General features: G+C 46.0%; 1 protein-coding gene across 1 annotated transcript; it reads left to right on the forward strand.

The window, feature by feature from the left end:
- Positions 1-15,875: 15,875 nt before the first annotated feature.
- On the forward strand, positions 15,876-53,343 carry SDHAF3 (succinate dehydrogenase complex assembly factor 3). The gene is made up of 2 exons (XM_074195362.1): positions 15,876-16,049; positions 50,235-53,343. The coding sequence occupies exons 1-2, from the start codon at positions 15,876-15,878 to the stop codon at positions 50,421-50,423; spliced, it is 363 nt and encodes a 120-aa protein (XP_074051463.1). The 3' UTR covers positions 50,424-53,343.
- Positions 53,344-71,812: the final 18,469 nt, after the last annotated feature.

The following is a 71,812-nucleotide window of genomic DNA, read 5'->3' on the forward strand; positions in this document are numbered from 1 at the left end:
GGAAGCTGTCTGATATGTGGCCACAGCTTTTGATCCCTTCTTTTGTGAAAGTATTGACTGCCTGGGACATTTTCCATTCTCTTGAGCCTTCTCCACTAAAATCCACTGGGAAAAGGACTCCCTGGGGTTCATTCCAATGGTGCCACCTCCAGGATGAGGTCAATCTGCTTTTCTCAATTTTACTTTCTTGTGACTTGAACTAGCTAGTGTCTCCAAATCACCATAGAAATAGAAACTGATCTTATGATTAGGGAGCACTGTCCCCCCCTCCTCATCTGGGAAGCCACCAGCTTTCTGTCTGGGTGAAGAACATCATACCATATACTTGGACCATGAAGAAGCCCCACTAAGGAACCAAAGAAACATTAAAAGGGTGTGTTTTGAGATCTATATTTCACAAACTTTGGTCTTGCTTTGGCTTCTCCCATTTGGTGATTTTACTTTGGAACAACTTCTTTCAAAGGGAATCAAACAGGTGTGGCCCTGCACAGTGACCTTTGACAGAGGTGAATTTGAGACAGCTTGGCCCTAGTGCAGTCTCAGGGTATCCCCCTCAAGGGAGCAACATGGGGGCTAAGCCAGCAGCTCCTGGGCTTGCCTTGGTTTTTCCTGGGCTCTGTCTATGGACTCCACCAATGAGCAAAGCCCGTAACTGAAACAACCGTCACCAGTTCAAAGCTTCATTTGAGAGCCACAACAGGAAAAATCAGCCAACAACTGTGTCTGTGACTGTTCTCAAGGAGAAGAGCTTAAGGAAGAGCCTCTGTAACCATTACTGCAGTGGGTTCATGAGGAGCTTGGCTGGGCCTTTTTCCTTACTGGAAATAGAGTTTTTGAAGTTCAAAGGCTTTTTATAAAATGCAAATGTATATTCATTTTGTTTCAAACAGAGGAGGAGTCAGGAGGATCAAAGGACCTGGTTTTAGACCCTAGGTCTATGTGACCTTGAACAAGTCCCCAGACCTCAGGTTCTTCCCCATCTGAAAGTGAGGGAGTTTCACTGGCTGGCTTCCAAGGTCCCCTCTACTTCTGAATGTGTAGTCGGATGAACAAGATCATTTACTCCACAACAATGGTCTAAAGAGAAACATAGACATGTCTCTCACTGGCTCATTATCTGTGAAGCAGATCCATGTGCATAGAGAGCTCTTATTAGCATGTGCCTGTGTATGTGTGTGTGTGTGTGTGTGTGTGTGTGTGTGTGTGTGTGTGTGTGTGTCTGTGTAAGGGCACCTCCTTAGCATCTAATATCTTCCTCCAGAAACAGAAACAAACCCAAGACTAACATCCAGGACAATGACAAGAGGTCCTGAGTATGTGGGACTGCATGATTAGCCTACACTTGGCTCCTGAGGAGCCTGAGGATCAGGACAGTTTGGTCACTGTGCCATGGTAGCAGTTGGTGCCCCCTTTTTTGGCATTCTGAAAAGGCAGACAGGGCAGTGATAGTGGAACAGGGGAGCCCCTACTTGGATATCTCATGGGAGATACTTGAACTAAGGTGGAGAAAAGCTGAACTGACCTGAGATCTAGAGAGGATTGCATTTAGATGGAGACCAGAGAATTAAACTGGGTCCCTGGAGGAGATAAAGTCTTTGCCCCAGGCAACCAGAGATGGCAAGATCTGAAGGTCACACAAGTCTCCTGAAAAGAAAAGGGAGGTTTTCTGGAACTTGTCTCCTGAAGATGTGAGAGACTCCTCTGAGGCAAGTAAATCAAGTCTTCTGGACAGAAGAAGAACAATCCCATGGTCCAGACCTGGAGGAGCATGAAGCAATAAAGAAGTTGTGTATGGGGGGTATGCAATTTGACCCATGAAGGTTCTGTGTCTCTGCCTATGTCTTTCAAGATGTGAGGCTTCCAGGGAGGCAAGACAGACATCTCTAGAGTCCTCCTCTCACCCTTCTCCAAGGGAGACTTTAAATTGGATTTGAGTGAGGGGGGCCTGTGCTAAGTCATCAACCTCACTTTCTCCTCTAGCCTCCAAGCTTCAGTGACCAGATAGGGATCAGAATGACTACAGTTGGCCCTGGATGCAGTGGGAGACCTTGGCCCTTTTATGTTTTAGGCCTGGAGAAAATGTGCTAGACATTCCACAGAATAAATGAGTCTGTCATCAGGAGACAGAAAACTCAGCTGACCTGAGTCTCAGATCTCACTCAAAATGAAAGTACTCCATGTCCCAGGGTAACAGACTGGGAATAGGACCACAATCAAAGTGCCAGATTTCTTCTCAGACTCTTTCTCTCCCTTCAGAGACCTAGAGAGAATCTGGGACCAGGCATCTTCTCCCTTGAATGGAAAGTCAGAAGAAGCTCTTTCCTCCCTAACTCTCACCCAGTCTCACACTTACAGCCTATCCATCTCCACTATGAGGCAAGTCTCATGCAAGTGGACAGGGAGCAGCAAACCTACCTCCCTCTGTGGACCCTATGGACACCCTTGTGACACTGCTGGCTCATTGTGAAGAGAAATGGATGCTCTCATGAACCCAAGCTCATTCCTTCCCTCCTAGGAGAAGTCTCAACACCACAGGATGGTGCTTATTCTTAGCAGAAACAGTGAATTTGTGAGAGGTGAGACTTAGCAAACCTGCCTGCTAAGGAAGGGATCTGTTGGTAATCATTTAACATTTGGTTCCCTAGAAGACATGTATGCAGGAAACACCTTTAAGCTCCACTATATTATTCACATTTTCTTCATCACTTCCTTTACCCAGACTTGTAGGTTTGTCGGTATTGGAGCTTCCCTCACTTCTGCCCCCAAAGTACTTCCCTTCCATAGGGCAAGTCTCCAAGTCTGGGAGGAAGATAGGAGTCCCTGAGGAAGGAGTGACTCACCAGTGGCCCCAGTGGGCTGAGTGTTTTGTCCACTGAGGGATGAAATAAGACCTTTACTCAAGCCAAAATATATGGTTGCCTTAGATGCTTGCACCATAGTTGGGCATGTCACACAACTATAGCCTGATGTTCCCAGGAGTCAAATGGTGAGGTTCTCAAGGAAATGCTGGGTAGGGATTTGTGAGGGAACCCCACCTACCTCCCAGAACCTGTACAGTATAAACCTCAAACTTAGAGTTCTAGGCCATGGCTCCAAGGAGACTGTTCAGAGAAAAAGGATGACCAGATTACAGACTCTACTGCTTCCTGTCCTTTGATAAAAACCATGGGTTTGTGACCCTTGAAAGGGCAGTATAAAAAGAGCTTCTGGTCTGGAGATCCAGGGAGAAGAGAATTTCATGGCAGGACTTCTGACTTCCTGGGAGGACCAGAGAGCTGGAGGTGGAGTCCAAGTGACTATTACAGCACTTCAATCTGCTTGATAGATTCTAACCTTTCATTAGAGAAAAGTCATGGGATTCACTCCCTAATGAGGTCTTCCATGAACACATGAGGTGTGTGTGTGTGTGTGTGTGTGTGTGTGTGTGTGCTTGTACATTGGTTTGGGGATGTTCTCTTCCTCTTTTTCTTCCTCTTCCTCCCCCCCTTTCCTCTCCTTTCTTCTCTTCCTCCTCCTCCCCTTTCTTCTTCTCTTCCTCTACTTTCTCTTCCTCCTCTTCCTCCTTCCCCTCCTCTACTCCTTCTAGCCTGATGCTCTAGTGGCAAGTTCTGAGTTTGGGGACAGGCACCCAGAGCCAACCACAAACAATATCACCGGCTTTGCTTCTAGTGCCCCATAGAGGAGTAAGGAAACTTTAAAAACTTCATTAAGGATAAAAGCAAACATGAGACCACTCCAGGGGCTCAGCAGGGAAACCCCAGGGCCAGCCTTTCAATGCTCCTTCCATAAGATTCATCTCATTAAATCTGGAGACAGGACAACAAGCTTTCTTCTCAGTTCATTTCAATAGATGTTTATGGGGTGTTTAATTCCCTTTGGGTTCATGTAAAGGCTTCAAAGACATTTTGATGAGGCAAGTCCAGGCTAAGATGAATCCTTGTGACCTAAAGTACTTAGGGTGGAATTCTTAAAAGATTCCTAAAAAGCCTCTTTCCCTGATGTGGGCCATCCTGCAAATGAACAACAAAAGGATGTTGGACTTTAACCACTGTTTTACCTCCTGCCCCCATTAACAATAATGATTCGTGGGAGATTTTTTTACGTGTCCTTTTTTTTGGTGTTCACTGAATCAGACCCAAAAGTCATCATTAATGACCCAAGGCTGAGTCTCAGAGAGGTCTCAGGAGTGGCCCAGGGATCTAGGCTTGGCCTTCAATGCTTGTGTCAAGGACTTGGAAAAAAAGCACAAAAGAATCACTTAACAAGTTTGCAGATAGGGGCAGCTAGGTAGTGCAATGGATAGAGTACTGGTTCTGGCGTGAGGAGGACCTGAGTTCAAATCCAGCCTCAGACACTTAATAAATACCTAGCTTTGTGGCCCTGGCCAAGCCACTTAACCCCATTGCCTTGCAAAAAAAAATCTAAAAAAAAAAACAAGTTTGCAGATGATGCAAAGCTGGAAGGTCATATATCTGTGTTGGCTGGGTGCCCTCCCACCTTCTGGCACCCCAACTATGGTTAAAGAGTGTTCACTTCATCTTGGTGAGGCTTCCCAGGTGCTGTACCCCAGTCCCCTTTCAACTGCAGCTTCCCATCATGTACTCTCTGCCACTGTGAAGGTGAAGGTTGTCTCTCTGTTGTATCTGTGTCCCCCTTGTTGGCACCCTGATTATACACAGTGTTTAACAAACACTCTATTCATTTATTCTTAGATAGAACAAACTGATGGGCTCACCCAAATATCAAAATTAATAGCAATGAAATTTCAATATTCGAGATTCATCTTCATTGGTCCAGATCAGAGATGGGGAGTGGTGAAGGATGTGACCAGGAAGCTGTCATTTGAAAAAGCTTTGGGGGGTTATAGGGGATCTCAAGCTGCATATGAGATAGCAGAGTGATAGTGGAGTCAAGAAATGGAATGGAATCTAAGAGAGTCCAGGAACAAGGAGGGGATGGACTTCAGGACTCTACCCTGGCCCAAACACATCTGGAGTGGTGAATTGAATCCTAGGGCCTGCAAGTCAGAGTCAACCAGAAGAGAACAACCAACATGGTGGGGACCTCTTGCTCTAGGAGGATCATTATAGGGAAAGCAGCAAAAACAATAAGAATCATTTATGTAGCACTATAAGGTGTGAGAAGTTCTTAACAAATATCTCATCTGGTCCTCACAAAAACCATGAAAAGTAGATGCTCTTGTTATTTTTATAGATGAGAAAACTGAGTCACAGAATGGTTAAAAGATGAGTGAGTGAAGAGTGTCAAATGAGTGAAGACTGTTGCCCAGCTAATAAGTGTCTGAAGAGGGATTTGAACACAGGTCTACCTGACTCCAGGTCTTTTTCTCTACCCACTGTGCCACTTTCAAAGAGGCATGAAATTTGTTCTGCCTGGCCCTAGTGGTCAGAACAGTGGATAGATGCAGACTTAGCAGAAGGGTTATCCCAACAACTGGAACCATACCAAAGAAAAATGTTGGAATTCCCCCTTTGGTCTGAGTGTAATCTGCATGTTTGATAAGCATGAGATACTTGCACCTTCTCCACATCACTGACAAGACCAGAAAGTAACTCCTGATCAAACCTAGATTGATCTCCGAGTCTTGATTCCTTCTGAAGTCACTAATGAATTCTTTGCAAGTTTGCTCATTAACGCAGAATAGAATCCTTTTACCTGGACTATCCTCTCATCCACACTAGTTTATCTTTACCACAAGAACAGCAGCAGATCCTTTCTCCAATGCTTTGCTCAAATCCAGGTGACATAATGGAAACAATCAATGTTAGAAAGACTGTGGGAAGAGCAACAAACTACATTATTGATGGAAGTATAAAATATTACATTCATTCTGGATTTCAATGTGGAATTGTCAAAGAAAAATAATTAAGTCTCTAAAACCTTTGAAGCAATAGCTTCACCACCAGGCTTAAATGTAATAAAATATTCATATCATCATGTTTTGTGATAGGAAAAAAATGAAGCAAAATAGATGCTCATGGATTGGGTTCAAAGCAGTGGGGGAATGGAAAAACAGGAAAAAATCTCAACAATAGTATTTGAATGTGCTGTAACATTCTTATATTATGCAAGCTCTGATACCATAACTAGATAAGACCATGTCTCAATCAATCAATCAAAAGAGCCCCTGGATTACATGTGAAGTCTTTGAAAGCCTGTGTCAGAAGTAAAAGGATGGCAATCAAGAAGCTGTTCTAATAGACATCATCAGAAAATAGAATCCAAAGGAGAACCTTGCAATATTTCTTAGACAATTGGGAATCAGCTGAACAAACTGGGTTAAATGGATATAATTGAATTAAATGGACAAAATTGAATTTCAGGAACCTAAAGGGGGAACAGACATTTCTGTAGCACTGAGCAGATCATTTGGAGTCGTGGTAGAATGGAGAGAGCAGAACCAGGAAGCCAATGACTGTTTGACTATTTCTTCACAGACTGTGCATGTGCCATGCCCTTGGGTAGTCCACAGCACCAAGAGAACTGTGGCACAAAAAGGACAAGTTTTTACTCCAGACATCACCTCAGGATCCTTTAAGGCACTTTAGAAACTAAAGTTCTTGACTCATTGCAAGGGCAATGAAAAGTTGCCTTCTGGTGTAGCGCAGACTGAAATTTAGGACAAACCAGGGAATTAATATTTTCTTTATTGTTTTTCCAACTACAAGCATCAGTAATTTTTACCAATCTTTTTGTGTAAGGTTTTGGATTTTACATGTTCCTCTCTCCCTCCTTTCCCTTCTCCCTCCCCTGACAGAAAGCAACCTAAGTTCTGTATTTATAATCAAGCTAAATACAGATCCAAATTGATCATGGTGTGAGAGAAGAATCAAATTCAAACTGAAGAAAGAAAAAATTAGAGGGGGAAAAATGAGCCAATCAGAAAACTTTTAGAAATTGAAAATAATACACTTTGGTCTTCACTTAAATGCCACAGCTCCTTCTCTGGATATGTGTGGTATTTTCCATCACAATCTTTTAGAATGGTCTTTGATTATTGTCCTGTTAAAATGGACAAGCCCATCAAGGTTGGTCATCACCCCATGTTGTTGTGAGTGTGTAGAATGTTCTGTTTCTGCTCATCTCATTCAGCATCATCTCATGCAAGTCTTTCCAGGCTTTTCTGAAATCCTGTCCCTCATGATTTCTTATAGAACAATAGTGTTCCACCACATACAATAGTTTGTTCAGCTATTCCCCATTGATGGGCATCCCCTCAATTTCCAATTCTTTGCCATTATAAAAAGAACTGCTATGACCAACCAGGGATTTTGAGGGGGAAATGGAAGTGAACTAGTTATCATCAGACAAATGGGTGAGCAAAAAAGAGGAGCCAGTGGCAAGACCAAACATGGATAGCCAGAATGCTCCCTATTGCCTTCTTCATGTTGGGAAGAAGTCACTCAGTGGGATGGCTAGAATACCTAGAATGAAGTCATGAGAAGATATACACAAAGAATTGAGTCATTTTTCACACATATATAAGAGACATTTGTTGGAGGGTAGCCTTTAAGGTTCTAATTAGTTCTGTGGAATCAGATACTTTGGGAGCCAAGCAATAAGCACAATGGGCTCTGATATACCCTGAATCTTCCATTCCACTGTGGGATGTTGCTGGTGAGAACTTACCTGATGTGAATGGCAATGGAGAAGTAGGTACATGGACCAGTAGTTACTGGTGTTCTTGCAGCCATCTTTTTTTTAAACTTCCTTCCTCCTTCCCTACACCTTCGCTTCCCACCTCCACCCAACAACACACTCAGACCTTCAGATTCTTTGAGAATACATTCCTCATCACCCCTCAACATTTTATTGTTGCTGGAACCCAACTGTTTTTCTCATTTTATTTTTTTTAGGTTTTTTTTGCAAGGCAAATGGGGTTAAGTGGCTTGCCCAAGACCACACAGCTAGGTAATTATTAAGTGTCTGAGACCAGATTTGAACCCAGATACTCCTGACTCCAAGGCCAGTGCTTTATCCACTACGCCACCTAGCTGCCCAAAATATTGATGATGATTTTATTTTATTTTATTATTTTTATTTTTTAGGTTTTTGCAAGGCATATGGGGTTAAGTGGCTTGCCCAAGGCCACACAGCTAGGTAATTATTAAGTGTCTGAGACCAGATTTCAACTCAGGTACTCCTGACTCCAGGGCCAGTGCTTTATCCACTTCGCCACCTAGCCGCCCCTTTGTTTTTTCATTTAAAAAAAATGCCACTTAATTGCCTTGAGGCTCCAGTCTGGAACCATGATACTGAATCCAAATGGATAATTCCACCCTCCTTGACAATGAAAAGACTGCTGTAAACCTTTTCTACAGACCTTTTCTATCTTTTGTGTGCTTGTGATCTTCCTTTCCTTTTCATTCATATATACTATCTTTGATGACTACCTGTTTGTGTCTCTTTTCTCAACTTTTTTTTAAATTTGGTTTCCCCTCTACCACTTCTATTTTATAAAGCAACATTGCTCATAAACTTCTACCATACTTCTTTAAGATTTTAGAAACCAGTTAATATCTTAAACTACTCTTGCCCCAGCTGTGAAAGTTATGCTGACTAAGGTAGATTTTGCATTCTTTTGGTTTTATGACAATCTATATATTAAACTTCCATATGAAATTGCTAAAGTCATGACATTTATTTTTTCTATTAATTTCCCATTTTCACCAATTGTTTCATTAGGTTTCCTCTACTTTAAAATGAGTATCTTTTTTAAAAAAAATAAATTTTGATATCTTTTCCTTAATTGATACCATCTGAATTCCCACTGTGTTACTTTTCTACCCCTCATTCTCCCCAGAGAACTGTCCCTTATGATAAAGTATTAAGGAATGAAAAAATTACAAAATCAAATGTTATATAAATTGTTCATATTATCATTTATATATTGATTATGAGATTAAAGCAATATTTCACACCTGACTCCCCCAAATACTGTTAAACAGCAAAGGGAAAGATGTCAGCTGATATCTCTTTTTTAGGGTCCAGTTCAGTTGTGAACATTTTACAGCTTTCATTTTTCATGATAAAGCTACAGTGTGGCATAATAGTGAGAGTTAGCCTTAAGGGAAGGCCTCATTCAGATCCTGCCCCTGACAAAAGTTGTGTCCTAGGCAAATCCCCTTACTCAATGCTACAGACACCTCTCCCAAGACTGCAAGTTGTGGAGGAGGTGTGACCCTGTGTGGGAGAGGCAGCTCCCTCACCCAGAGCTCCCCATTATCATCTTCATGAGTCTCCCCATGTTTCTCACTCTCTTCTTCTTGACAGTGGCCTTGACCCCATCTTCCTTGAAGTCTCACTCTCCTTTTAAGAGATCCCTTTCTCCTTTCCAGTTCCTGAAGATGTTATCTTTCCCTACTCCAATGTAGGAATAGCTAGGTGGCTCAGTGCATAGAGTGATGGAACTGGAAACAGGGAGATCTGAGTTCAAATCCAGTCTCAGTCACAAGTTTTGTGACCCTAAGCAAGTCACTTCATCATTTGCCTCATTTCCTCATCTGTAAAATGAGCTTGAGAAGGAAACAGTAAACCATTCCAGTATTTCTGCCAGGAGAACCCCAAATAGGTCCCTATGTGTCAAGACTAAACAAAAGTAACTCGAATGTAGGCTCTTTGATGGCAGGCAGGGAACAACTTTCTTTTGGTATGTAACAGTATTCTCATCACCCAGCACACTGACTTGACTAGAAAACCTTTGACTACTTTTCTATTAGGAAAGAATTTTCATCTTATAGATTTGTGAATTTTATATGTATGTATATATGAATATATGCATATTATGTGTATACATGCATCTACCTACATATATCTAACCTTAGCTATCAGAACTTATCAGGAACATTTCAATAAAATATTTTTCTCATTTGACAGTTTGCCTGATCCTAAGCTACATTTTTTTCATACAGTTTTCCAATTTCATGTAATAAACATGATTTATCTTTCACAACTGGATTTTGTCTTTTTGGTTAAGAATTTGCCACCCTTTCCCTTCTTCCAGCTATGAAAGCTGTATGATCTCCTCTCCTACTGTTTCTTCTAGCATGAGTATTCATATCCAAATGGAATTTAGGGTAGGCCTTATCTTTTTCTCATGTTTATTCTTCTCATATTGAAGGGATTTTGATCTTTTTCTCTGACTCTATGGGTACAAATAACTCACACATCAGTTGTAAATCATTTCCTCTCTTCTAAAATTATTCAATTTCAGTTTTGTGATGTTGAGACTTTCTATGTCCAATGACTTCTAATTCTTTCCTTAATGAAAATGGTCATGATATATTTATATGAGACTTCTGTGCAATCTGCAAGTTTTTTCCCTTTTCTTCTCCCTTACTTCAAAATCATATCTCCCAACAATCCCCACCTATCCCATTCCCATCTTTGTCTTGAAGTCACCAAGTCCCCCAAAGGTACGATTCTTTTTTTCTCCTATCCTTTTATGCTCTATATTACAAATTAGTACAATATTTGCAATTATTTTTGTGATTGTCTTTTTGCAAATACTTCCTGTGAGCACCAAGATATGAGTCAATTAGGAATTTTCTGAAATGATTCTTGCTGCTTTGTGTAAGAGTGAGGGTTGATTGAGAAAATCAATTGTCACCCCACCCCATTTAAGGTAAATGTGAAAATGCTACACTCTGAAACTTTAACTGACATTATTCTGCTGCTTTCAAGGGTAATTATTCCTGGGAGTGGGGAGGGGTCTATGAACCCCAAGCAATAAACCTCTGTTTAGACCAAATATGAAAAAATCCTTGCTTACCTGGAAGGAGATTGCATAGGAACAGCATTCTGATTTCCTGAGATGTCACACTAGGGAGCTAGGTCAGAACCAAAGGGAGTGGGAAGGAGAGGGGGGGGGGTAGCTTAGCCTCTGGGGGGGGGGGTGGAGGAGGAGGAGGGAGTCAGATCTCAGGCCTTGGTCTCTGAAGGAGGACCGTATAAACTTTGGAGGTCCTATCAGCATCCCGACAGCATCCCCACATTAAGCTAATGACAGATTCTGATAACTAAAGACAGACCAGATTCAGTCATGCCTTTAGCAAAAGCCCAGAAGAAAAGTTCCATCATCCTTAGAGGAAGTATCCTGAAGAGTGATCTGAAGTCCACTCTCCCTTGGATTCTTTTTGTGGGAGACTCATGGTGGAAAGGAATATAGAAATAAACTATAGATGAGATTAATTGGAGATAATGGCCTGAGGGAAGACCATGGAATTAAAAGGAGAAGGATGAGGTTTCCTCTAGGAGGCTGGATTTTAATTGGGACTTTAGGGAAGCCAAGTCAGGAGTCAGAGCAGGGGGGACAGCAGAGGAAAGTTCCTGGAGTCTACAGATGGAACAGCATGGAGGTCAATGACAATGCCCAAGAATGTGTTTGGGGAGTTTGTTGTTAGGGAAGTGGAGAGGTAGGAAGGGACAGATTAGAAAGGACTCTGAAGGCCAAACAAACTATTTTGTATTTGCCCTTAGAGGCAATAGGAGGATGGTCTGAATTGGAGAGACACAGGAGACAGGCAGACCTCTCATCAACTATTGCAATAAAGGAGATGTGAGGTGATTATGATCTATACCAGGCTGGTGGCAGCATCAGAGAAGACAAGGGCATCAGGTATTCAAAAGATGCCCCAAAGGTTCCATGGACAAATCTTGGCACCACACAAGATATGAGGGGGTGAGAGGGAGTGAAGAGTCCAGGATGACTGGTTGAGAACCTGAGGAACTGAGAACAGGGGGTGCCCCCCTGAAGTGATAGGGAAGGTTGGAAGGGGATGGGTTTAGAGGGAAAGCTGTTGAGGTTAAGTCTGATGGACATCCAATCTGTGATGCCCAGTTGGACATATAGTCTGGGCCTTACTGCTCCCTTCAGAGAGGAGGGGGCAGGGCAGGTAGATTTGAGGATCGACAGCATAAAGATGGTAATTAGATCTTTCGAAGCTGCCAAAATCTGAAGTGAAGTAGTACAGGGAAATGAAGAGGAAGCAGGAGCTCACTGCAATCACACTGGTTGGGGTTCCCTCCTTCCCCCAGGGCTCTCCTTGAACCCCAAGGGAAAGTGCAGTAGCCAAGCTCTCGGGTACAGCTCTAATGCTCCTGGCAGCTGAGGGAGAAAGTCTTGAGTATGGCTGCTTCTGGACAACAAAGTCTGAACTGGCCACCTCCTGGAAAACCAGAACTCCACCCTGACAAATGGCCTTTGTTTATAAGACCATCAGTTCCTGGAGGAGCACATCCACTTGTCCACCACTGCACAAGGGCCTCCCATTTAGAGGAGTTCCTATGAATAGTCTTGACTGTGACTCTCAGCATCTTCTTTCTCTGATCCCACTGCCAAATGTAGTTGTGGTGGTCCTTGGAAGCCTTGCTAGGATGGCACACCAGTCTGGCCTTGTGCTCCAGTGCTATAGGCTTGGGAGGACCATCTTCATGGTATGATAAGACAACAGAGGGAACCCTCATGGAAGGCGAGGGAGCAGGGAGAAAAAGAAACTTCCAGATTCACAGTTTTCTGCATATAGGCTGAAGCACAAAATGAGCAAGATTGAGATGGGGCACTAGTGGAGTATCTTGATGTACTGGAAAGATATAAGGGGAACTGGAGGAGAGAGAGTGGGGATGTTCTAGCTGAAAGGGGGAGACAGGAGACAGTTATAAGGGAGCAGAAGTGTAGAGGAAAGATACAAAACTCCCCTCCCCAACAGGAATAAGAAAGGTAGACCCGATGAGGAAGCCAGGGAAATCAAAGATCAGGCACCAATAATGGCAGCAGCAGCAGATAGTTGAGGGAAACTCCATGGAAGCAGAGGCCTTTAAGAATAGGCATAAAAAGTGTTCAGTTGCCCCTCACCCTTTGCTCTGCACCAGAAAACTAACTGGGGGGCTGAGGTTCTCCTTGGGTCAGAATGCTCTCCAAACCTCTATGATCTATGGCTGAAAGGCAAGACCCTGTTACTACAAAGCCAAAGCATTGAATGAGACTGATGAGCACCAGACCCCTTCCCTTATCCACCCCCACCAAATATGGAGCTGCTTCTAATGAGAACAACTTAATGAAAAGACATTGCATCTGGCAGGTTTGTGACCCATGTACCAGAGTACCCTCGGGTCTCTGAGTTAGCCAACAGCTTAGAATCATGGAAAGTCTTGATCTTTTCATATGGCTGAAAAGATGTTTCTCAGGACCTTCAGTCCCCCTCCCACTGTTTCCAACATCCCACTATGGCAACTGACCAGGTAATAGGTTTCCTCCAATTGAACAGCCTCTTGCTACTCATTTCTGCCAAGCCGAGCCTACGCTCCACTGGCATTGTCATGTAGTCTGGGCCTTACTGCTCCCTTCAGGCTGAATACACAAGTTCATTTTTATTAATTCATTGGAAAAATATTTTTTCTATTTTCTTATAAGAACTTCAGCTCGCAAAATAATATTTATAATACATGTTCTCTGACTCAAAGGGGAAACCAGAAAAAAGCAAAATGGAACAAGAAATTAATTTCCAATTTACAAGAATATTAACAGATGATGTATGGTTAGAAAGAATTTCCTGAAATAAAATAGCCACAGTACCGTTTAAGCCTTGCCAGAATTTTCCTTAATGTGGTCTGTTTGAATAGCAAATAAAAGCTATTACAATAAGGCTGGGATTCCTTCTAAGCAAATGTTTTTCCTCAATTAAAGCAAACAAAACCACCCCAAGGTTCCCTTCCCCCTTCTCCCTGAGACTCTGACAGACATTGATTTCTGTTGGGTGGAGGGATTTCCTTTCTTTATCTCAATTGAGAAGGTGCCCAAAGGAAAGGTCCAACCTGAGGGAAGGAACCAATCTTTCTGCTATGACCATCCCAACCAGGGCAACTCAACTTCTCACCCTGGAAGGGCATTCCCATCTTGGATTGGTCTGAAAACTAGCCGGGGTGGCAGTCAGGGGCTCCTTGCCTCTCTCTCACCATGGCCCTGTGGGGGGGGGGGGACGACCCTGTTCTCACCAGTCTTCCCTCCCTCTCTCCTGCCTTACAGCTTCCTTTTAAGGCTAGTCTTACAGAATGTGAGCTCCTTGAATTTCGCAGGGTGGGTGGCCCAGTCACCTAGGGGTTGTTGTGTTCCACTGTTAGCAAGCACTTCATAAATGCTGGTGGCTGTGCCAACAGGCCAGGGCAGGCCAGGGCACGCCAGGGCAGGCCAGGGCGCCTCTCTTCGAAATCCTGCCTTCTGCCATAAAAGAAGAAACGCTTAAAGGAGTCAGCTGGAAGACAGCCGGGGCTGCCCCCTGCCCGGTCCTCCACTGCCCCAGCCCTCTTCCCTTCCCCACTTCCTCCAGCCCCTCCCTTCCGGGAAGTGAGCATCGATGAGGATGCCCATTTCCCACAGGAACCAGAGGCTGACATTTGAGGGACACTACAAGGAGACTCAGGGGCAGAGCCCCCAGTCTGGGGTCGGAAAGTTAGGGTACTCCCTAGCTGGGGGCGGGGCGGGCTAGCCGCTTCACCACCCTGCCTCAGTTTCCTCCTCTGGATTCTGGGGAGAACAGCACCCCCCTCTCACTGGTGGGCACCCTAGGCACGGTGGCCGGCCAGGCGCGGGCCCTGCCCTCAGGTGGTTTCACCCCGCCAGCACCGCGGCCAGGGGCGTCAGCACCGCGGCCAGGGGCGTCAGCACCGCGGCCAGGGGCATCGGCACCGCGTCAGCACCGCGGCCAGGGGCATCGGCACCGCGGCCAGGGGCATCGGCACCGCGGCCAGGGGCATCGGCACCGCGGCCAGGGGCATCGGCACCACGGCCAGAGGCGTCGGCACCGCGTCAGCACCGCGGCCAGGGGCATCAGCAGCGCCCAGGGGCATCAGCACCGCGTCAGCACCGCGGCCAGGGGCATCGGCACCACGGCCAGGGGCATCAGCACCGCGTCAGCACCGCGGCCAGGGGCATCGGCACCACGGCCAGGGGCGTCGGCACCGCGGCCAGGGGCATCAGCACCGCGTCAGCACCGCGGCCAGGGGCATCAGCACCGCGTCAGCACCGCGGCCAGGGGCATCGGCACCACGGCCAGGGGCATCGGCTCCGCGGCCAGGGGCATCGGCTCCGCGGCCAGGGGCATCAGCACCGCATCAGCACCGCGCCCAGGGGCATCGGCACCGCGCCCAGGGGCATCGGCTCTTGGGTCCCTCCATCCCCCGCCCCGCCCCCTCTCTCCTGGTCACTGAGGCCCTTTCGGTGCCCGGGGGCCTTGCGCCGTCTCGGGGTCCTCGGCCCCCGGGGGCCCCGACACTAGGGTTTATTAAACGTGAGCTGGAAGGGCCAGGCCTCACTTCCTCTGCAGGAGGAGGCGTGCGCTCCCGGGAGGGGGCTTCGCCCGGCTTCTCGGGGGCTTCGCCCGGCTTCTCGGGGGCTTCGCCCGGCTTCTCGGGGGCTTCGCCCGGCTTCTCGGGGGCGCGGGGGCCGGACGTCGAGCCCGGCACGCGACTCTGGCCCATCTTGTACCCGACCTGCTTCCGCCTCCAGCGCGCGCTCCTCTCCCGGCGCAGGCGCACTGCGAGCTGGCCCGCGGGCCGGAGACGACCCGGGAGGGTGCGCGTGCGCAGACACAGCCGGTCTGGGCGTGGAGACGTGCGCCGGCGCCCTGGGTACCGCCGGAAGCGGGGCCGTTCAGAGGCGGCGGTGGGGAACGGAGAGGCCGTGCGGCACGCAGGCGCAGTTGGAGCCTCCGAGGGCGGAGGCGGAAGTGGGCTTGGGCGGAGCGGAGGGGCGGGGCGGAGCGGGGCGGGGCCGAGCCGCGCACGCAGGCGCACCGGGCCCCCCGCCCCTCCCCGCACCGGGTCCGCTCGCGCAGGCGCAGCGAAGCCGCCGGGCCGCCATGGCGGGGCCGCACGTGTCCCGCGTCCGGGCGCTGTACCGGCGCCTCCTGGCGCTGCACCGCGTGCTGCCGCCCGACCTGCGCGCCCTCGGCGACCAGTACGTGAAAGACGAGTTCCGGAGGCACAAAGACGCTGGCCGCCAGGAGGCGCTGCGCTTCCTCGGCGAGTGGGAGGCAAGTCTGCGCGTGCGCGGGCGCCCTGGCCCCGGGGCGCAGCCTGCCTGGATTGAGCGCCTGCTGGATGCCGACGGCCCCGGAGCATGGCGGCGGGCGGCGTTTATGCAGCGCCAACTGTGTGCCCCACGCGTGTCCGTGCGCCTCCTCCCGGCCTCGCCGTCCCGGGGCGCCCGCGGGGCCCCGCATTTATTAACCACCCCCCTGTGTACCGACCTCCTCTCTGCCAGCCTGGGTGAAGCGCCTGCTGTGGGCCGGCCTGGGGACAGGGGCAGCACCTGTCCTGGGGGGACAGAGTGGGGGGACTGAGCAGGTCTAGAGAGGGGGGACACGCGGGGGATGGGAGGAGAGGACCCCACGGCTGTCCGCGGCTGGCGGCACTGAGAAAGGGGCCGGGGGTCACAGCAAGGAGAAGACGCTTCCCGGGCCTGGAGACCTTGGCCGGGGGCGCGGGGCCCAGGAGTGCGTGGAGGGAGCCGGGGGGGGGGTTAGCCAGGACTTTTACTGGATATTGGAGGTAAAAGGGAGCCACCGGCCTCTAGTGAGTAGGGGGCTGTGACTGAAGCGTGGGGAGACCTGGGGCAGGCGGACCCTCCAGCAGTCATGCGGTGGTCCGGGTGCGAGGGGACCCAGCTGCGCTTGGCTTGGAGGGGGAGGTGGGGGGTGTGATAAAACTGTCAGTAGGCTGCGGAGGGAAAGTGGCCCGGGCATGCGGAGGGGAATCACCAGAAATGCAGGAGTGGGCATTTGCGATCTCTCCCAGAGATGCTACTGAGGAGAAATCTCCCAGAGATCCAGCACGTTGGAACCAACCAGAGATGCTGCAGAAGTGATCTCTCCCAGAGATGCTACTGAGGAGAAATCTCCCAGAGATCCAGCACGTTGGAACCAACCAGAGATGCTGCAGAAGCAGTCTCTCCCAGAGATGCTACTGAGGAGAAATCTCCCAGAGATCCAGCACGTTGGAACCAACCAGAGATGCTGCAGAAGCAGTCTCTCCCAGAGATGCTACTGAGGAGAAATCTCCCAGAGATCCAGCACGTTGGAACCAACCAGAGATGCTGCAGAGGCGATCTCTCCCAGAGATGCTACTGAGGAGAAATATCCCAGAGATCCAGCACGCACGTTGGAACCAACCAGAGATGCTACAGAGGCGATCTCTCCCACAGATGCTACTGAGGAGAAATCTCCCAGAGATCCAGCACGTTGGAAACAACCAGAGATGCTACAGAGGCGATCTCTCCCAGAGATGCTACTGAGGAGAAATCTCCCAGAGATCCAGCACGTTGGAACCAACCAGAGACGCTGCAGAAGTGATCTCTCCCAGAGATGCTACTGAGGAGAAATCTCCCAGAGATCCAGCACGTTGGAACCAACCAGAGATGCTGCAGAAGTGATCTCTCCCAGACATGCTACTGAGGAGAAATCTCCCAGAGATCCAGCAACATTGGAACCAACCAGAGATGCTACAGAGGCGATCTCTCCCAGAGATGCTACTGAGGAGAAATCTCCCAGAGATCCAGCACGTTGGAACCAACCAGAGATGCTGCAGAAGTGATCTCTCCCAGAGATGCTACTGAGGAGAAATCTCCCAGAGATCCAGCACGTTGGAAACAACCAGAGATGCTACAGAGGCGATCTCTCCCAGAGATGCTACTGAGGAGAAATCTCCCAGAGATCCAGCACGTTGGAACCAACCAGAGATGCTGCAGAAGTGATCTCTCCCAGAGATGCTACTGAGGAGAAATCTCCCAGAGATCCAGCACGTTGGAACCAACCAGAGATGCTGCAGTGATCTCTCCCAGAGATGCTACTGAGGAGAAATCTCCCAGAGATCCAGCAACATTGGAACCAACCAGAGATGCTACAGAGGCGATCTCTCCCAGAGATGCTACTGAGGAGAAATCTCCCAGAGATCCAGCACGTTGGAACCAACCAGAGATGCTGCAGAAGTGATCTCTCCCAGAGATGCTACTGAGGAGAAATCTCCCAGAGATCCAGCACGTTGGAACCAACCAGAGATGCTGCAGAAGCAGTCTCTCCCAGAGATGCTACTGAGGAGAAATCTCCCAGAGATCCAGCACGTTGGAACCAACCAGAGATGCTGCAGAGGCGATCTCTCCCAGAGATGCTACTGAGGAGAAATCTCCCAGAGATCCAGCACGCACGTTGGAACCAACCAGAGATGCTACAGAGGCGATCTCTCCCAGAAATGCTACTGAGGAGAAATCTCCCAGAGATCCAGCACGTTGGAAACAACCAGAGATGCTACAGAGGCGATCTCTCCCAGAGATGCTACTGAGGAGAAATCTCCCAGAGATCCAGCACGTTGGAACCAACCAGAGATGCTGCAGAAGTGATCTCTCCCAGAGATGCTACTGAGGAGAAATCTCCCAGAGATCCAGCACGTTGGAACCAACCAGAGATGCTGCAGAAGTGATCTCTCCCAGAGATGCTACTGAGGAGAAATCTCCCAGAGATCCAGCAACATTGGAACCAACCAGAGATGCTACAGAGGCGATCTCTCCCAGAGATGCTACTGAGGAGAAATCTCCCAGAGATCCAGCACGTTGGAACCAACCAGAGATGCTACAGAGGCGATCTCTCCCAGAGATGCTACTGAGGAGAAATCTCCCAGAGATCCAGCACGTTGGAACCAAGCAGAGATGCTGCAGAAGCAGTCTCTCCCAGAGATGCTACTGAGGAGAAATCTCCCAGAGATCCAGCACGTTGGAACCAACCAGAGATGCTACAGAGGCGATCTCTCCCAGAGATGCTACTGAGGAGAAATCTCCCAGAGATCCAGCACGTTGGAACCAACCAGAGATGCTACAGAGGCGATCTCTCCCAGAGATGCTACTGAGGAGAAATCTCCCAGAGATCCAGCACGTTGGAACCAACCAGAGATGCTACAGAGGCGATCTCTCCCAGAGATGCTACTGAGGAGAAATCTCCCAGAGATCCAGCACGTTGGAACCAACCAGAGATGCTACAGAGGCGATCTCTCCCACAGATGCTACTGAGGAGAAATCTCCCAGAGATCCAGCACGTTGGAACCAACCGGAGATGCTACAGAGGCGATCTCTCCCAGAGATGCTACTGAGGAGAAATCTCCCAGAGATCCAGCACGTTGGAACCAACCAGAGATGCTACAGAGGCGATCTCTCCCACAGATGCTACTGAGGAGAAATCTCCCAGAGATCCAGCACGTTGGAACCAACCAGAGATGCTGCAGAAGTGATCTCTCCCAGAGATGCTACTGAGGAGAAATCTCCCAGAGATCCAGCACGTTGGAACCAACCAGAGATGCTACAGAGGCGATCTCTCCCACAGATGCTACTGAGGAGAAATCTCCCAGAGATCCAGCACGTTGGAACCAACCAGAGATGCTGCAGAAGTGATCTCTCCCAGAGATGCTACTGAGGAGAAATCTCCCAGAGATCCAGCACGTTGGAACCAACCGGAGATGCTACAGAGGCGATCTCTCCCAGAGATGCTACTGAGGAGAAATCTCCCAGAGATCCAGCACGTTGGAACCAACCGGAGATGCTACAGAGGCGATCTCTCCCAGAGATGCTACTGAGAAGAAATCTCCCAGAGATCCAGCACGTTGGAACCAACCGGAGATGCTACAGAGGCGATCTCTCCCACAGATGCTACTGAGGAGAAATCTCCCAGAGATCCAGCACGCACGTTGGAACCAACCAGAGATGCTACAGAGGCGATCTCTCCCAGAGATGCTACTGAGGAGAAATCTCCCAGAGATCCAGCACGTTGGAACCAACCAGAGATGCTGCAGAAGCAGTCTCTCCCAGAGATGCTACTGAGGAGAAATCTCCCAGAGATCCAGCACGTTGGAACCAACCAGAGATGCTGCAGAGGCGATCTCTCCCAGAGATGCTACTGAGGAGAAATCTCCCAGAGATCCAGCACGTTGGAACCAACCAGAGATGCTGCAGAGGCGATCTCTCCCAGAGATGCTACTGAGGAGAAATCTCCCAGAGATCCAGCACGCACGTTGGAACCAACCAGAGATGCTACAGAGGCGATCTCTCCCAGAGATGCTACTGAGGAGAAATCTCCCAGACATCCAGCACGTTGGAAACAACCAGAGATGCTGCAGAAGTGATCTCTCCCAGAGATGCTACTGAGGAGAAATCTCCCAGAGATCCAGCACGTTGGAAACAACCAGAGATGCTACAGAGGCGATCTCTCCCAGAGATGCTACTGAGGAGAAATCTCCCAGAGATCCAGCATGTTGGAACCAACCAGAGATGCTACGGAGGCGATCTCTCCCAGAGATGCTACTGAGAAGAAATCTCCCAGAGATGCAGCACGTTGGAACCAACCGGAGATGCTACAGAGGCGATCTCTCCCACAGATGCTACTGAGGAGAAATCTCCCAGAGATCCAGCACGCACGTTGCAACCAACCAGAGATGCTGCAGAAGTGATCTCTCCCAGAGATGCTACTGAGGAGAAATCTCCCAGAGATCCAGCACGTTGGAACCAACCAGAGATGCTACAGAGGCGATCTCTCCCACAGATGCTACTGAGGAGAAATCTCCCAGAGATCCAGCAACATTGGAACCAACCAGAGATGCTGCAGAGGCGATCTCTCCCAGAGATGCTACTGAGGAGAAATCTCCCAGAGATCCAGCACGTTGGAACCAACCAGAGATGCTACAGAGGCGATCTCTCCCAGAGATGCTACTGAGGAGAAATCTCCCAGAGATCCAGCACGTTGGAACCAACCAGAGATGCTACAGAGGCGATCTCTCCCAGAGATGCTACTGAGGAGAAATCTCCCAGAGATCCAGCACGTTGGAACCAACCAGAGATGCTGCAGAAGTGATCTCTCCCAGAGATGCTGCAGAGGTGAAATCTCCCAGAGAAGTGGGAGAGGTGGAAGAGAGCAGAGGTGGGCCCCCCTTGGCACCATATTGAATCTTAGGGTGAGAGAGAGTGAGGATTCCAGGTGACTCCTGGTGAGGGACCTGCGGGATTTGGGTGCTTTGGACAGTATTGATAATGTTTTCCCTTTGTTTTTGAAGAAGATCATGACCTCAAGGAGGTGATGCCATGCCATGTACATGACTTACATCTGACTGAGGGTAGACTCTGCTAAGTCTTCAGCCTCATTTTTGCCTCCAGAGCCATCTGGGCCCAGTGGCCAGATAGGAATCAGGTTGATTGGAGATAGCCCTGGAGGAGAGAAAGTCAGGGTGAAGTGACTTGCCCAGGGTCACACTGCTAGTAAATGTCAAATTATTGAAGCCAGGTTCGAACTTCCAAATTTGAACTCCAGCCTTCCTGACTCCTAGACCAGTATTGTATCCACTGTGCCACCTAGCTGCCTTGGACAGCAAAGGTTGAATGGCATATCTCTGAGGATGATTGTTTTTACATCTGTAAAATTAAAGGGACTTGAATATTGAATATTTAAATATTGTTCTAACCTGTAAAGTGTCATAATCCAGTAATTCAGAAATATATCATCTTCACTTCAGATTAGGGAATAATTCTTCATCACCAGGTCTGTGCAATGTAAAAGAGATACTGAGAATGGATAGTCTTTTCAAGAAGGAGGCAGCTGGCTAGAGTGCTGAGCCTGGAGTCAGAAAGACCTGAGTTCAATTCCTACCCTTGATGAGGATGAAACGAGAGAATATTTGTAAAATGATTAGCATGGTGCCTATATACAATAGACACTGCAGAAATATTTCTTCCTTCTCATCACATCCATTCCCACTCTCTCCTCTTTTCCTCCTTTAGGGAATTTAAGGAGGCTATGCACAGAAATATCATAATCCTGGAGTGAAAAATTCATAGAGTTTGGCATTATCTCTATATGGGGAAAATGGGGTGTCCTATTGGGGGAAAAACTCAGTGGAAAGGTTGTTGGGGGGCTTTAATGAGGATCTGTGTGGACAAGAGTCTGGGGCTTTGAGGGAAAGAAGGTCAGAAGCTGGGATCAAGAGACCTGATTTTGAATCCCACTATCCCACCTCTTAGGCTAATTCCTTGATGGAAAGGAGTGGGGATTTCCATGAAGACAGACTGGGAGAGCAGGTGGGCCCAAGGTGGCTACTTAGGAAACAGCTTTTTCAGAGCTTTGTCAGCTAAGAAAGAGGCAGAACTTCTGCTCAGATGAGGAAGAGAGGAAACCAATCATGTGACAGTCCAGAGCATATCTCTGGACAAGGGATCCTGGTGCTCTGACCACACTGGAGGGCTTCCAGGACCAGAGAGTGGGGACCAAAGGACTGAACTCAGGCCACTGGAAGGCCACGAGAAGTAGCCCAGTCAAGCCCCACAGAGGCTTTGGCCTCGGCATCCTGGGCTCAGATCTCTGCTCTGTCAGGTCCCTGTGGGTCCCTGTCACTCGGCCCCTAGAGTACCTTTCAGGCCAGCATCAGTGATTATGCCTCTGGGCTCCAGGCTACCCTGAAAGATTGAATGTCAAAGAGAGGATGAAGGGAGGCCCCCTGCATGGGTGCCCCCCCCCCAATTCTGGTGCACAAGCTGGTGCCCAAAGAACTTTTGCATCAGATGCCCTTAATTGTGAAGGGCCAGCCCACCCTCTTCACTTGTTAAAGCTTTTTTTTTCCAGGAAAGGTTCTCATCCAATAATTTGAGAGCAAGGCCCCATAGGGAGGCTGGCAGAATGTGGCCCTGCCTCCTTCAGTCAGTGGTGGCTCACAAGAGTCTCCTCTCATCTCTGATTCCTTACCCCATTGCTAAGTATGTGTAGGGTACAACTATGCAGCCATTTCTTAGTTTCCACCCAGAAAGAAGCTGTTCTCAGGAAGAGTGTGCCCAGGGGATCTTCCTTCCTTTACCCTGTCCAGATTGCTTTCCAGATCTGGTGATTCATTCACAACTTCACCAACAGTGAGCACATTGGTGATGCCTCTAGTATTTCCTTTTTGGTTCCTTTTTGGGTCTTTTTTGCCAATCTGATGAAGTGGGAGGTGGGAAGCTTAGAATGGCTATCATCGGCATTTCTGTCATTAGTGTCATGATCAATAGCCTGGGTTTCTTCTCTTGAGAACTGTTCATATCTTTAGGCCATTTATCTATTGGTTGAATGACTCATTTTCTTGGAAATTTGAATTGATTTCTCGTATATCTTGGAAGTGATACTTTTCTCAGCTTATGGTTTCCCTTTTAATCTTAGGTTTATTGATTTATTTCTGCAAAAAACCCTTTCATTTTGATGGACCACTGCCTTCCTAGTTTGACTAAACTTTCTCAAAAGAGTTCTCCCAGTGTGGGGCTGATCTGGAATTGGGTGTAAATGTGTGCAATGTGAAAACAGAACCCATTAATCATCCTGAAAACAGACCCACCCCCAGTTCTGGGAGGGAATAACCAGAACTGGTTCAACCATTATTTTACAGAGGCCAGGTGACTGGCCCAGGGTCACACAGTTAAGACATGTCAGACACTCCCCTGACTCTAGGCCAGTGTTTTACTCTCTATCAGGAGCCATTTAGAAGAAATTGTGACTTTTTCTCTTTTCCGTTACAAGGTAGTCCTAGACCTTCCTGTAAGTGCAGCCTTTTTTGTCTTGACAACAGTGATGCTTATTAGACTCTGAGATTGGAGGGGAAAGGAAAAAAAAATTTTTGCATGCAGTGGTCTTCATCAGGACTTCACATGATAGCCTCTGGTGGTTCACATTTCTATTTTCTAACTGCAGTTAATATTCAAATAGGCATCAGCAAAATTGAAACCTTAGCTTTCATCTTTTTAGAATATTGCTATTATTTTTAATGAAATGATTAGAAAGCTCATTTCCTTAGTTCCTTACAAAACTAAGAGGCATCATGGCTAAGTCAAGTGTCAGTTTTGGATAGGTCTGGGTTCAAATCCCTCTTTGACATTAGCTTGGGGTTCCAAGTTCTAAGTGTCTACTCAGCCATTGTTCTTGGTGCATAGAATTTCTACACCAGGACTGACAATGGGACTTGATATCCCAGATCCTTTCCATCTTGGCAACTTAGGAGCTGCTCAGGGTCCAGCTCATTTGAGAGAGTCACAATTTGGTTTTCGATTGACCTGACTGGGGGTTGATCCTTGAGACTTTGCCCTCTTCTCTTTTCAGTAGATGAATTTCTAGGTGTGGGAGACTCATTTGCTCGATAGGACCAGCACCACCTGCAGGTGGGAAAGTAATAGTTTCTTTTCTATTACACAGCCTGCTCCCAAGGCCAGTGTTTCTGTGTTTATTCTTGTATGTTGATGTGGTACAAGATTTAATTAACTGGGCTTGTTTAACCTCTTATAAATAATGTTACAGCTTTTTTCCATTCCGTGAATGATCCTCAAGATATGATCCTTAGTTAATGGAAAAAGAGACCTAAGGGGAATGCAAAAAAACAAGCATGTCTTTGTTACAAGGTTTAAAAGAAACAGTATATTTGATCTCTTTAAGAGAAACTTTAAAACCATAGCTTTTTTATATCATGAGAGTATTAAATTTTATTTAAATTTCCTGCAGTGGTCTTTGAGGTTTATCTATCAGAGAATCTAAAGGTATTTTCATTAAAAATGTGACATTTTATATACATACACATATATGATTAAATGAACTATGGACAGCCCCAGACCCAGCAATCTAGGGAATCTCCCTCAATTTGGACCCTGAATCAGACATTGAAAACAATGCCAGAAAAAACACTCCTTTATGTTTAGCTTGAGGGTCAGCCAATAAATCGATCAACCTCCTTTATGTAGTTCACAGATAGTGATATACTTTTGATATATGCAGTGAGGAAAGTCTTCTAAGGAATAACATCACTTGATTGAATTAAATGTTCTTTTCTCTCAGAAACTGAGCAAAGTAGAATCTTGGATTTTTGCCTTTTCCAGGCAATTAGTTGTATGACTAGAAAGGTGTGGTCTGCTAAAAATTTCCTTTGTGCAAAATTGCTTTCCTCTCATCACTATTATCAAGGATGCCTTTTATTTCTTTCATGGAGATTATTTTCATAAAGATTTTGTAGAGTTGGTCAAATAAGATTCTGGATCTGGGTATTATCTTGGTTGTATTTTGGGGTAATAGCAAGTTTTGAGTTTTTTTTAAATGGAGTATTTGGTGTACTTCTTTCCTTTTAAATATCCTGAGACTTGCTCCCTTTATATCTTCAGAACTGTGCTTATTGTGCACAATCTCCCTTTCTTTCCTTAGTTCTTCACAGGACCATGGAAAACTTGGAGAAAATCTGGTCCAAACCCTACATCTTACAGATGAGTTGCTGGAAGCTCAGAAGTTAGATAACTTGTCAGTAGGAGTGGCTGACCAGAGACTGGAACTCAGACCCTTCAAGTCCAGACTTAGAATTCTTGTTCTTGAATCTGCTCTCCTGACCTTTCACAGACCTCCCAGCCAGAGCCCTTTCAGGATCATGCCCTTCCCAGATAGTGCCCTTCTTAAACACAGCACCCCAGCCTGAGCCTCAGGTCCCCAGAGGACCCTGGGACTGTTATCTCCTTTCCTTCTTAGTGGTATGGCCCTGAAGACCCTCCAGTGGCAGGAAAGCTCCAGAGTTGGGGGCTGACACTAAGTCTGGTACTACCAGAGTGATTTCTAAGGGTTGGTTTGCCTTTGTTTTTGAAAAGGACCAATGACATCACAGGGCTATGTTTTGATTCAGATGTGAATTAGATTGAAATGAGTCTGCACAAAGTCATTGGCCTCACTCTGTCTTCCAGTCCTAAGTCTAGAGGCAGGATGAAAGTCAGGATGGTGGATGATGGCCTGGGTGGCAGTGGATGACATTGGCACCTTCCATGTGGACTCCATTGCACCTGCCTCTGCCACTTAGCCTCCAGGAGCAAGGAAGGCCAGATCTCACTGGGTCAGAAAAATGGCCAGAGCTTCTGTAGAATTGGGCCTGGCCATGCAGGTAGACTCCCAACTCAAAGATCAGGGGATGCTGTACTGATACATATTAAGCTGAGGTGGTCTTGACTCCCTGAGTGATCTACCGCTGACCTGGTGTCTCTTCTGGGCTCTAGACTCATGTTCACCCATTGACCACACACCTCCACCCATGGTCCCTTAAATTCAACATATAGAAAACTGTTTTTCCCCCCTCATATCCTCCCCCTGAACGTGCTTCTACCCCTTCCCTTTTTGTTCCCAATGACTGTTTCCCATAAAAAGTCATTCTTAACTCTCCTCTTCATGTTCTCTGCAGAGCCTTTTAGTTATTAGGCCCTGTCACCTCATCTTGTGTTCATTCCCACCCCACCTGCCACCCTGGGCCAGGCCTCTTCACTTCCTCCTTGGGCTGCTAATATGTGGCCTCCCTCCCCAGTCTGTCCTTGACATCTGACTAATTTTCTTAGAGTTGCTCCAAAAATGTCATCCTGCTGCTTAAAACCCTTTAGAGCAGCTCCTCATCGCCCACAAGTGACGCTTCAGTTCCTTAATCTGACATTGGAGGCCCTCCTCACGGAGGGTCACAACCTTATTGCACATTAATGACCTTTGTAAGGTTCACACTTCCATTTTCTGAGATAGCACAGTGGCAACTGTCACATTTAGAGACTATAATTGGGGAAGCTCTCCTGTCATCAACAGAGAGAGAAGAGTTTGGTCTAGAAACCTCAAGAGGCCTTTCCCCTTTTTGTCTGTTCATTGTCCCCTGGGGCTTCATGCCTAATGAGCTTGGGGAGATCTGGCTTAGTTATATGACTCTGCAAGCTTCATGTAAATGTGATTTTTTTCTACTATTCATAATCCTCCAAAAGCTTCATGAATTTATTTTAGAACATAAAATAAATTTATATTCTAAGATGAGATTGTTCCTGGCTACCATTTCTCTTTGCAAAGAAATCAATTGTTTGCTGGATGAGATATTTAGAAACTTGTGATTTTTCTTCACTGTGGCACTTTATTTAAATTTCCTCAGAATATGTTGATAATCAATGCCAGTCTCTTCTTTTTCCATTTCCCATTTAAACAGGTCAGGTCAGGCTAACCAGTTTCATGCCATATTGTTCCCTCAAGTCTTTGGTCTCATGTTTCCAGACAGCTGATTCAGGAATGAGCCCCACCCCGGGAGCCACCATGAAGTCCATTCCTCCTGCTCAGCACCTCCCGATAGGATAGTTCCATAGCCCCCCTTTCTGAATGAACATTTTCTATTTTTCTAAATATGACAAACACGAACATTTCCATAAGCTAGCAACAGGAAAAAATGATAGTCTATGAAACTGAGAATCTCTTCTACATACAATTTTTTAAAGAAGCATGTCACAAATTCAACCCCTTAATTTAAAAGTGGCCCTACTTATCTTTGTCTCTTGTTGAGCAGATGGATGGATGGACAGATGGATGGATGGATGGACGGATGGATGGACAGACAGTCAAATTGGCAGACAGAGAATTTGCTAGGCACTCAGTATATTTTAGGCACTGTGCTGGATCTGAGTTGACCAGATTGGCTGGGACCCGCTCCTGAGGTCAGTCTTGGGAAGAAGTCTCCAATCTAAATAGCTGAGTTTCCCCTATCTCCCATTTTTACAGAGTGAGAAAGCAGTGGACAAGGACTTTTCCTCTTTTGTTCATTTTATTTATTTTTAAATTTTATTTTTTAATCACACATGCACACACACACACACACAAACATACAACAGCATTCTAGAATCATGGTTGATCAGAATTCCTAAATTTTTCAAAATTGCTCAGTTTTAATTATGCTGTTACAACTTTTTCTCCTAAGTCTGCTCACTTCATATTAAATTCTTCCTCTCCCCTTCCTCCTCCCTCCAATTATTCTTTGTCTTTTCTTCTCTAATATATCCTTTTCCTATGGCCTTTCTTCTTTCAAGATCATTGAAAAATCAATTGATTTTCATTCACAATCACTTGATGACCCTAACTGACCTCACTGTTCTTTGAGGAAGCTTATATCCTTCACCCTTTTACAGTTAGAGTACATATACTTCATCCATGTAAAGTCTTTTTTGGATACTGGGTTTGTATTTCCTTTTTTTTCTCTTTAATATTTCTTTTTCTCTTCCATATTTAGAATTTTTGCTCAACTCTGGTCCTTTCTTCTTTTTTTTCAGGAATACTTGGATGCCCTCTACTTTATTATTTGTCATCCATTTTTCCTCTGTAGGATTATAGTAACATTTTCTGGTAAGTTATTCCTCAATAGAGCAACTACATCTTTGGCTGTTTGAAATCTCATATTCCATTCTTTCCCTTCCTTTAGGTGATATCTGCTAAATTTTGTGTGATCCTTACTGTTCTCTCATGGCTTAAACTCTTTCTAACTAATGAGGAGTTTTGAATTTTCTTTGAATCTGGGAGTCCACGACTACTGGAATTTTCATTTAAGAGGATCTTAAAGGAGGTGATGGGTGGATTCTATTTTCACTTGGCCTTCTGATCAAGAGACCTAGGAAGCTTTCTTTTTCTGGCCAAGATTTCTAGGAAGGACAGTGTTTCTTAAATCACTTCTTCTCAGTCTATTTTCTGGGTCATTGTTCTTCACATGCATTCCCCCCGCCCTATTTTTTCAAACTTTTGACCTTGTCTTAATAGTTCTTGGTGTCTCATAAAATCATTAATTTCTGTTTAGTTTGTTCTCATTTCCAGGGAGTCTCTTTCTTGAATTAGATTTTGAGCTTCTTGTTCCCAGATGGCCATGGCTGGGGTGGAGGAGAGGATGGTGAGATCGGTCATAGTCTGAGATGCTGCTGGTCTAGGATCAAGCACTTGGTCCTTACTCCTAGGCCTTCTGAGAGACGCTCCCCCCTCCCCCATCCCTGTGGAGCTGCTCCCAGCTCTGATCTGGGGGACCCTCTGGGAGGGCTGGGGGACATTGACTCTGGAGTCCCAGGATACTGGCTGTGCTCTCTCAACTGTTGAGTGACCTCTGGTATTTCTCCTTGATGCGCCAGTCATTACGTGGTGCCCCCCTGGCTGTGCCCCAGTCCCACCTCTGCTGTGTCTTCTCAGACCAATATTCAGCTCTCTTAGACTGTCTCATTCTGACTCCCTTCTCTAGCAGGTTTTCGACCAGGTCCTTCCTGGAGGTCTGATGGGGTGGGGGAGAAGGATGGCCCAGTCAAGTGTGGAGACTGGCCCCCACCAGCCTCAGTCTCCAGTCTTAAAGAGTGGGCAGAGTGGCCTTCATGCAGGATATATAGGGCTCTATTGTGTGTGGGGGGTATCTTAATGATGTCTTAAGCAGTGAGTGTCTGATTAGTCTTCTCAGCATATACTTTTGCCCTTACTAAAAGGGCATTCTTCCCCATTTCCGTATCACTGACTTGGCCCATCTTAGTTCTTTATCCTCAAAATGGGAAGAATAATAATAACAGCTGCTTGCAGGCCCTGGGCTGCATTAGACAAGGTCCTTCTCAGCTTTGTCTTAGGGGAGCTCCTTGCATTCCAAAAGAGCCTCAGTGCCCCTCAGGTCAGCCACATGTCATTCCTGGCCAGATGTTTGCCCTGGCCAGTCTCCATCGCTTTCTCTTTTGTAATCAGTTAGCAAGCATTTATGAAGTGCCTCTTGTTTCCAGGGAAGTGCTAGTTACACAGTGAAGTAAGTACGAAACTCCATGAGTGGGTGGGGGAGCAGTGCGAGAGGAGGGGGCCCGGCCCAGCTGAATGAGCTCAGGGACTTCTTCCTATAGAAGGGCAAGTAGACAGGAGGCCTGAATGGGACACTCCATTCCATCTGAGGGAAAAGGCTTCCAGGAAAGGCAGGGGGAACATGGAGGGCTTCATAGGAAGAAGAACTTGAAGATGAGTCTTGGATCTTAGAGGGAATGGGAAAAGGCCTGGCAGGGTCAGCCAAGAGCTGATGAGGTCCTGGACCACACTGGTAGTCAAGAGTGGTTGAGAAGTGTTGGTAGAATCTGGGGGCTGAGGGAAGGAGACACAGCTCGAGCAGGGGCTGGAGATCCAGATTCTGGAAGCAAAACAGCCCCTGTCTTCAAAGAAGATTCCCATAGCCTCCCCAGTAAAGCCTTGACTGATCTCTACCTTCCTCCACAAAATGATCGCCATTGAATACTGCATTTATTAAATACAGGTGGCTCCATGGGGAGGGGTGGCTATTCCACCAGTGCAGAGAAAGGGTCCAAGGCACTGTTTGTTCTGTGGTTGTGTTTAGTGCTAGTAGCAAACTTCTTGGGGGGGTCTGGGGGGGGGGTTGTAGCTCAGTAGATGCCTCTTCAACTGGTGTATGATGCCAGCTAAAGTGTACCTAGCTCTTGCCAGGGTCAGGTACTGCGCAAATAGTATCTCAGGTGACCCTCACAACAGCCTGAGGGAGGTGCTGCCATCACCCCCATTTTACAGATGAGGAAATTGAGGCAGACGAAAGTGACTTGTACAGGGTCATGCACAGAGCACCCCACCAAAGTAGAGTATTTCACCAAAGTAGAGAATTTGGGAGGAGGGAAGGAAGAAATGAACATGAACCAGTGTGGGCTCCTCTCTTCACCCTTCTTTGCAAATCTCTTATTCAAATCAGAGCAATCACCCTTAGAGTTCACACACCTAGAGTTGGAGAGTAGGATCCTTGCATCCCCAGGAGCTCCAGGAGGCCCCCGCTACTTGTATAGGGGTAGAATGCTCAGGCCCCCCTTGGCACAGAGCCAACTCTATCTTTATGAACTTCCTGGTGGTCTTCTGGGCAGCCCACCCATAGGAAGGACCAAGGTAGTCCTTTGACTATAACTTTGAATAGCGGCAGTTTCCAAAATTACCACACGAGGGCAGAAGAGCCTCATGTCTGGAAGACCTCACCAGGTAGTCTGCAAATCCTATGCCTGTCTTAAACATGGCATACTTCAGGCTTCACATATTCATTTTCCATAAAATGCTAAAGGATATGTAGTTTATTTCAAATTCTAAAATGGTTTCTCATTTGTGATTGAAAAAAGGGACAAAGACAGAGAAGAGGGAGGGATAGGAGATGGGGTGGGGGACAGGTTGAGGGAGGTTGAGGTTGGGTCATGGCCACCAAGAGAAATACTTCCCTGTGTCAGCATTACAAAGGTCATGTGGATGATGTCATCGACCTGGACTCCTGGGCAGTTTGACCTCTTAAGGTCACTGAACTGGCAGGGGCAGAAGGAGGCAAGGGGAGGCCCTCTGGCATAGTATATTCTGGTAGAAAACTTCTTGACTCAGGATTGAAGAGGTGGTAAGAGCCTGCTCTGGACTGGGACCTCTGGCTTCCCAGGATGTGTTCTCAACCAGATGGGGCTTTAGGGAACTCCAGTTTGATATAACTCCATTGTGATGGCCAGAAGATGCCAGTGTTGTCCTAAGATTCCCAGGGTTCCAGCCTCTGGCCTAAGCACCTGTCAGAGCACAATGGGAATATTAGATTTGGTTCTGGGCAGCACAGAAGGGTCCTTGATAAACTGGAGAGTGTCTTGGGGAGCAGAAGGAGATGACTCAGAAGGGCTTAGTTATCTTGTCCAACAAGCATTGCTTAAAGGAATTGGGAATGTCCAACTTGGAAAAGAGATGGCAGCTGCCTCCAAGCATTGGAAAACTCACTACAAGCAAATGTGTCTCACCAATTAGAACTGTCCAAAGGGACCAGGTATTTCCAGTCCCTTTCCCACATAACTCCTCACCAGGTATCAGAACCAGTTTTAGAGATGACAAGGATCTTGGAGGGCATCCAGTTCAATGCAGAGAGGTGACAACAAAGCACACATCACAGGGAGGATGGGTCAGAGGCCAGGGTTGAAGAGAGGTTCAGTGTGACCAGAGCAGTGCACTTTTCCATTGTCCCACAAGGCATGAGTTGGATCATGTCACTGCCCTGCCCAAGAGTCTTCATTGGCTCCAGGAGGCCAAAGGGACTACTCCATTGGTATAAAATCCTTCCCAGTCTGGCATCCATCTGGGGACTCTCTTCAAGGCAAATTACTTTCTCATGTATATCTTCATAGTTCAAGGAAGCCGTTACTGTTTTCTTTGGTTTTTTAAATGAAGAAATAAAACAGATGCAGATCTAGTTTGGTGCATTTCACTTGGGCCACTTAGACTTTTCCATCTGTTTTCCATTCAACACCTCATTGTCGGAAGTGACTCTTGAATCTCGGACTCACTATTTATTCACTTGAGAGTTTGACATATAAATAGATTTGGGGTCTTGGTTCCCAGCTTGAAACTAATCTGAAGTCATTCTTGCCACAGTCAACTGCTGCCATGACCTGGGGATCACAACCATCAAACACATCTTGGACCTGAAACCCTCCCTCCCCTCAGGGAGTTTACTTTGATCAGAGAGTGTTGGGACCAAAATACTATAATAAGAAAGAAGGCTATGATAAGAGTGAGGCCCTGTGTATGGGAAGATGGGGAAGGGGCATGAAGAGTTAGTGCCACCAGGACTTGGCAGTGAATGGGATGTCATGGCAGAGGGGGTGGGAGGACCAGGTGATCCTGAGCTTGTGAACCTGGGCAACCCCAGGCAACTAGTACCTGGGGTGAAAACCCAGGCAGAATAGGGTCAAAAAGAGTTGGGCACAACTCAACAACAGCAAGAATCAATTGGAAGTCATTTACATAAAGATAGGAATGGAATCAGTGGAAACTGAGATTACTAAGAGTGAACTAGAAGCACCCAACTCTTGTCTGATATTGTTTTGATATTAGTTTTGGTATAAATCTCTTCCCCCTTCTGTCCCCCTCCCCCATGCTCCCTGAGGACTGCCTTTGACTTTATCTTAAAACAGTATTTTCTTAATTGCTTGGCACAGTACACCCATATTTCACACACAGTAGGGATCGAATTGAATGTTTCTTTGGGTGAAATGAAAGAATGAAGCCTTCCTTAGCAAAAGATTTAAAATTAAAAAGCACTTGAGAAAATGAGAACACAGCTTTTCCTAAAATGCATTTCCAGACTAATGACAATGTTGGGCCAGAACAAATAGTAGGTGCCATGTTGCACCTTTTTCAAGGTCAAGTGTTTGATCATGGTTTGGATAGCAAGGGCTTTTTAGGGAGAGGAAGATGAAGTTGATCATTTTGTCACCTTCTCCTGGACTCAGGATAAAGGTCCTTCAAGCATCACTGAGTCCACCATTGTATTTATGAACTTATTTATAATACGCAGGCCCCGTGGAGGGTCCTGAGGCCAGTTCTACCTAGCACCATGAGGAGACATTTTAATAACTGGCTTAGTGTATGCTTGAGAATAGTCCCATGGTACAGAGAGCTCCTGTGGGGCCTGAGGAGCCTTTTCAGCTATTTTCTCTAGGACAAGGCAAGGCAGACCCAAGGGGGAATCTAGAGGCCAGAGAAGGTCAAAAGTTATCCAGAAGGGGAAGATTTACCTTGGGCCCAATGATACTGGAGGATTTCTATGGAATTTTTCCCTAACCAGGAAATGTCCGTCATCAGGAAATGGAGTTAATAGAGCTGAGCTCCAAATCCTTTTATCATGAAGCATTTAATCATCCAAATTAAACCTTTGGAGGGAGAAATTCCAAAGACTTCAGCTTAGTACCTGGTATTTCTTAAATCTCCCAGGACCCAGTTCCTGAGCTTTCTGTGCTTAGTTGAGGGTCTGTCTGGCAATGAGCTCATCCCGCACCAACACTGAAGCATTAGAATAATAATTCTTGCTAATCTTATTTTGTGAAGACAGACAGTCTTGAAATTAGTTTGAGCACAAAGGAATCATGACATTGATAAGGTTTTGAGGCCTAGACTATTGACTTTCTTTCAGTGTTTATTTCTGAAAGCAGCTCAGGGTTGGAAGAGATTGTACAGGGCACCTGTTCCACCTGTTGGGGCTTATCTCCCCAGTTCAGAGGCGAGATGCAATGAGCCTTTGATGAGGCGGGGGCCAGGGATCACAAGTACCAGAGCTGTCAGCTTTGCTGCAGTTGGGTTGAGCTCACCCTAGAGACCCTCAGTTTCCCTCTTTATAAAATGAGCAGTTTGGATGACATGATCTGCAATGCCCTTTCCAGCTTGGAGATAAATGTGACTCAGCATTGGATAATAATAGGCTTAGAGTTTCATTTTGTCTGGGTGGCTTCATGATAACAGAATGCCCCTTGGAATTATGACAATAGAAAATCTGCTCATTCTTCCAGCCCTTTCCCCCACCCCCCATGTGCTGCTGCCAGGAGCCACAGGCACCTGGCTGGTCCTCTCCTCATGCTGCAATTCTCTGCTTCCCAACTCTGTCTCCAGAATTCCCTAGCTTCGTTCAAGATCCAGTAAAAGCTGGCCTTCTCAAGGTGGGCTTTCATGTTCCCTCTAGTTCCAGTGTCTTCCCTGGGCCAGTTCTCCCCACCCTCTCCTACCTAGATCTCATTTGCACCTTGTCTTTTCCAATGGACAGGTTCAATGCCTGGCCTATCCGTGCAGCTTTGTGAGTATTTATTTGCTGACTGGCTGCATGGTACTACCCTCCTGGACCATGCCTTAATCCTTCGAGGGGAGATGATGTATTCCACTGGTCAGTGTGCTTAGTGACGAGGGCCTCCACTGGAGGGCAGACTCCAAGCTAGCCAAGAAAGGTATACCAGCTGGCTAAGGAAAAGGAAAACTTCCACAGGGGCAGCAGTTTATTTATCCTGAAGTAAAAGACTTTGAAGGAGCTTGAAGCACAGTCCTCAAGTATCTGAAGAGATTCCCTTTGTAGGGCTGGCATCAAAAAGCAAAGCTGGGGGCCAGTAAGTGGAAGCTAGGGAGAGGAAGTTGGTTTGGTCACAGCATTATGAAGTGCTGTTGTGGGGGCCAGGGTCAGACTGGCAAGTTCTGCCTGGGTAGGGGCCTGTTCTGTTGTATGGTCTCCTGGGTGCTCTCCAAACTTTGGACTTCTGGAATGAATCCTGACCCACCTACAATCTTAACTCCATGTTAGATGAATCTACATACCCTCAAGCCATTCATGGGCATTTTCCACTTCATATCCTTGGCCTATCTTTGAATGAAATAAAAGGATACTTTTGTGAGGGGCAGCATGCTCTAGTAAGAAATGTCTCCATTATGGAGGTGGTTTTCCTTACAAAAAGATTCCAGTAGCTATTAAATATGCTCTCTAAGTTAGATCTCTAATTTGAAAGGTATATCATTTAAGTTTTTTCTTTGAGTTCTGATTTTTTTCTTCCCCTCCCTCCTCTCTAAGATGGAAGGCAATTTGATATAGGTTATGTTTGTTTTTTCTTTATTAAAGATTTTATTTATTTTGAGTTTTACAATTTTTCCCTTATTCTTACTTCCCTCCCCCCACCCCCACAGAAAGCAATTTGTCAGTCTTTACTTTGTTTCCATGTTGTACATTGATCCAAATTGAGTGTGATGAGAGAGAAATCATATCCTTAAGGAAGAGACAAGAAGTCTAAGAGGTAACAAGATCAGACAATATGATATCAGATTTTTTTCCTAAATTAAAAGTAATAGTCCTTAGTCTTTATTCAAATTCCACACTTCTTTCCCTAGATACAGGTGGTATTCTCCATTGCAGAGATTCCCAAATTGTCCTTGATTGTAGCACTGATGGAATGAGCAAGTCCATCAAAGTTCATCATCGCCCCCATGTTGCTGTTAGGGTGTACAGTATGTTTCTGGTTCTGCTCATCTCATTCAGCATCAGTTCATGCAAATCCCTCTAGGCTTCCCTGAAATCCTGTCCCTTCTGGTTTCTAATAGAACAATAGTGTTCCATGACATGCATATACCACAGTTTGCTAAGCCATTCCCCAATTGAAAGACACTTATGTGATTTCCAATTCTTTGCCATCACAAACAGGGCTGCTATGAATATTTTTGCACAAGTGATGTTTTTACCCTTTTTCATCATCCCTTCAGGGTATAGACCCAGTAGTAGTATTGCTGGATCAAAGGGTATGCACATTTTTGTTGCCCTTTAGGCATAGTTCCAAATTCTCTCCAGAAAGGTTGGATGAGTTTACAGCTCCACCAACAGTGTAATAGTGCCCCAGATTTCCCACAACCCTTTCACCCTTTCAATAATGATCATTATCCTTTCTGGTCATATCGGCCAGTCTGAGAGTTGTGAGTGGTACCTCAGAGAAGCTTTAATTTACATTTCTCTAATAATTAATGATTTAGAGCAATTTTTCATATGACTATGGATTGCTTTGATTGCATCTGTAAATTGACTTTGCATATCCTTTGACCATTTGTCAACTGGGGAATGGCTTTTTTTTAAAAATATGACTCAGTTCTCTGTATATTTTAGAAATGAGTCCTTTGTCAGAATCATTAGTTGTAAAGATTGTTTCCCAATTTACTACATTTCTTTTGATCTTGGTTACAGTGGTTTTTATCTGTGCAAAAGCTTTTTAATGTAATCGAAATCATCTAGTTTGTTTTTGGTGATGTTCTCCATCTCTTCCTTGGTCATAAACTGCTTCCCTTTCCATAGATCTGACAGGTAAAATAGACCCTGATCTTCTAATTTGCTTATACTATTGTTTTTTTATGTCTAAATCCTGTATCCATTTGGATCTTATCTTGGTATAGGGTGTGAGGTGTTGGTCTGATCTAAGCTTCTTCCATACTAACTTCCAATTTTCCCAGCAGTTTTTATCAAAGAGAGAGTTTTTATCCCAATACCTGGACTCTTTGGGTTTATCAAACAGCGGATTATTATAATCATTTCCTGTTATTGCACCTAGTCATTTCCACTGATCCACCACTCTATTTCTTAGCCAATACCAGACAGTTTTCATGACCGATGCTTTATAATATAATTTTAGATTAGGTAGGGCTAAGCCCCCTTCTTTTGCACTTTTTTCATTAAATCCCTGGAAATTCTTGACTTTTTATTTCTCCATATGAATTTACTTACAGCTTTTTCTAACTCATTAAAATAATTTTTTGGAATTTTGATTGGTAGGGCACTAAACAGGTAGTTTAGTTTTGGTAGAATTGTCATTTTTATTATATTAACTCGACCTATCCATGAGCAGTTGATATTTGCCCAGTCACTTAAATCTGATTTAATTTGTGTGAGAAGTATTTTATAATTGTTTTCAAAAAGTTTCTGCCTTGGCAGGTAGACTCTCAAGTATTTTATATTGTCTGAAGTTACTGTGAATGAGATTTCTCTTTCTAGCTCTTGCTGTTGTATCTGGCCAGTAATATATAGAAAAGTTGAGGATTTATGAGGGTTTATTTTATATCCTGCCACTTTGCTAAAATTGCTAATTGTTTCCAGTAGTTTTTTGGATGAATTCTTGGGATTCTCTAGGTAGACCATCATGTCAACTGCAAAGAATGAGAGTTTTGTCTCTTCCTTCCCAATTCTAATTCCTTCAATTTCTTTTTCTTCTCTAATTGCTGAAGCTAACATTTCTAATATGATATTGAATAGTAGTGGTGATAATGGGCATTATAGGTTATATTTGTGCTATCATGTAAAATATGAAAGAAGAAACAAAACAAAAAAAGCCTACCAAAAATAAAGTGAAAATAGTCTGCTTTGATTTGCATTCAGACTCCATTAGTTCTTTCTCTGAATGTAGATAGCATTTTTATCTAGTAACTATAGGGGCTGAACTCCAGGAAGTATCCCCACTTGTGTATCTTCATTTTTATTGTGTCTTTAGATGAGCTACATGGGATTGTTGTTTTATGCCAATTTAGGGATTAACATCTCATTCATATTTGTCATCTGTACTCTCTTTTCTAGTCTGTTGATTCTATTGTGGTTTCAGGGAGGCCAAAATCATAGATTCTCTTTCTGGAGGACCCAGAACTCTGTCCCTGGGCTTTCCTCTTCACTCTAGATAACTTGTTTGGAAAATATCTTATCTCTGGTACCTCCTTCAGGAATTACTCTTTTTTCTGTCCTTTCCAAAATTCTAGTCTCAATCTAAGTCCATCAAGGACCTTTGTAATGACTACAATGGACTCATAGACATGGTGTCTGTATGACTATATAATGCCTCTCTTTCCTTCACTCAGACCAGGGGAAAGATAGTGAACATACAAACCTGGTAGCATCAAGTTTGCCTCATTACCCCAAATTCTGCATGGTCCTATTACACCCAAAGGTGCCCTCCCCGGTTCATAGACCAACTCTTCTATACTTGCTTCAGTATCAATATTCACTTCTAACCATCTATGTTGAACAGGAAGCTGAACCCCAAGGAACCAATTGACTGATGAGCCAGAGGATTAAGTTAAGTCTGGGAAGAGGATATCTACAATAGGGGTATCTACAAAATCTTGGGCTCCAAAAGTTAGGGACTCAACTAAAAGGGAGATTCTTCTGAAAAAATCTGCCAAGTAATTAGCATGAGTCAACTTGATGCAGCAGCCAAGGAAAGTGAGGGGATCTGAACTGCATGTCCAGAAGTGAGAAGAATCCTGATAAGACTACTACTTTCTGCCCCTTGTTAGGCTTGTCTGGTGAACTGTGTCCAGAGAGAGAGAGCAGTTGAGAAAGGCCATAAAGAAGCGACATGATGATCAATGAACAGGTTTAGGCATATTGAACCTAGAGAAGACAAGACTCAGGAGCAATGGAGATATGTTTTAGAATCTGAAAGACTGCCATGTGGAAGAGGGATTTGGTTAGTTCTGCTTTGCAGGCCCAGGACTAATAAGGGCCAATTGCTTGGAGGCAAATTTAGACTGCATCTCTGAGAGAGAAAAGCAAAAGCTCCCTCACTGCGAACAATATCCAGGAATTTAGGGCTAGGGTTAGAGGTCAGCTTTATTCTTTCATGATTTTTTTTTGAAATATAATAGTGAGACTCTTTCTTTGGGACATAGCTTTCAGATATTCCATTGATTCTTCAGTTCTCTGTCCTTTGATCAGTTTTCCTTCTCAGTTGTTTTTTTTTATGAGAGACACCTCATATTTCTTTTTAATTTTTGTTTTGACTTTGTTTGATATTCCTTGTTTTCTCATGAAATCACTGACTTCTATTTAACTCATTCTGATTTTCAGAATCTTCTTTCCTAGATAAAACAATTCTTTTTCTACTAATTCTCCATTTCCTACAAAGTTCACATTTCTTTTCTACTTCTTCTCTCTAGTGCTCTCACTTGATAATATCATCTTACAATTCTTACAAAAAAAAAATCTTTTACCTTGTTTCTTCTAGGAATTTTATTTGATTTTGGTGCCAAGCAGACCTTCCTTTGAGTATAGTCTTTGGAGTCACTCTTCTCTTCTGGGTTTGGATCTCAGTCTTCCCTTATACCATATTAGCTCTTTATCATGGGATTCATTTTTGTTTATTTGTGTGTTCTTCCAGAGTTCCAAGGGCAGCTTGGGTCAGGAAGCTATAAATGTTCTAATTAGGATTGATCAGTGTGTATTAATCAGTGCCTTCTTGACTTTCCAGACTTCAGACCCCAGTATAGGGCCAAATAATACAAATGCAAGCTTACCATGGGTTGAGTTCCAGTGGACAGTTGCTGGCCTTATCAACTCTGGCATCTCACTGCAAATTTTTCCGGGTTCAGAATAACAGAAATACTAAGCCCTAGCTCTGGTCTCTGATTCTGGGGATTTTGTCTCAAAGTTTGCTCCTGAATCAGAGGAACAACACCCACTGCCAGCCAGCCTAGCCCTGGTTGAACTCTGGGAACTGGTACTGTCCTGGTCACTGGTGTGTGAACTGGAGCTAGAAAAATGACCTCCTTCCTCAGCCTGGCATTTGTCTTTTTTTGGAAGAATTGTATGGGGCCTTCTATTCTGCCATCTTGGCTGACTTCTGAAATGGATGAATATCAACAGAATGGATTGATCTATTGATTGTGTCCTAAGAAAAGAGAATGTTAAATACAAAATGATTACTTTAGAAATGTAGACACAATTTCACATGTATAACCCCAGGAACAGGGGAGGGAAGGTAGACTTTGGAACTCAAAACTTTGAGGAGAGAGAGAGAGAGAGAGAGAGAGAGAGAGAGAGAGAGAGAGAGAGAGAGAGAGAGAGAGAGAGAGGAGAGAGAGAGAAATATGCAGGAAGATGCAGAGACCAAGGACAAGATTCAGATTGCAGATATAGTTACAACAGTCCCATCTGTATATAAACACTGCTGTGGTGATAGTAAAAGGTCAGGGACAGAATTTAACAAAAATACTTGGAAATAAAAGGAATTGTAATTAGACCAGCTGACCAGGCACTGGACATGAACTACCCCAGCTTATTCTCACTTCTATTGGGAGATTGAGATTGCCCTCATTTGACAGCAAGAAAATTGAGTTTGAGATGGGTGAAGTGAGTCACCAAGATCCCACAGCCCCTGAGTGCTAGAGGGTAGATTTGGAGTTCCAATCTCTCTGAGTTCAGTGCTCTGGGGAGCCCTCCCCAGCTTTCCCCCTCCCCTGCCACTCCCCCTAACTCAATTTCCTGCAAAGGACTGAGATGCTGGCAGCCTTTTTATGGTTCTTTTGTCAAAATTAATTTATGGGTTTCCTTTGTAAATAAATTGTAATTAATTTATAATCTAGTTTTATGGTATTTTATTCATGTTTATTAAGATTAGCATAAAATAGAGGACTTAGAACAGCTGTGGAAAAGAGGTGAGAGATTTTAGGAGCTAAGGAAACAGCTTGAGCTAGAGATATAGAAACAGGGAAATATGGAGAGAGAGAGACAGAAAAGAGAGACAAGGGGGAGCTGGGGGAGAGAGGGAGAGAGAGAGAGAGAGAGAGAGAGAGGGAGAGAGAGAGAGAGAGAGAGAGAGAATATAAGACAGAGTGAGAAGGGAAGGAAGTAGTGGGGAGAGAGGTGGGAAACAGAGGGGAGAGAAGACGGAGAAATTGAGAACGAAGAGAAAGAGGAGGGGATGGGGAATGGAAGAGAGAGGATAAAGAGAGGAATGAAGAAAGAGGAGGGGAGAGAGAGTGGGCAAGGGCAAGGGTGTGCACAGACTTTAGGATTTAAAGTGAAAGGAGTTTTTTGGTAGTTTCTGTTTGCATTTGATGGGCACTGGATCTGCAGAGGCAGGTGGTGCTTAAGATGCCCCTGGGAATCAGTGAGTGAGTAGGCCTGGCATCCCTTTCTTTCTTCATTACTGGTCTCACTGGTCTGGAATCAGGTCCCAGGTTCTGCAGTGGGGGAGGAGCCTGAGCTCTTGGTCCCTGCCATTGGCCAGTCTCCTGAGACAGGTGCCAGCCAGACAGCCTGGGGATTCTTTGCTCTCCCCCCTCTCATCATTTCAACTGCTGTCTGGCTTTCACCAGTGCCACCATGATCTTTTAATTCAAATAGAGTCAATGTGAACTCCAAAATTCCCCAATTGTAACCTTCCATTCAGCCCATGCTTCAGGTATGTGTATCACTCACAATCTGATACTCCTTGTTTCTGGTCCCCCAGCTCCAAATATGGAATCTGACCATTGTCATAATTATTTGGAAATGTCCAACAAAATCCATTAAAGTTTGAAGGAATATTTTATAAACTCAACCAAATCATTATCTCTTGGGATTCTTAAAATAGTATGACTGAAAATAATTTTTTCTCTAGTGACCAGTAAATTTTTCTTCTTAAAAAAAACAAACAATCCATAATTAGACTAGAAAAGGAAGAATAGAAGAGGCAAAAGTTTTAATTGCTCCCCAAGTGTATTTTGCTAAAGTAATAACAATTTTTTAATTGGAAAAGAGAATGAATATGCCAGAAACTACTAGTTCATTGAAAAACTCATGGACATGTTTTCACCACCTAATCTGTTCATCACTTAAATCAGCCTTTTAAAGTGAAATTTCTATTTGTGTTTCCTATTTGAGATTTCAAGGATGTTCAATTATGGGTCAGACTTTTCTGATTTTATAAATTCTGAATTCTTGAAATTGTTACAGATTCATTCTATAAATATTATGTCTAATGCATGCTTCTGTTACAACCATTTTCCACCTCCCTTCGTGCAGATTCATGTGTTCTGTGCCTTGTCTAGAGAATGCCAGCCTGCTGGCCTTCTCATCCTCCACTGGCTGAGTGCCTGGACCAGGCTGAGCATCTGAACATCTGGGCTACGATATGCACACTTCTGTCTTCATCACTTTGTACAGATTTCCCCAGGCTTCCCCAGAGCTGTCCCTGTCATTGTCTCTTATTACTCAGTAGTATTCCAACATATACATATATGTTTAGTCATTCCCCATTTAATTTGACACCTCTCTGTTATTAGAAAACTACTTTAAAATGACATTCAATAATCAGTGAACAATTATTAAGTGCCTGCTAGATACTGGCACCAGGTAGTAGCTGGGTAAGCAGAAGGAAATATGATATATAGAGACTGGGAAGTTGGAAACCACAGGATTTGACAATCAATTGGTTATTGATTGGGGGATGGGAATGAGGGTCAAAGACTACAGTCACATTGATAGCTTGAACACAGTGATGCCCTTGACAAGAACTGGGGAGTTTAGGAGATGGAAAGGAAAAGAAAAGAAAAGAAAGATAGTGGGTTCTCTAGTCATCACAATGATAGACTGGAGAGTTGCTGCTGCCATATACTGTCCATCTTCTGCCAGAGAGGCTAAACTTAAAATGCCAAATAAGACCCCCCCCCATTTTACTGGGCTATGCGAATTCATTATGTGGGTTTTATTCAATGGGGGAAGGCTGTGAATGGGGAGAAAAGAAATGTAAAAGAACTAAATGCATTATTATTTATTGAAAAAGATAATGAGTTCTGTTTTGACTGAGTCAAAGGCTTTCTATCAACATCCTTTTGTCTTCTCGATAGAGATGATAATTAAACCTATGGGAGAGAATGTGCCCTCATCCCCAGTCTTCTGCCTTCCTTATTTCAGCTTCTTCAGGATCTTGGACTTTCTTTAAGTCTCAGTTCTGGTGGCTTCTCTGGGTAGTCTTCTTTGACCTTCATTGCTGATGTGCTTCCTTTCCCCCTCCTCAGATATCTTGTATTTACTTCTCTGTAGATCCCTCCTGTAGATTCAGGAACTCGTTTGCATCCTAGTCTGACTTAGAGGTTCCCAAGGCCTTAAATGTGGGATGTAGAGAACGGTGGAGCAGTCCAAGGGTCCAGAGCCGAGCCTTCCTTCTTGCTATCTTCCAGGCCCTTGGAGAGCCAACCCTCAGGTAACCTAGGCTTCCACATAGGGATTGAATTGACTGGAATAGTCAGTTCATAGGGATAATAGCTGGCTGCTAGGAGGTCTGAGGAGGGGGCATGAAGGCCAGTGGAGAGCCAGACCCCAGGCTGGGAAAGAGAGAAAGTCTAAAGCAAGGGGACATAAAGTCTTGAAAGGAGAATCCAGACTGTGCCCCAAACCCCAGGCTAGAAGGTGAGGTGTCTGGCATCTTAGTTGAGTTTGTGATTGGGAAAAAACAGCCATAAAATGCAAAAATACCTCGTTTTGCATAGGGAGGTGTGTGTGTATGAAAAAGGAACACAATGAAACATTTCTAATGGCAAGGTTTAAAAATATCAATTGTCTTTTATGTGACTTTGGAAAAACTTTTGTTTTAAATGTAAAAAAAAAAGACCCTGAGATGCATTAAGAGCTGAGCTGCCAGTGTCTGTCTAGTGGGGGGAGGCAGTGCCACATAATGTCTCTAATTGCAGAGCAAGGGAGCATTTGAAGCGGATGGATTGCTTTGTCTTTTGCCTTTGTTCAGCTCTCTTTCAGCTGGTGCATTAGCCAGTTTAGGCGGCTTTGTTCTGTTCAGATGGTTCAGCCACACCCCGGGGGGTCACCTGCTTGGGCCTGGCCCTGACACTGAGGCTGGACCACAGGCACCCCTCTTTTGAGCTTTCTGAATTCACCAATTAGAAGCCAACAGAATTTCAGGGGGAGGGGAAAGCTTCCTATCTGTAATCAGCGGCCCAAGAGACCCAGGCCCTTTTGGAGAAATCCTTCATTTCAGTCACCACATGATTCAGTCCTTTTCCCTGCAAGGCTCCAGGATAGGCTCCCCTAGAGGGGCCTATGGGGGAAGAGTAAAGCCAGCCCAGGGCTGTAAGATTTTGGGGAGGAGGACTAAGGCGGGAGGTGACCGCTGAGATTCAGCAGGGGCCTATGGTTGGGGCAGTTGACCCTGCCAGACAAGGAGGTGTCAGCAGGAGAGCACATTCATACCAGTTGGGTCAGAGGGGACCCCAGGGGCCTGAACAAGACTCCCCTCTTCCATAGAACTGGCCAGGGCCATTCTTTGGAAAAGCTCTGAGGGCTGGGAAATGTCTTTTTTAGAACTTCCTTGCAGCTTCCACCACCTTAGTATTCTTAGTTCTCAGCTCTCAGAACAAAGCAAATCCAGCTCCATTCTCAGAGACTGAGAGCCTGAAGAAGAGGAAGAATGGGAGGGAGCTGCCACATCTGAAAGAGGAGAGAGACCTACCTAGACTAGACAGTCTACAGTTCTCCATAAGGTGCTGGCAACACATGTTTAATGGACAAGTGGAGGAAGTGGCAGCCTGGTCCTGAGACTTGGCCACTGTTGGTGCTTTCTGCCTGGGAATCTTGTCTTCCTACCAGCCTTAAGCCCACTTCAGCCCAACCTGCTGCCCGATCCCCTTTTCCTTCTTTCCTCTGCCCATGTAGCATTCAAGAACTGTCTGCCACTGGTGAGATGTGGGGAGGATGCCCCTCACCACTCGGCAGTGAGCTTGGGAGCATGGCAGTGCCCAGGGAAGAAGGGAGGGTTTGGTGGAGAAGGAGGAGTCCAGTTTTGGACATGGTGTGTGTAAGATATCTGCAGGACATCCATTCTGAGGTGTCCAGTAGGTGGTTGGAAAGATAAGACCTGAAGTCAGTGAAAATGTTTGGGCTGAACAAGTAGAATGATCTGCACAGAGATGATGATTGACATGGGGCTGAAATAAGACGGAGGGAAGAGAAGAGGGTCCAGGCAGAGCCTCCCATTTTCATGTTTCTTTGTGTCTTGACTTGACCCATGGTCAGTGCTTAATTATAGCCTGTGGATGGATCCTTATTTCTTTCCTTGACTCCAGCCCCCATTATCCAGGGCCCACGAAGCAGCTCTGCTTTCATGTTCCATCAACCCTTGAAAAGGAAGCTCCTACCAGGCAGACAGGCCCCCAGCCCAGCCCTCGCTGCCCTCCTCTTCCCACTTCAGCCCCTCCCTTGTCATCTTCAGAGGGCAGGGGCTGACTCAGTGCTGGTGGTCATCATTCTGTTTTGTTTTTCACATCTGTCTGGAGAGAAGGAGGCCAGGGATGGCCTACTCTCCTTATTGTTCTTTCAGATTCAGCACACTCCTGTTCTGTTGGAGGAAATGTGGGCCAGGTAGAGCACCTGCATGAGAGCTATTTTGGGGGGCTGCTGAGAAAGCACAGCTCAAAGAGCAGGTGGGAGATGGTTAGTAGTGGGGGGTGGTCAGCAGGTAGGGAACAGGCTGTAGGCAGGGACAGTCAGCAGATGGGGATGGTCAGCAGTGGGGGATGGTCAGCAGGTGGGGGATGGTCAGTAGGCAGCTCTTTCTGCTCCCTTAGGCTTTGGGCTTGGAGGGCACATGGTCCTAGGAAAGGTTCATGCACATGAGGGGCAGTATAAGACAGGATGCTCTAAGTGATGGATATATATGTAATAAAGTCAAATTCTAGTTTATTCTAAAGACTGTTTTAGATTGGGTTTTTGCCCCCAAGATAAAGTACCAATTTCGAGGCTTAGACTTCAAGCCCTTTCCTCCCTACAGAGAGCCCCTAGAAGGCTGCCCCACACCAGAAGCCTCCTCTCTTGCTTCCACATTGAATATTTGTGTGGCTCCATGTCCAAGCTCCTCCTCTTTTTATCTCTGTTTACATTGATGGCCAGTCCAGTGAGCCACACAGAGGTGACACTTCACACGTACTCACTGATTTGAACTAGGATCTTCAGATCATAGATTAAGAAAAGACCTCTCATGAGCATCTCACTGCTCCTGTGCAAATGAGAAACCAGAAGCTGAGAGAAGGTGAGGAAGCTAGCCCAGAGGCAGAATTTGAACCCAAAGACAGTAGAGACCATCTGGCCATACCACCATCATGCAGATCAATCCATTGAGTATTTATTAAATGTGTCCTATGTGCCAGGCACCCTGCCAGCTGGTGAGCATACAAAGACAAAAGAAAAACAGCCCCTGCTCTCAAGGAACTTATAGTTTGTTGGAGAGACAAGGTGGAGAGGGTTGGGGAGGGAGAGGGAATGGAGAAAGAGGGAGAGAAAAAGAAAGGACAGAGACAAAGGGAGACAGAGAAAAGAGGTGAAAGATGAGTTGGAGGGCAAGGGCACTAACTACTGGTTAGATGCTTGAGTACGTGCAGAATCATGGTGGGATGCACTATCACATATATCACTTCCCCTGGACTGACCACACACCTCTAGGAGGTGCTGGCAAAGTTGGTCGCACACATACACTTAGCAGCCTAGTGCATGGAGACAATCCAACCCATGGGATTGGAAAAGATCACCAAGAGAGAAAGCTGAGAGAGAGAAGGCAGTAGGACCCCAGAGGACAAAGCCTTGAGGGACAGCCAGAAGGTAGCTCCCCTGAAGCTGACTGAGAAGGAGCAATCAGATTGGGTGGAGGAGAATGGGGAGAAGGCTAGGGGAGGAGAGTCTGAGCTGGCCAAGAGTGCTCCTAGCCTCAGAAAGTTCCAGGGAAGTGAGTGGAGAGTAATTAAAGATTGATCTTGAGTGAAAGGAAAGGAAGGAGATCTGAAGAGGAAGAGAGCTCTTGTGAGATGGTCAGTCTGATTCCCACCTCTGTCAGGGTACGCAGCCTCCTGAACACATAGCTAGCTAGTCCAGAGGAAGTTAGAGTAGTGAGACTTTATCTTGGAAGGATTTGAGAGCTCACCTTCATGACTTCCAGGGATGAGGGATCCCCATGACCCCCCCAATTGTGTCCCCTTGGTAGAGAAGGGCAGTTCAACAACAGGCTGCCCCAGTTCAATGACCACCCCTAAAAACTGTCCACCCACCAGCCCTCAGAGTATTCCACGCATTGCCTGCCCTGGGAATGGTATCCTCAGCTGATGGAAAGATCCAGACAAGTTAGCAGAAGATGCCACCAACCTCAGTGTTAGAAAGGACCTCCCAGATCATCCAGCCAGACCCAGCCACTGATTCAGGGAGCCCATCTCAGTTTTGGCCATTTCAATGATTGGAACATTTTACCTAAGAATGAGCCCAGAGACTGCACACATTTCCCATTGCCCCAGATCTGCTTTGTGGGCATCCAAGTGCATCTGAGCCCTTCAGCTTTTTAAATACTGTGGATCTGGCTGAGTGAATTTGACTCCTTTCCCAACGCCTTTTATTAATTCTTGTCTAGCCTGGGTTCAATTGAGAAAATGCACCAATAGTGCTCCAGAAATGTCATATGAAAACCAAATGGTCTCCAGTCTGCTCTCCACTCTTGTTACCCTTCATCAGACAGGCTCCATTTTGTCTTTCTATAATGCGTAGAGCTGGGCTTTGCCAATCAGTACCCTTCCCCCAATTAAAAACAACATCTAGGAGGTGCCACATGCATAAAGCACCAGCCTGAAATCAGGAAGACTCCTCTTCCTGGATTCAAATCCTGCCTCAATAACTTCCTCACTGTGTGGTCCTGGGCAAGTCATTTCACTCTATTTGCCTCAGTTTCTTCATGTGTAAAATGAGCTGAAGAAGGAAATAGTCAACCACTCCCCCAATGGGATCAAAGAGCATCCAAAACAAGTGAAGTGGTAGAACTACAACAATTCAAAAAGAGCTTCAGACCCTTCCCTTGACCCCATTTCCTCCTAAGCTGCCATTCTTTCTCTTTTTCCTGTCACCATTTCCCCCATGTGCTTGAACTTGCCGGGAAGCCCATGGTGATTCTGTCACACATCTCTCTTCAGGACTGCCCCCCCCCCCACTGATCCATTTTTGGCCGCTGTTGACTGGCTTCTCTCTTGTACTGTGTAGAACTTCTCCAAGGTTCCCTCTTTTCTTCTCCACCTCACTTTTTGTGCCTTCGACCTCTCTGCCCTCCCACCTCCCTTCTCTGCTTTCCCACAGCCTGATGGATCATCTGGGTGGTGATGTCGGGGAGCCAGCACCCATCCAGGGCTGAGATTTGAAGAATGATGTATCTGCCTTGATGCTCACCCCAATCTGGGAGAGAGGGAGGGAGATCCCTGTGTTAGGGAAGCTGAGTCAAATGGAGGTTAAATGACTCAGCCAGAGTCACACACATCAGTAAGGATCTAAGATCCTCTGGATTCCGCTGCCTCCACTTCCTCCAGAGTGCCCCCAGCTACTATTTGTGTGTCCCAGCGATACTTCAAACCTAGTGTATCCACAACTGAATTTAGGGAATGAGGGCATTGTAGCAGAGTTTATAAGGTGCCACTAGAGCTACATGATGTCACCTCTCCGCCTTGAATAAAACTCTTTTATAGAGGAACTGAACTCCAAGTGGCTGGCCTCAAAATCCCATAACTCACTTTAACACCAATGGAGAGACATTACTAAAATAAGCATTAATGAAGACAGCAGTTAAGATGTCAAATGGCTCGGCTGTGCCAGATAGTTCAGAGATCTCTAGAGAGGGACCCAGGGGAGAAAATGGGCTTCTCTCTATCATTTTTGTGAGCCCATTTTCCCTTGGAAAATCATGTCCTCTTAGCAAAATTAAAGGAATTCAGAATTTTCTTCCCAAAAGCAAAATGAATCATAGAATTCTTCAACTTCTCCTTGAAATTTCTAGGTAATATGTCCACCGGTCAGCCAGGACAATGGTGTAAGCTCAGGCTGAGAGCAGGATTTGATTGGGAAGAGATCAGATGGAGACTGGAGAACCAATAAAAATGCTGGTGAGGGGTGTGACCAAGCTCCACCCTAGCTCCTTGCACCTTTGGGAAGCACCAGATGGGATAGCCTGGGGCCAGATGAGAGACAGGTCCTGTCCATATTGGAGGTAGATGATGAATTGGAAGCATTCCATTTCCAGTTCTTTCTGTGATTTCTATTTGATTCATCAACATGGCAGACAAGTAAAGTTTGGCCCATCCTGACTATTTCTGGTGCATGTTCTTCATCAGGGTGCAGGGGAAGATGGCAGACTGGGCCTTCTGTCCAAATCTTAGCTGGGGTCTCAGAATTATAACATTGTTAATATTTTTATAAATTCTAACAATAAAGCGACAGACATGGCCCAGGTCTTCTCATGATTCCCCTTGATAACAACCACCCCCACCCGCAATTGTGGCATTTGGGTGAAAAGACTTGGTGGCTCTGTGAATCAAAGTTGGACTTGGAATTGTGAAGACCCAAGTTCAAACCCTGCGTCAGACAACCACAACAATAACTAGCTACACACTGATGAAGCACTTTGTGGCTATTATCTCAGTTGATTTTCCAAACAACCCTGGGAGGTAACTGCTGTTTGATGGAGGTCAAGTGACTCGCCCAAGCTGAGAGAACTCTTAAGTAATTGTAGCTGTGTGACCCTGAGCAGGTCACTTTCTCTCTGTACCTGCAAATTAGAGATAATAATACCTCCCTAATAGGGTTATTGTGAGGTTCAAATGAATTAATATATGTAGAGCACTGTTTTTCTCTACTGATTTTTGCTTACTGATTTTGATGTGGCAGGGTGACCCAGTGGGTCTAGGGTCCAAGACCGGGATCAGGAAGATCTGAGTTCAAATCTGGCTTCAGAAACTTAACCTCTGCCTCAACTTCCTCAAATGTATAATAAAGATGATCATAGCCTCTGTCTCCCAACATTGCTGTGAAGAAAAATGAAGATAATAGTTGCAACAAGATAGTGCTTAATAAAGACTTTCCCCTTGCTCTTCTTCCTTTGCCCTTTGTTTCTTTAGCTCTACAAGGAGAACCCTGGATTGGGCTACAGTTCTAAGAAAGGATAAGCCACTTAGCCAGTGTCTTGCACAGTTCTGGTATGCAGTAGGCGCTTATTCATTAAGGCCCTCATTTTCTTCTCTGTAAGCTCGAGGAATGCTGCCAGCTGAAGAACCACGAGAGCTTGCTTTCACTCTTTCTTTCCTATAAGCAGCATGACTAGTAAAATGGTGAGAATTAGTTGAATTTCCAGTAACTTGAGATCCCCTTATTGCTTCCAGCCTGAAGAAGCAGGCACATCCTAGTGCATCCTCAGCTCCAGGACCACAGAGAGTGGGGGACCTAGTGCTTTTAGTATCAAGGCAGGTCAGTGACCTGAGCCCCAACCTCTCTACTACTGCTAACCCTGCTTTCTCTCTCCTTAGAAGTATGCCACGGTGCTAGGCCAACAGATAAAGGCGGCAGAGAAGGCACAGCTAGGAGCCCGCCTCACCGAAGAGCAGTTGGATGACTTCCGTGAGGAGCAGATCGGCCAGCTGCAGGAGCTGATGCAAGAAGCCACTAAACCTAATCGGCAGTTCAACATCAGGGACCCAGCCTTGCCCAAGACCTAGACCACCCACCCACCCCCCTGCCGCTGGCAGGAAAGCTCCTTGGATTGGGGGGGGGGGGTATTCTGGGTCAAAGGAGTGATACGACAATATCTGTGCCTGAGAAAAGTTAAAAAGAGTTGGGACTCTTCTGAACTATGTTGAAGTGGCTACCAATAAGGGCTTGCAGTTAGTCATTTGGGGAGATTTTGTCCTTAAAATATCAGTCTCTTTACTTCCAAACCTCCATTTATCCAAAGCAGTCACTCAGTGGCATGTCTGAAACCTTTAGAAGATGTGATCATTGGGGCAGCTAGGTGGCATAGTGGATAAAGCACCGGCCATGGAGTCAGGAGTACCTGGGTTCAAATCCAGTCTCAGACACTTAACAATTACCTAGCCGTGTGGCCTTGGGCAAGTCACTTAACCCCATTTGCCTTGCAAAAAAAAAAACCTAAAAAAAAAAAGATGTGATCATTAGCTCTTGTATTTGATGCTATATATTCAGAGCTGGAAACCTGATCATTTTTAAAGTTCTAAAACACTTGCCATTTTCAACCCCCAAATACAGTGTGATCTATTGTCACATAATCAGTGTGGGTTCTTATTTTTTTTATCTTAACCGTAGCTCTTCTCTCTAAGCCATCTGAGTCCAGTGGCCAGATATGAATTGGGACTCCTGGAGATGGTGATGGATGCAAGACAACCAGGGTTAAGTGACGTGTCCATGGTTACACAGCTAGTGTCCAAGACTGGATTTGAACTCAGGTCCTCCTGACTTCAAGGCTGGTGCTCTACCCACTGCACCATCTAAAGTGACCAGGGGCTTCAAAGGTCATAATTACTCTATTGGTTCTCTGCTGCGCAAAACACAAAAGATTTCCAAATTATTTGCTAACAAAAATGACTGTTGCATACAAAAATATTTTGTATATACCCCAAATATCTCAGAGAGATTTTGAGGAGAGTGAAACATGACTACTGATGACTCTTGCATTTAGGTTTTCTAATTGTATGAAAATAGATGATTTAAAATAATACTTTGAAAACTCTAAAGATTGTTTTTAGTTGTGTGTTGTCATTACTGTGACCTATTGCTTTTAAAGGGACTTGGGCAGTGACTCCTGGTTACTTCCTGTTGTCCTCAAGTCCTCTTTATAGAGCTGCCGACCCCACACCATTCAGGGATCTCCCCCCAACCAACCCACCTGTGCCATTCATGTCATCACAGTACTGCGGCTGGCCGGATCAGTCCTTTCTTGCTCTCTCTGCTCAAGCAGCAAAATGTCATGGCTGTGGGTCTCTGGATGTACCACCAAATCCAGAGCCCTCCCAGCATATGCCCGATGCACGGCTGTGGCCTTGCCCCGGCAGAGGGAGCACCACAGCAGTGGGGTGGAGCACCAGAGCTGACTCCTTGACCCCAGTCCCTCTGTTTGGCATTGCTCTGTCCCCATTCAAAAGCCACCTTCAGGTGCTTTTGAGATAGCAGCTCATGTGGAAGGCTAAGGGACCTGTGGAGTGGTGGGAATGGCGCATGACCCTGGGTGGAAGCTCTGCAGCCATGCTGGGGGGTCCTTACAAAACTTGTTCTCTGCCCTCCCTGGAGCCCTCACTGCTGCTGGATGAGCCTTTCCTTCCTACCTGGTTGACGGCCTTTCTTTCCCATCCATGAAGACAATATTTGTCAAGAGGAACATATTGAACCCTCAGAAGACTCTTGCCCCCCTTCACCCCAAGCCACTGTTTCTTCCTTTCTTGTCTCCTGTTCTATTCTCCCCCTCCCATTGTCTCCTTAGAACCCCCAGGTTCCTCCAGGCTGGCTATGGGTTGCCTCTAAAGGGATGTCCATTCCCCTCCCTAGGGGTTTGTTTTTTGTTTTTTTTTCCAGATTTTTGCAAGGCAATGGGGTTAAGGGGCTTACCCAAGGCCACACAGCTAGGTAATTATTAAGTGTCTGAGGTCGGATTTGAACCCAAGTACTCCTGACTCCAAGGCCGGTGCTCTATCCACTGCACCACCTAGCGGCCCAACCCTCCCTAGAGTTTTGAATGCTCTTAGGGACCCAACTCTTATTCCATCCTTGCATTCAGGACACCAGTTTAGTGAGTGAAGATTGGTTACAATGGGACAGGAACTCAGTCCAGAGCAAGACCCTTTCAAAAAGGGTCAAATCCTTGACCCTTGACCAGTCAAACACCACTGCTTCTGATGAGCTGGGTGGCTCGCAGCTCATTGTCCCAATGCATGAGATGGTGGTGTGAGCCAGAGTAAGGCAACCAGAGGATGAGACATATATCTCTCCCAGCCATTGCCCAGATTCTGCATGAAAACTCAGTGGCAACAGCACTTTGCCTTGAACACAACAGTGGGGGTCTAAGACAGCTTCTTGACTTGCTCATTATGGGCTTATAGGCATGTCTTTGCAGACAAATTCTGTCCTGAGTTCTCCCTTCCTAAATGTTCAACACCCTACAGGAGAATAGGCCTGGGTTGGCTGGCTCTGTTGGCAGATCAGGAACATTCTTGAGACTCTCTCTACAAGACAGACTCCTTCTAAGCCCTAAGAGACAAAGACAAAAGCATCATCCCTAAAGGAATTCACATGTAACAGAAGAGCCCCAGAAACACAGCAAACCAATATGGAAAGGCAGAAAGAGGAAGCAGATCCTCGAAAGACCCCATCACTTGAAATAATGAACAGAGCAGCCACATCCCCAAAATGAGTCTCCAGAATGAAAACTCCCAAGGAGCCCTGAGAAGATGCAGGGTGAAGAAGAGTTAATAATTAGATGAAAGAAAAGAATCTCATGAAACCAGATACCAGAGGTGCAGCTAAAGGCATCCTTGGGGAAAACCACATCTCTACAAACATACTTTGACAAAAGTAGAAAAAGAGTGAATTAATGAATTATGTGTTTTTAAAAGTTAGAAAGTCAGCAAAATAAACACGAAAGAGATTTTAAAGAGAAGAAAAGTAGGTAGAAAACAAACTAAAATTTCAACTGAAATGATAAAACTAAAAGCTGTTTTTTGGAGGGAGGCCAATAAATCTTTAGCCAATCCAGTTAAAAAGAAGGAAAAAAAATTAAATCAACAAAATAGAAAATGAAAAGGGTGAAATCCCAATAAAACCAGAAGAAATAAAAGAATGATTAGAACCTGATTCTTCTCTCACAACACATTCAACTTTGATCTATGCTTACCATGGATACCTTCTGTTGGGGGCAGGGAGAAAATTTGTAAAACTCAAAACCTTGCCTAAAAAATTGCATGTACTTGAAGGACAAAATATATAATAAATATATAGGACAATATATATATAATATATATAATATATATATAAATATATAATAAAAAGGTGCTTAGAACCTAATATGCATAGGTTATATCTAATAAAACAAAAAATAGAGGATTACCTTCAAAAATATAAAATACTCAAATTAACTGAAGACCTAAGAGAGATCATTAGTAATCCAATCACATAAAAAAAAAGAAAAACCACCAAAGATAGGGGAAACTGATAGATTCACAGGAGGTTTATCAGATTTAAAGGAAGATTAATGCTCATACAGCACATATTATTCTCAGAAATTGAGGAAGAAAGGACCCTATAGACCATTATCACCAGGGGTGCCAGATACTTTGTAAATCCAAGTCAGAGAGGTTTAGGAGCATGACCTAAGCCTCAAGGTGAGCAGGGAGGGGAGGTGCTACCTGGCTGACCAGGACAAGAAGGCTGAAGCCCAAAGTTCTCCCTCCTTGGCTCCCTCTGGAACATGGGCACTGCAGCCAGGACCATCCACTCTCCCCAGTGGCTGCTCTGTGTCTGGACTTGAGCCGAGAGAAGGGGGGGGTTGTCAAGATCACATGACTTGGTCATCTAGGATAACCCCTTTCTACTCCTTTTACTCTAAAGGGAAACCCAAATCCAGTTTGGTTCTGCCCAAATCACTAAATGCTTCTAAACCCTAAAACTCCTTCTCTGTTTAGCTCTATCCCTAGCCAGGAGAAAGCATTTGTCACTCCTGACTACTCCCTCTTCTTGGATGCACTCTCTGGGTCCCCTGACTGGTCACCCCCCTCATTGTGGGTATACTTATGGTTTTATCCAGGGATTCTTCTCCCTCTGCATTCTCCCTCTTGGTGGCCTCATCTACTTTCATGAGTCTGACTACCACCTTCATGGAGACTGACGCCAGATCTCTCCATCCATTACCAGGAGTCTACTGAATATGACAAACTGGATGAATTTTCTAGACATCTTGCCTTCAGCATAACCCAGATTGAATTCCTTCTCGATCATCCCAAACTAAATTCCATCACTCCAGAGCCTTCATAATCCCAGCATGATCCTGGACTCTTCTCTCTTGCTCATCCTACATATTCTTTTTTTTTTGCAAGACAAATGGAGTTAAGTGGCTTGCCCAAGGCCACACAGCTAGGTCATTATTAAGTGTCTGAGACCAGATTTGAATCCAGGTACTCCTGACTCCAGGGCTGGTACTCTATCCACTGCACCACCTAGCCACCCCTCATCCTACATATTCAACTAGTAGCCTAATCTCACCTTTTCTACCAGCTCTTTTCTATTAGGTTGGTCAGGCCCATGTCACCTCTTGCCTTCATGGGTGAAATCATCCCCTAAATTGTCAGTCTCCTACTCCTCCTTTCACCTAGATAATGATGCCAAAATGATCCTTACTCACAGAGCTGACTGGGTTTCTTCCCTCCTGACTCAGTAGATAGAGCACTGGGCCTGAAGTCAGGAAGCCTTGAGTTCAGATCCAACCTGCTAAAGTTCTCAGCAGAGTGAGCCTGGATGAGTCACATTAGCTCTGTTTGCCTCAGTTCATGGCACAGCGGATAGAGCACTGGCCTTGGAGTCAGTAGTCAAATCTGTCCTCAGACACTTGATTCTCACTAGCTCTGTGACTTTGGGTGAGTCACTTCACCCAGATTGCCTTGTATCTGGTACCATCTCCAGTCATCTTGATCCCTATCTGGCCACTGGACCCAGATGCTCTGGAGGAGAAACTGAGAGCCCCCCCCCCCCCCCGCAATCTAATCCATCTGCTTGTCATGGCATCAGCTCCCTGACGTCGTGATCTTCTTGGAAATGAAGGACAAACAACAAAATAAGCACCTCATTCTGAGGGTTGTTGTAGACAAAATGAGATCATATTCGTAACATCCTCTGCAAACCTTAAAACGTCATCAGAATGCTAGTGCTTATCATTAGCCACCGCAACTCGCCATTGCCTTGAGAATGAAATATGAATTTCTAGTTAGTTTGCTTCCCTCTTCACAAGATGTACCAGCTGATCTTTCCACCACATTGGCACAGGGGCCTTTGTCTGTGCTCCTCACGCAGGGTGCTCCATGCTGGCCGTCCTCCAGCCTGGGGTGCTCCCCCTCCTAACCTCTACCTCTTCTCTCAGGAGTCCCTTGTGAGATGAAGCCTGCCCTGATCTCCCCACCTTGTCACGTCCCCCTCAGACCACCTTTTATCCCTTGGTTTTCATGTACTTTCTATGGATTTCTGTCTTTGTCTCCCCCATTAGAAGGGAAGCTTCTTATGAGCAGGAGTTGTTGGACGTTTAGTATTTGTACCATGGACACCGGGAGGCTTGATAAACGCTTGTGGATTCATTGGTGGACTATTGTCACGCCTAAAAATGGCTCAATTAACTTCCTAGATGAGTCTGGTTTAAAAAAAAAAACTACTGCTGGGAAAACTGGAAGACAGTATGGCAGAAACTAGGTTAGACCCGCACCTCAGTGATTAAGGACAATCTAGAAAGTTCTGTTAAGGAAAATTGACATCCAGAGAAAAAAGCAAAAACTATGGATTCTGAATGCAGAGCAAAGCATACTATGTTCACTTTTAAAACCCTTTGTTTTTTCTTTCTTTCTCATGTTTTCTCCCTTTAGTTCGAGCTCTTCTTTTACAACTTAGCTAATGTAGAAATATTTTTAATGCAATTTTACATCTACAATCAGATTGTTTACTGCCATAGGGAGAAAGAGGGGAAGGGAGGGTGATGGAAAAAATGTGGAACTCAAAAGTTTGCAAAAGTATGAATGCTGAAAACTATCTATGAAATTGAAAATTGGAAATGAAATTGGAAAATAAATAAATATATATTTTTTTAAAAAGACAAATCTGAACAAAAATTTTATTCCTTTCTAATTTGAGTCCCAAAGTTCATTGGTATGGGACTCTCAACTTGTTGGTGGAGATCAATGCCCCAAGCCTAGAGGAGGTTGGGGAAGTTGGTGAGAGGGGAAAGAAGAGACATCCTCCCTTGGCAGTCTCTCAAGTCTCTAGGTTCTGCAGTCACTCTGGGTGCTTCTGAGCTGCAACTTGGGGAGAGAAGGGAAAGCTATCAACCCCTCTTTGAGTTCCTGAAGAACAAGACTGAAAAGAAACCACCAGGAGAGGAGCACCCGTCTCCATCATCCCTGTCCTCAGCTTGTCATGGTAGAGACAGAGAAGCTTCCCCACTGGGGCAGATCTGGAGCTCTGTCTCCCAAGGGGGTGCTCCTTCTCTTTGGACTGTGTGGCAGACTGTCTTCTGGGCATCCATTCTCTGATTTCTGCTTGGCTGTCGACTTGGATCAATGAGTTTCCTGTCTACTTTTCCAATGCTACTGTGGCATGTGGTGAGAAGCTGTGCCTTGAAAGCTTAGGCTCCTCCTTTCCCCCCTAATCAAGAGCAGTCAGAGGGTCAGTCTGAATCCCCTAGATTAACAATATTGAGGAGTCAAAAGATAAATTGCCATTTGGCATCCCCCAATCTCCCACTTCCCCTCCTGAAAGGAAAGCAGATCTCGCTTGGAGAAGGCTGGGAGAAGAGGTTAGAGGTGTCTTCCCTTCAGGGTCCCCATGCTACATGTTGGGGACAGTCAGTCTTCACATGGATGACATTGGCCTCCAGGCCCCACCAAAAACATCCACTGAGTGCTCTGCTGTCTTGTGGAATCTTTCTCAAAGAACAGGAAAGTGACATTTGGACTTAATATGCCTAAAATTCATAATGTGTGCCAAGGAAAGACAGACAGACAGCTCCAGGCAAGACACACTTCACAGAAAGCTGTCCAAAAGGATCTGGCTGCCCTGAAATCAAACATAAGTGAGATGCATGACGGTAATAGCTCAAATTTATCCAGTGCTCCAAGGCTTAGGAAGTACCTCATATACAGTGTCTAAGGAGAGACCCCATAAATCCTTGAAAATTTAGCCTGTTAATGGGATGGGCACCAAAACATCCTTGCAGACAAGATGGCAGCCCACCATTTCCATACCAAACACTCTCCAGGGACATTATCCAGTCAGTTATCCAGGCATAACATGCTCAAGCGTAGAGACCTGGCTGAAATCCAGAGCATGGGGGAGCAGACCAAGGTTCATGGGAACCCTGGATTCATGACTCTGACACCTCAGATTGGGGTAGTGGCTACCAGAGATTGTTCACAAGCTATTCTAGGCCTAGCTCCTCCGGCTCTGGCACTTCCCAAGGGGACAGGCTTTATTATGTACCCTTCTGCTCAGCCCTTTACAAATATTATCAGATTTTATCCTTACAGAAACCTATTCTTATCATCAATGCAGTCAGAAATTAGGTGACTTGCTCAACTAGGAATTGTCTGAGAATGGATTTGAACCCAGGTCTTCCTGACTCTAGGTATACTAGGCACTGTGGCATCCCGTGGCTGCCCAAGCATAGAGAATTCTAGGCACAGGGGTTTCTGGTTTATTCTTCAAGTTTGATGAGGACAGAGATTCATCCACTCCTAGCAGTCAGGCATCTTCCTAGTTGGACCTGCCAGGAGCATTTGTGCTTCTCTCTAAGGCTTGGGGGCGGAGATGATGAAGAGGAAAGAACAAGTGGAGTGAACCCCTTGAGGCTGCTGGAACTGTGCCCCAGAACCCCAGGCTCTTATCCAAGGTACTTGATGCCAGCCTGCCAACCTGTAGGTCTCCAGGAAAATCTCTGAAACAATTAGGTATAGCTGGGTTCTAGAAACCCCCCAAATTTCTCCATCAGGAGTGTCTATAATGGGACACCCCTAGATTCATGCCTGGGAGTTGCCACATCAATGTTTCCCATTGACCCAGAAACTACCCTTGTGCCTGAGCAGCTCTCCCTGGGATGGGGGAGGACTGGCTCTTCAGCTGGACGGTGACCCCCCCTCTTCTTGGGGCAATCTCCCTCCTGGAGCACAACAGAATTTCACCAGGGCCCCACCAACTCTGTTGATTGGATGAGGAACTCTCAGGAATTTTGGCTTCTGACCTAGGGTTAGAAAAGGAAACAGAAGGGCAGGAGGTGCCTAGAACTTGGGGTCCACACGCCTCTGAGAAATCACAAACTGGCTACTCTTGGGGGGACAAAAAGGAGCATCCTGTTTGGCTTGCTGCTCTCTAGAAGAGATCATGGGAGAAGAGAAGACTGAAATGGGCCTGCCCATCAATTTTATAATAGCCCTTGACTTTGTCCCCCTATGTTCCTAGCCCTGGCCATTGGCAGGGCAGAGTAATGGATATAGGACACTCTATGTGGAGTCAGCTCAATTCCACTGGAGACACTTCTCAGATGTGGGATCATAAGAAAGTCCCCTAGCCTTGCTGAGCCTCAGTTTCCTCATCTGTAAAATCATGGAGATGGGCCAGAGATTTCAGCCTCTGAGGTCCCAGCCCTTGGTCAGTAATCAATGCCTCACGATAAAATACAACTTCAAATAGGCTATTTGGGCAGCTTTAATTACCCCTGGCTCTTCATGTGTGGCCCAGGTCGCCCTCTGGCCTGGGCTGGTGCCCCTGGTCATTGAGGTCTGACTCAGCAGGGAACCCCCAAGGGTGGATTTGGTCATGGTAGAGGAAGGACCCACAACACAGCTGTTCCATGAAGAGGGAGAATGGCCCCCCAGGCTCAGTCCTGCTGACTACCCACAATCAGTGGGGCTTGAGCTCCTGGTGGCCTTCTGTACTTGGGCAAACAAGAAGCCACATCAGCATCCTGGGCTAGTATGTCTGAAGGAGGCTTTCAGTACCTCTTAGGAGAGAAAGAACCCCCACGAAACCCTAGTCTCACCTCTTGGGATGAGGCTTAGGAAGAGCCAGTCAGGCTGCTCTGTCGGGCATGGGTCACCTGGAATTGTTTAGGAAAAGTTGGGAAATGTTGCCATGGATCTGGGTCCCTGCCCACACTAGGAAGCCAGGCTGAATTCCATCCCTGGAAAATGGCCTTGACATCCAAGAGCAGTTCTTACCAGACCTCATCCATAAAGGAACATCTTCCATGTCTTCTAGAACAAATATACCATAGACCCTGGTTGTAATCTGAGCAAGATGGCAAGGCCATTTAGCTGAGGTGGGACTTGACTATTTCCACAATCTGTGACTTGTGAAGCCTGAACTCTCTCTGGACTGTCCCTCCTCCATGAGTTCCTTCAGGGTCCCCTTTTCCATAGCTTCCCCCCAACAAGGCTAGAGGGGGCTACCTATCCCAAGGAAACCAAAGATTCCTCCCCAAAAGGAAAGCATACCCTCTTGTAACTTGCTTATTGAAGGTTCAATGAATTTCCCCCCAGCTTTGTAACTTTTTGTGAGTTTTCCTGACTGCCACCCCCAAACTCTGAGAACACAATAATGTCCTCGAGGTTATTTTCAGGATAAGGATGAGCCCCTGCACTGGGCAGGCTGTACACCAAGGTCAAAGAACATACCCAGAGGATGAACTACCACAGGCCAATCCTTTGTTCAGAAAGTCTCTCAGTGGGCCGAGTCTCCTAACTTGACTTTTCAGCACCTGTAATACTTTTAAGACTATGGGAAAAGTTAGATTCTAGATGATATCAGAGGCAAGGAAATTCACTGTCTAGCAGATGCAGGGGAATTCCAGAGGTGGTTGAACCCCAAATCCTTCTCTCTAGCTGGGGACCTGGCTTTTGTCTTAAGCTAATTGTCTACTGACTGACTTCCAAAGGTGAGCCCTCTGGTGGGGACTCATGATCTAGACCCTTGAGCCAGGAATAGTGGTTGCCTCTGGTGCCCAGCAAATTCGGGAGCAACCTCAGAGAGGATGCCACCCATGATTCATGAGCAAGTCGTCCACCCTCAACATTGGCCATCACACCAAGAGTCAGATCTCTTCTTCAGGGGATTCCTAAGTTTTCCTTTGTGCTCTCCTCAGAAGATCCTTTGCTTTCTTCTATGCTTCTTTTCTAATTTTTTCCCATTTGGGTTGCTTTAGCTGCCATAGCTCCTTCTGCCCTTCCGCACTGCGGGAAACAATTGCCTTTTCAGTGCTCCCCTGTTTCTAAAGATCTGAGTTGGAATCCTGCCTCAGATGCTTACTAGTTGTGGGACCCTAGACTATCTGTGTCTGTTTCCTCATCTGTCAAATGGGGGTCTGAGTCATGTTTGGCAGACACATTTCCAAACACTAGGTGACATTCTTCTGATTTGGGCTTCAGACATAGTGATGCAGGCCAGATGTGATGGCCAAGTCACTGACTCCTCTGGAATAACCAAATGTCAACAGTCCTTTATTTCAGTTTGACTTAGATTTGGATGATAAATATGCAGCTGCCCTCATGCCAGGGTCCATGGTGGCTTTCCTTCTCTCCCCTTTCATCCTGCAGAAAGAATCCCCAAGGACCGAGTCTAGGAAGACTTCCTGGGATGAGGAAGAGATGGACCTGGCCCCCTGGGAGTGGCCTCAAAGAGAGCCTCTGTGAAATAAGAGGTGCCATATTACTGCACCTTGGATTGGGCTGTGCTCATGTCCTCCTCCCTGCCCCTTGAGGAAATCACATCCTTCCTTCCAAACTCATCTCAAACTCACTTTCTGGACCTAGCCCCCTTCCTAAGTTGCTTTTTTATTAATTCTGTGCTACTTATAGGTAGTCATAGGTCATCATAGAAGGTAAGATCCCTGGGGCAGTGGTGGGATTCAACCATTTCACACCAGATAGGCAGAACCAATTCCTAATGTGTTTAATTTGGCAAACTGGTTAATCAGGGTTCTCTCTAAGGTGGACTCCTGGGTAGCGCCCAATGAGGAAATCACAAATTTATATTCTTTACTTACTTTCTTTTTTTAACATTCACATGCACAACAGCATTTTCTAAGCATCCACAGGAGTGTTCATTCCATCCATAGATGAAAAAAATTTGATGAAACTATACTTGTAACATTTATTTATTCATTTCTTAAAACTTATTGTGCCTTTGATGAAATACTACTTTAATTCCCTCATTTTTGTTACTTTGGTGAAGAAACAGATAATGTTTAAAAAAAAAGTGCCAAACAACCAGGGGCGGTGCAAACTATCATTTGTTTCCACTTTGTGTCATGCCCCAAATTCCGCCAAGATATTATGAGTGTGCTGGTGTTCCCTGAACACAGGAAGTTGGGATCCAATGAACCACTAGAAATATAGATTTCAAGGGTTATCCCACCCGTATCAGAAGCCATGGAAGTAGAAGAAAAAAAAAGAACTTGAATAAGTAGAATGAGTGCTGGTTCTGCGTCTGTTCCACCACTGGCTGCTGGGTCACATGGCTGCTTTCGCCCCATAAGGGTCTGTTTGCTTACTGTGAGTAATATGGCATAATCTAGTTTGGGCGCCTCTTTTTGTTCTCCTCTGAGTATTCAATCCATAAGATATGAAACCACCTTTCGGTCTATCTGTTTGCATACTAAAATGGTCATGGGGCAGAGGACCACAGGTTAATTTCTGTGAATCCCACCGTGCCCTGAGGTCAGTTGTGTCTTACAGAGACATACAGCAGTACTGCCATGAGAGTCATTCAGGGGAAGCCCTCCATCCCCACTGCCCCACAGAAAAGGGTCCCCAGAGATCTCATAGAGGGTTCCGTGGGCATCACAGCAAGAATCTCTGTCTGGGGTCATCCAGGGCTTCCTTTGCCTCTCCTCACAATGACCTGTTACTGTTTATGGGCAGGTATTGTCACCTCACTTTTGAGGTGAGGAAACTGAGTCTCAGAGAGGAGCAATAGTCATCAAACTAGGACTTGAACTCAGCTCCTCTGATGGTCCTCCAACCCCCATGTTGTGTGTGCGGGTGTCTATAGGCATCTGTGACTATGTTGATATTAGGGTAAGGGTGGGTGGATACAAAAGACTGAGAACTCATACCCTTTCTGCTGAGACTGGAAAGAACATAACTGCAGATCACAGAGTCAGCTCACCTGCATACAGAGGCAGAAGGGGTTGTCACCTTTAAAGTGGCATAAGGAATGGGCAAGATTTTGGTGGGAGAAGGGGACATTCCTGACAGCAAGCAAGGTGGGAGAAGAGGCACAGAAGTTGGAGTTAAGAAAGGGTTTGTGTTTGTTTTTGTCTGTTAGTGGGGCAGAATAGAAATGACCGGACCCCCCAAGCTATGTCCCCACAGATCAGAGCCCAGGGGTTCCAAGACCATGAGAACCACAGATACAGCAGATCTCAGGGGATTCCTGAGCTTCTTGCTTTGGGATGGTGTGGAAGGTTGTAAAAGTTAGGTTGAAGAAAGGATCCTTATCAGTGTGACCAGGAAGAGCATCCATCATCACCCCGGGTTTGCATTAGAAAAGAGGAGTTGTGGTCTGAGGACACAACCTAAGCATCCACTCCCAGGGGGCCAGGAGGAGAATGGGCAGGCTGCTCTCTTCCCCAATGAATTTTCTTCGGGGAACCAGTTATGCCGTGATTACCATCGATGAGCGTCCATCAAATTAATGAAAATACATTGAGGCAAGTTCCCTTCAGCCATGAAACGTGAGGGGACTCGATGCTTCTCTTCACTGCATAAAGCACGATTGGTATTATTATTCTGATAAAACAAAGATGAGTTTTAAGAAAACAACCGCAAGTTTATTGCCTTTCAATTAAGTTTAAATTAGACCTCCCATGAACAGAGTCATTAGTGGTGCAGGAAATGACCCCAAGTCACCATCCAGAGTGTCAGGCTTCTAGAAGCTGCCCAGCTTGCCTCCTCCCCAGGGAGCTGCTCATCTGTGACGCCGGGAGGCATGTGGGAAGCAGAGCCGGAAAGCTGAAATGGGACTGATCCCTTTTGTCTTTACTTTAAAAACCAACAAAGACAGCTACATTGAGGCAAATGTACTTAATGAGACTAGGTGGCATTTCCCTGGGACTCCAAGGCTTACAAACGGTTTTACAAATATTCTCTCATTTGTCCCCACTATGATTCTCCCCATTTACAGTAGAGGAAGCCGAAGCAGGCAGAAGTGATGTGACAGTGTTGGAGGCTGAAGTTTAACTCAGGGTTTTCCAGTCCAATAGCCTTCTGCCTGCACTACTTAGCTGTTTCTGTCTATGGCCCAAAACCAACCTCTCCCCTTCTCCCAGGACCCTACTAGTGTGTCAAGCTGGGCAGGTGTGCCAGGGAGCCTGACTTTATAGAGCAATACCCCTCTCTCCCCATTAAAATGCTCTGAAAAGACAGAATTCAGAAGACTGCCTTTTCCTTGTGCTTTTCTCACTAAACTCAGTACTCTTTGAAAACATCTAGGCAGATTCCTGCACTTGCTCCAGTTCCCTGCTCTGTTTTTCTCAAGTCTTGAGTATATATATTTCAAAGTCACTCCCCAGTTCTGATTTTTTGGGGATAGCTTCTGCTAGGAAGGCTAAAGGTCTCCTCCATTTCATCATATAGGGTCCTCAGCTTTGCAGAGGACATTGTTCTTTTTTTAATATAAATATTTTTGTTTTCCAATTATATACAATAGTAGTTTCTACCAATCATTTCTGCAAGGTTTTGAATTTTACAATTTCCCCCCTCCCTCCATTCCCTCCCCCCAAGAGAAGGCAATCTGATATAGTCTTTACATTTGTTTCTATGTTATGCATAGATCAAAATTGAATGTGTTGAGAGAAAAGACATATCCATAAGGAAGAAAGAAAATATCAGAGAACTGACCATACATAAGACAACTTTTTGAAAATTGTAGATGATAAGCTTTGGTCTTCATTTAAACTCCATAGTTCCTTCTCTGGATACAGATGGTATTCCCCATCATAGATATCCTAAAATTGTATCTGATCATTGCACTGATGGAGTGAGCAAGTCCATCAAGGTTGATCCTCACCCCCATGTTGTGGTTAGGTGTATGATGTTCTTCTGGTTCTGCTCATCTCACTCAGCATCAGTTCATGCAAGTCTCTCCAAGTTTCTCTGAAATCCTGTTCTTCATGATTTATTATAGAACAATAGAGTTCCAGCACATACATATACCATTTCCCAAATGATGGACATCCCCTCACTTGCCAGTTCTTTGCCACCACAAACAGGGCTGCTATAAATATTTTTTGCACAAGTGATGTTTTTACCCTTTTTCATCATCTCTTCAGGGTATAGACCCAGTAGCGGTATTGCTGGATCAAAGGGGATGCACATTTTTATTGCCCTTTGGGTGTGATTCCAACTTGCTCTCCACAAAAGCTAGATGAGTTCACAACTCCACCAAGAATGCATTAGTGCCCCAGATTTCTCTCATATCCCTTCCAACATGGATCATTGCCCTTTCTGATCATATTGGCCAGGCTAAGTGTTGCTTTAATTTGCATTTCTCTAATCAATAATGATTTAGAGCAATTATTCGTATGACTATAGATAAGTTTGATTTTCTCATCTGAAAATTGCCTCTGCATATCCTTTGACCATTTGTTTTATAAATTTGACTCAGATCTCTTTATATTTTAGAAATGAGTCCTTTGTCAGAAACACTAATTGTAAAATTTGTTTCCCACTTTACTGTTTCCTTTGATTTTGGTTAGAGCAGTTTTGTTTGTGCAAAAGTTTTTTAATTTAATGTAATCAAAATTATCCAGTTTGTTTTTTATAATGTTCTCTATCTCTTCCTTGATCATAAATTGCTCCCCTTTCCATAGAGAGGAAATTATTTTTACTAGTAAGTCCATCTCCTTTACCTTTTGGAGCATTATATTGAAATTTTCCATTTCTTTATGGTAGGAGCTGCCAGAACATGTGTAATCCAGATAGCAATTCCTTGGTACTTGAACAGATTTCTTTCTGATAATTGTGGCATCTCTTCTTTGACTTAAGAGATCAGATATCCATGAACTTGTGGAATAGATTCGTTTTCTCTTTACTCTCTGGCTGCTTTGTTTATGATTTCTTTATAGTTTCCCAGGCCTTTGGAAATCATGAATGTCAGATTGGACAGTGTTTTCAAAGATCTCTTCTTGATTGGTTTACCAGATCAATTGTTTTTGATGTCTGATATCCTACATCTTCATTTTTCTCAGCCTTTTGGCTGGTTTGGTGCCAAATTTCTCTCCATATCATGCAACCACTGATTTTCATTTGGTCTTGTGTTCAGGGAGTCCATTTTGGGGGTGAGGTTTGCCACTTTCTCTTCTGAACTAAGAGAAATTATTTCTCTCTTTTGTTTAATAACTAGTTTTTGAATTGGTTTTTCCTCTTTTCTGCTTCTGCATTCAGAAATCAACTCATGTGGGAAGTCTAGGGCAAAGACTCATGTCTAATCTAAGACAGTAAACAAATTTCAAGTTTAGACTAATGGATGGATTCCTCCTCATTGTGTTTACTCAGACAGGTCTGGGAAAATGTAGGTTCTCCCTTTTGTCAGGAAGTTGATATGATTATTGATAACTCTCTTTGGCCAGGATTGGGTGCTCAGTGTTAGACACCTCAAAAATATGTCCAGCTCTCATTATAACGTTCATCCTCCCAGTGCTTGTTAGCCAATCACAGTTGATTTCCTTCCTCAGGTGCGCCCCCTTTTCCAGGGACATATAAACGAGAATCCACCATCATGAGTCATCATTGACTTTCAAAAGTGCCACTGATCTCCTTTATTAATAACATGTTAGCTTTATTAATAAAATGATTCATTACCCAGAAATGAAGTCTCTCCACTTTTTCAACATCGCAGAACTATATTTTATCCTTTCCCCCATCATCTTTTCCTCATGGAGTTTTTTCTTCCATTTTTTTTTTCATTTCTTTGAAACATTCTGTAGCCCTTGTGAAAACCTGTTTTTTCCCCTTTGAATTTCTATTTTCACTCTTTTTTGAAGACCTAGATTTGCACTAGATTTTGAATATTCCTAGATATTTTCTTTGATTTGCTTATCTCTCCTGCTTTCCAGAATTCCCTTCCTTTAAGGGAGAGTGCTTGGCCTTGCCATCTTGTCTTGTGTCATCTTGTATATTTGTGTTGACCAGCACCTCCCTGGGCCCTTTGCTGCTTCCCTTCCAGACTCTTTCTCAAAGCTCCTGGGCACTTCAGACCAAAGCCGAGGGTCATCTCAAAATTCTCCACAGGCCATAGGGTGTCAGATTTGCATCAGAGAGGTGGCCCAACGGCACTGTTTTAGGGGATGGTCTGCTCTAGATGATTTCAAGGCAATACCAGCAGCCAGGACAAAGAAGAGAGAAGTGGAAAGGTCTGGGGCTCTGGATAGGCTGCCATTTTATCTTTCTTGACTTACTCATTTACACTCTCACTTATGCTCCAGGGCTTGGTCTTTCCCCATTTCTTGTTCTGTCCTTCACCGCCCAGGTTAGCTGCCCCTCCACCAGAGAATTGAGGTCCCAGCAATGGGGTTTTCTGAAGCTTTGTAAACTGGCTAGAGCTACTTTTGAGGTAGTTAACCAAGAGGTTCTGACAACCTAAAAGTTCTCCAGAGGGAAACTGAACTGAGCTGTACTGTCCATCTATGCTGGGGACATGGAGAGGTCTGGATTGGGGGGATGGAGGGTGAGAAGCAGCATTAATGCAGTGCCTGCTGTATACTGAGCTTTGCGCCAAGGGCTCTGCTCATGGTACAATTGGCCCTTAACACTGGCAGGGTCTGCTAGCATGGCTGCCATTTTATAGATGAGGAAACAGGTTCACAGAGATCCCCAGCTAGTAAGTGTCTGAGGATGGATTTGATCTCAACTTCCTGACTCCAGGCCCAGTACTCTGTGTATTCTGGCACCCATGGACACCACTGAGGGTGCCAGCTGGGAGGATTAGTTTGCTTATCTCTAGACAAACTGTCTACGGGGAAAGGGGGATATGGCAACCAGCTCTTCAGCAAGAGAGGCCCCGTAAGGCCGAACTCAGGTGTACCCCCATCAAGGGACCAGGACAAATGGGATCCAAGGAAGAAGAGCTGTCACTTATTGGCATTGCCCCATCACTGAACCCTAGCCCCTTTGCTGCTGTGGCTGCCCCCTTCCTGCCTTGAGGATGGCGAGCCTGTCTCCTCTCTCTGTCCAGCCCCCTCTCACAACCAGGGGAAAGCAAAATGGTGGACCTAGGTGAGGCCAAGTGATTCCCCCCCCTCCATGATGTCTCTCCAACTTTTTAAACATCACAGAACCATATTTTATCCTTTTCCCCATCATCTTTTCCTCATAGAGCTTTTTCTTCCATTTTTAAGGGTTTTTTCCATTTCTTTGAGATATTCTGTTGTCTTTATGAAAATAGCAACTCAAAGGAATCAGCGCTGTGAGTGACTGTCTCTGCATCCTGGTCCACTCCATGCCCAACTCCCACCCAACATGGGCAAATTCAGTGCTGTAAAAACCAGTAAAAATGTGAACGCCAGGATAACTGAACCAATCTTTACAGTTCATCCGGCTGTCTTCCTCCCCAAGGTGTCATTCAGGGTCCATTCTTCCTCCCTTCAGGCTTAACTTTGACACATTGATGGTCACTTCTCATTGTGCTTCAACAGTGACCAATAAGTCATGATGGCCGGTTAAATTGTGGCTCCCAGGACATCACATAGATTGGGACAACAGGGCCTCCTTTTGACAGAAGGGCTCTCGGGAAACACTGAGTCCTGAGGAAAATGAGTGGTGAGAATAGAATTGTGGAGACAGCTCCTGAAGGCTGTGGTGAGTGAATGCCCCCCCACCCATGAGAGAGAGGGGCAGGGAGGGAGAGAAAGAGAGGCAGAGAGATAGAGATTGTGTGAGAATTCCTGTAACTAGAACCTGAGAGCTCCAGAACCCCAGGCCCCAGGTTGTAGCAGATGTCCCTGAGATTCTGGGAGCCGGGTTCATTGGTGCAGACAGTAGGGGAGAGTGAGGACTTGGGAAGGTGGTGAGGATGAGACACAAACATAGCGGTGAGTGTGATGCTGTCCCCTGGCCCTGACCCTCCAGCCACTTTCTTTAATTGAGGTTGGATGGTGAGCCCAGCCAGAGACACCTGAGACTCGGGGAGCCCTGGCAGGCCCCGAGTCTGGACAGATGAGGCCTCAACAAGGCAGGGAACTGAGTTCTTGTAGGTGAGATGACCTCAAGGTGGGGCAGACGAGCCCCAGCTTAGGAGTCTGGTTTGGAACAAGGCTTGTGGCCATTGGCATAGATGATTGAGGGTCCTTCTGACCTTTTGAGACTTGGGTTGTTCTGCCCCCTCTGCTGGTGAGTTGGTTCCCTGGGTGACAGATGGAGTTGCCAGCACCCCAGGGGTTTCTGAGCCCCTTCTGGCCTGTGCAGAACCTCACCAGGCCAGTCTGGTGCTGGTTCCTTCAGCCTGCCAGTGATGCTACCTGGGCCCTGGGCATCTCCCCAAGTGCTCAGAGCTGCTGGGGGTGGTGTAGTGGGTTGTCTCCAGTCTCTGGAAGTGAATACTGAATACTGAATACTAAAAAATTTAGTCCCTGGCATTGTATGTGGGAATTTGTCTCTGGGCACTTCTGTCTATTCTCTTCATAAAATCATGATCATCAGCCATGGTCCCCCAGGACTAAGAATTTTATGTGGCATCTGAGCAGCCCTGGCTTCTGCAAGTAGATGTCTCTTCAGGCTCTAAGAGAACACAATTTCCCTCTTCTACCCTCAAGCCCCTTCCCCCAGAAGCACCAAGGGTTGAGGTGAGGCTGGCAGAGCCTCCCAGAATGTCTCAAGAAGGGGACCTTGGGGGTCCTGGGGGCTCCGGCAGTGAAGGGACTTGTTCATGGTCATGTGGCTTATAAATGATAGCTCCTGAATCCAGGTGCACATCACCTGCTGGAGAGGGAGTGGAGGGCTTTACTGACCATCCCACTTTCCAGGACCCACTGCCCCCCCACCCTCCCAATTGGAGCTCTGTAGTCATGTCACAGCCTCCTCCCTGTGGTGAGGGGATTGCTGGAGAGGAGGCTCCCTTCCTGGCCCTACCAGACCCCTGCAGATCCCTCAGACCTGGGTCAGTCCTCAATATCCCCCAGAGCAGCTTCCTGGGCCAAGGCATGGGTGGGCCTTGGCCCCTCCCCAGAGGTACTGGACTCTTGGGTGGGAGAGGACTGGTCCCTGGACAGAGAACCGCTGTGCTCAGCCTGGCTCCTCTAGGCAAGGCCCCGTCTTGTGGGTCTGGATGAGCCTCGAACTGCTGAAGAAGAGTCTTATTGGTGGTTTTTAACCTTGACACCAATGCACCAAGTCTCTGTAGGACAGTGCCAGAGGGAAGATGCTGGCAGAGGGGCCAGGGAAGGGATCATGGCCGGAAGAATTAGGAGAAGGAGAAACTGTTGGGAAATGGGCAAGGGGAGCCAAAGTGAACTTCTGCCTCCTGGGCATGGTTCTTCACCCACTCTTGGGAGTCCTCCTCCTCCTCCTCCCCCTTCCCCCTCCCCTCCTCCTCTTCCTCCCCCTCCTCCACTCCTCCTCCCCCTCCTCCTTATTGCTCTCCTGATTACTGATGCCTGGGGCACTGATTCCAGGAAGAGCCGAAGCCAGACTCCTCCTCAGGCTTTTCTCCCTGTCCCCCTTTTTTCTCCATCTGCCTTGATCCCCACCAGCTCCCCCTTCCCCAGTTTGCCATCTCCCCTTCTGTGCTGTCTTCTTCATTTGTATTGTAAGCTCTATAAGGGCAGGAACCGTGGAGGTGAAGGACAAAGACCCAATTTATGGCATGGTGAAGAACCTCCCAATGTTCTCTCTCCATCCTCTCTGTCTCAATCTCTGTTCTTCCCCTTTCCCTCTCCTCCCATTCTTCTTTCCTCCCTCCTTCCACCCCTCCCCAGGTCATGCACCAGCTAAGTGACCCAGGCAAAGGCACCTCAGTGGGGGGGAGCCCCTCTGCTGGCCTTGGCTAAATTTTCAGTAGCCCAGAGTCCCAGTGCTCATTCTAGACCTTGGGTTCTGGGGTCATGCCCATCACAGTGGTTCATGGAACCATGGAGAGGAGCGGGCCTCTCAGAGCATCTTGGAGCTTGGGGTATTTGTCTCCAGGTTCCCCTCAACAGAAAGTCCCTGGAAGGGGCCCAGAGATTGTCTCTAGACGTCACAAAGAGGCAGGCAGTGGGGCAGCCAGCCCAGACCCCCAGGTGTGTGCCCATGGGCAGCAGGCTGCAGCTTGGCTGCGCCAAGCCTTCCTTCTCTGAGGCTGCAGGGCCTAAGTGGCCTCTAGGGACTTCTGTTTGTTTTACTTCTGAAGGGGCCAGGCAGCAGACAACCCCTGGGAGGTTTCTCGGGTCTCAGGGAAAAAGTTGGAAATTGGATCTTTTGGGAATAAGGGAAGCTAAATATGGCAGTCATTTCTTCGGGGGCTACAAGACGGTTAGTGCCCCCCTCCCAGTTTTGGGTGGGGAGGAGGGTCCAAGCCACTGAGGTGGGGCAGCTGCACCCCTCCCCCAGTCTCCTCTCTCCTTACCCTCCCAAGAGGAGACTGAAGAAGTCTTGGTATGCCAGACAAGTCCTCCCCTTTTCTTTTAAAAACCTCAAACCCTGGGGTCCTTAAACTTCTTTTTAAACTCAGAATTCTCAGGGTTTAATCAGTTGTTGCTCTTCCTCAGCCCTAGAGAGAATAGCTCTGGGGATGGGCACCCCCAGCCTGGCAGGGAGGGAGGGCCCCCCCAGTGCCAATAAAGCCTGGAATTCCCCTCTCCCCCAAAATGATTCAGTGGGGAGGGAAGCCCAAGAGGGATTGCATTAATTAGAAAGTCACCCCAAGGTGGGAGGGAAGAGAAGGGAAGGGGAGGGAAAAGGAGGAGGGGGGAGAGGGGAAGGGAGAGGAAGGAAGGGGAAGAGAGGGGAGGGAAGCTCCTGTCCCAGGTAGGAAATCTGAAGAAAGCAAATTCCAAGGAAGTCACCTGCTTCCTGGGGAGCTATGGATTGGGGCAGAAATAGGAGTGGAGGGAGAAGTCCCTGGACTGGCCTAAGGGGAGCTGAGATGGAAGATGAGAAGAGTGGGTGCTATTGGTGCTGCCCCAGGAGTTGCAGACAAGGGCCCTTCCCACCCCCCACCCAGCTCTTCTGTGGGTTTGGCCTCAAAAATCATCGATTAATGAATTCTGTGTTAACCATCAGAGTCAAAAAAAGATGTTAACCAGGGTTTGGTCTCAACAAAGAGCAAAAACAGAATTAATCAACAAACATGTTTATTAATCAATCTCTGAGTTCACTAATTA

Source organism: Macrotis lagotis, chromosome 7 (assembly GCF_037893015.1).
Source record: "Macrotis lagotis isolate mMagLag1 chromosome 7, bilby.v1.9.chrom.fasta, whole genome shotgun sequence".
NCBI lineage: Eukaryota > Metazoa > Chordata > Mammalia > Peramelemorphia > Peramelidae > Macrotis > Macrotis lagotis.

Bases quoted from the DNA above. Each gene is read 5' to 3' on its own strand.
- SDHAF3 (XM_074195362.1), top strand. From the start codon at position 15,876: ATGGCGGGGCCGCACGTGTCCCGCGTCCGGGCGCTGTACCGGCGCCTC. The intron at 16,050-50,234 runs GCAAGTCTGCGC...CTCTCTCCTTAG, and splicing joins GCTTCCTCGGCGAGTGGGAG to AAGTATGCCACGGTGCTAGG.